Source organism: Ambystoma mexicanum, unplaced genomic scaffold (assembly GCF_040938575.1).
Source record: "Ambystoma mexicanum isolate Mex_15411 unplaced genomic scaffold, UKY_AmexF1_1 Mex_scaf178, whole genome shotgun sequence".
Classification (NCBI taxonomy): Eukaryota; Metazoa; Chordata; class Amphibia; order Caudata; family Ambystomatidae; genus Ambystoma; species Ambystoma mexicanum.
Window position 1 is genome coordinate 6,735 of NW_027182411.1, and position 66,735 is coordinate 73,469.

Below are 66,735 nucleotides of genomic sequence, written 5' to 3' on the forward strand. Positions count from 1 at the left end.
TTTGTAAGGAACTGACGACTGGGTGAGTGCTAGTGTGGCTTGAGGTGAATTTACGGGCAGCTTCTTTGCAAACTTTTGCCAAACCAACTTGGAGCAGCACTGGGGTAGAGAGTCAGCCTTCCGCTGATGCCTGCCTAGGCGTGGCTGGGCTGGGGGCCTCAGCTGCTGTTACTGGGCCTGCTTCTTTCCTGGTCTTGTAGGCCGCCAGCCAGAGAAGGTAAGGGCTTCAACCAACATCGCCCTCTGCCTTCCAAAGAGTCGAGGAGACCGCAGCAGGAAAATTGTGTGTGTGTTTATTTCTTCTTTTTTAGAGGTGCTTTCTATTTTTGTAAGGAACCGACGCCTGGGTGAGTGCTAGTGTGGCGTGAGTTAAATTTACAGGCATCTTCTTTGCAAACTTTTGCCAAACCAATTTGGGGCAGCAGTGGGGTAGAGAGTCAGCCTTAAGCTGATGCCTGCCTGGGCTGGGCTGGGCTGGGGGCCTCAGCTGCTGTTACTGGGCCTGCTTCTTTCCTGGACTTGTAGGCCGCCAGCCCGAGAAGGTAAGGCCTCAACCAACATCGCCCTCTGCCTTCCAAAGAGTCGAGGGAATAGAAGCAGGAAAATTGTGTGTGTGTTTATTTCTTCTTTTTTAGAGATTCTTTCTATTTTTGTAAGGAACTGACGACTGGGTGAGTGCTAGTGTGGCTTGAGGTGAATTTACGGGCAGCTTCTTTGCAAACTTTTGCCAAACCAACTTGGAGCAGCACTGGGGTAGAGAGTCAGCCTTCCGCTGATGCCTGCCTAGGCGTGGCTGGGCTGGGGGCCTCAGCTGCTGTTACTGGGCCTGCTTCTTTCCTGGTCTTGTAGGCCGCCAGCCAGAGAAGGTAAGGGCTTCAACCAACATCGCCCTCTGCCTTCCAAAGAGTCGAGGAGACCGCAGCAGGAAAATTGTGTGTGTGTTTATTTCTTCTTTTTTTAGAGGTGCTTTCTATTTTTGTAAGGAACCGACGCCTGGGTGAGTGCTAGTGTGGCGTGAGTTACATTTACAGGCATCTTCTTTGCAAACTTTTGCCAAACCAACTTGGACCAGCACTGGGGTAGAGAGTCAGCCTTCAGCTGATGGCTGCCTGGGCTGGGCTGGGCTGGTCTGGGGGCCTCAGCTGCTGTTACTGGGCATGCTTCTTTCCTGGACTTGTAGGCCACCAGCCGGAGAAGGTAAGGGCCTCAACCAACATCGCCCTCTGCCTTTCAAAGAGTCGAGGAGACCCCAGCAGGAAAATTGTGTGTGTGTTTATTTCTTCTTTTTTAGAGGTGCTTTCTATTTTTGTAAGGAACCGACGCCTGGGTGAGTGCTAGTGTGGCGTGAGTTAAATTTACAGGCATCTTCTTTGCAAACTTTTGCCAAACCAATTTGGGGCAGCAGTGGGGTAGAGAGTCAGCCTTAAGCTGATGCCTGCCTGGGCTGGGCTGGGCTGGGGGCCTCAGCTGCTGTTACTGGGCCTGCTTCTTTCCTGGACTTGTAGGCCGCCAGCCCGAGAAGGTAAGGCCTCAACCAACATCGCCCTCTGCCTTCCAAAGAGTCGAGGGGATAGAAGCAGGAAAATTGTGTGTGTGTTTATTTCTTCTTTTTTAGAGATTCTTTCTATTTTTGTAAGGAACTGACGACTGGGTGAGTGCTAGTGTGGCTTGAGGTGAATTTACGGGCAGCTTCTTTGCAAACTTTTGCCAAACCAACTTGGAGCAGCACTGGGGTAGAGAGTCAGCCTTCCGCTGATGCCTGCCTAGGCGTGGCTGGGCTGGGGGCCTCAGCTGCTGTTACTGGGCCTGCTTCTTTCCTGGTCTTGTAGGCCGCCAGCCAGAGAAGGTAAGGGCTTCAACCAACATCGCCCTCTGCCTTCCAAAGAGTCGAGGAGACCGCAGCAGGAAAATTGTGTGTGTGTTTATTTCTTCTTTTTTAGAGGTGCTTTCTATTTTTGTAAGGAACCGACGCCTGGGTGAGTGCTAGTGTGGCGTGAGTTAAATTTACAGGCATCTTCTTTGCAAACTTTTGCCAAACCAATTTGGGGCAGCAGTGGGGTAGAGAGTCAGCCTTAAGCTGATGCCTGCCTGGGCTGGGCTGGGGGCCTCAGCTGCTGTTACTGGGCCTGCTTCTTTCCTGGACTTGTAGGCCGCCAGCCCGAGAAGGTAAGGCCTCAACCAACATCGCCCTCTGCCTTCCAAAGAGTCGAGGGAATAGAAGCAGGAAAATTGTGTGTGTGTTTATTTCTTCTTTTTTTAGAGGTGCTTTCTATTTTTGTAAGGAACCGACGCCTGGGTGAGTGCTAGTGTGGCGTGAGTTACATTTACAGGCATCTTCTTTGCAAAATTTTGCCAAACCAACTTGGACCAGCACTGGGGTAGAGAGTCAGCCTTCAGCTGATGGCTGCCTGGGCTGGGCTGGGCTGGTCTGGGGGCCTCAGCTGCTGTTACTGGGCATGCTTCTTTCCTGGACTTGTAGGCCACCAGCCGGAGAAGGTAAGGGCCTCAACCAACATCGCCCTCTGCCTTTCAAAGAGTCGAGGAGACCCCAGCAGGAAAATTGTGTGTGTGTTTATTTCTTCTTTTTTAGAGGTGCTTTCTATTTTTGTAAGGAACCGACGCCTGGGTGAGTGCTAGTGTGGCGTGAGTTAAATTTACAGGCATCTTCTTTGCAAACTTTTGCCAAACCAATTTGGGGCAGCAGTGGGGTAGAGAGTCAGCCTTAAGCTGATGCCTGCCTGGGCTGGGCTGGGCTGGGGGCCTCAGCTGCTGTTACTGGGCCTGCTTCTTTCCTGGACTTGTAGGCCGCCAGCCCGAGAAGGTAAGGCCTCAACCAACATCGCCCTCTGCCTTCCAAAGAGTCGAGGGGATAGAAGCAGGAAAATTGTGTGTGTGTTTATTTCTTCTTTTTTAGAGATTCTTTCTATTTTTGTAAGGAACTGACGACTGGGTGAGTGCTAGTGTGGCTTGAGGTGAATTTACGGGCAGCTTCTTTGCAAACTTTTGCCAAACCAACTTGGAGCAGCACTGGGGTAGAGAGTCAGCCTTCCGCTGATGCCTGCCTAGGCGTGGCTGGGCTGGGGGCCTCAGCTGCTGTTACTGGGCCTGCTTCTTTCCTGGTCTTGTAGGCCGCCAGCCAGAGAAGGTAAGGGCTTCAACCAACATCGCCCTCTGCCTTCCAAAGAGTCGAGGAGACCGCAGCAGGAAAATTGTGTGTGTGTTTATTTCTTCTTTTTTAGAGGTGCTTTCTATTTTTGTAAGGAACCGACGCCTGGGTGAGTGCTAGTGTGGCGTGAGTTAAATTTACAGGCATCTTCTTTGCAAACTTTTGCCAAACCAATTTGGGGCAGCAGTGGGGTAGAGAGTCAGCCTTAAGCTGATGCCTGCCTGGGCTGGGCTGGGCTGGGGGCCTCAGCTGCTGTTACTGGGCCTGCTTCTTTCCTGGACTTGTAGGCCGCCAGCCCGAGAAGGTAAGGCCTCAACCAACATCGCCCTCTGCCTTCCAAAGAGTCGAGGGGATAGAAGCAGGAAAATTGTGTGTGTGTTTATTTCTTCTTTTTTAGAGATTCTTTCTATTTTTGTAAGGAACTGACGACTGGGTGAGTGCTAGTGTGGCTTGAGGTGAATTTACGGGCAGCTTCTTTGCAAACTTTTGCCAAACCAACTTGGAGCAGCACTGGGGTAGAGAGTCAGCCTTCCGCTGATGCCTGCCTAGGCGTGGCTGGGCTGGGGGCCTCAGCTGCTGTTACTGGGCCTGCTTCTTTCCTGGTCTTGTAGGCCGCCAGCCAGAGAAGGTAAGGGCTTCAACCAACATCGCCCTCTGCCTTCCAAAGAGTCGAGGAGACCGCAGCAGGAAAATTGTGTGTGTGTTTATTTCTTCTTTTTTAGAGGTGCTTTCTATTTTTGTAAGGAACCGACGCCTGGGTGAGTGCTAGTGTGGCGTGAGTTAAATTTACAGGCATCTTCTTTGCAAACTTTTGCCAAACCAATTTGGGGCAGCAGTGGGGTAGAGAGTCAGCCTTAAGCTGATGCCTGCCTGGGCTGGGCTGGGCTGGGGGCCTCAGCTGCTGTTACTGGGCCTGCTTCTTTCCTGGACTTGTAGGCCGCCAGCCCGAGAAGGTAAGGCCTCAACCAACATCGCCCTCTGCCTTCCAAAGAGTCGAGGGAATAGAAGCAGGAAAATTGTGTGTGTGTTTATTTCTTCTTTTTTAGAGATTCTTTCTATTTTTGTAAGGAACTGACGCCTGGGTGAGTGCTAGTGTGGCTTGAGGTGAATTTACGGGCAGCTTCTTTGCAAACTTTTGCCAAACCAACTTGGAGCAGCACTGGGGTAGAGAGTCAGCCTTCCGCTGATGCCTGCCTAGGCGTGGCTGGGCTGGGGGCCTCAGCTGCTGTTACTGGGCCTGCTTCTTTCCTGGTCTTGTAGGCCGCCAGCCAGAGAAGGTAAGGGCTTCAACCAACATCGCCCTCTGCCTTCCAAAGAGTCGAGGAGACCGCAGCAGGAAAATTGTGTGTGTGTTTATTTCTTCTTTTTTAGAGGTGCTTTCTATTTTTGTAAGGAACCGACGCCTGGGTGAGTGCTAGTGTGGCGTGAGTTAAATTTACAGGCATCTTCTTTGCAAACTTTTGCCAAACCAATTTGGGGCAGCAGTGGGGTAGAGAGTCAGCCTTAAGCTGATGCCTGCCTAGGCGTGGCTGGGCTGGGGGCCTCAGCTGCTGTTACTGGGCCTGCTTCTTTCCTGGTCTTGTAGGCCGCCAGCCAGAGAAGGTAAGGGCTTCAACCAACATCGCCCTCTGCCTTCCAAAGAGTCGAGGAGACCGCAGCAGGAAAATTGTGTGTGTGTTTATTTCTTCTTTTTTTAGAGGTGCTTTCTATTTTTGTAAGGAACCGACGCCTGGGTGAGTGCTAGTGTGGCGTGAGTTACATTTACAGGCATCTTCTTTGCAAAATTTTGCCAAACCAACTTGGACCAGCACTGGGGTAGAGAGTCAGCCTTCAGCTGATGGCTGCCTGGGCTGGGCTGGGCTGGTCTGGGGGCCTCAGCTGCTGTTACTGGGCATGCTTCTTTCCTGGACTTGTAGGCCACCAGCCGGAGAAGGTAAGGGCCTCAACCAACATCGCCCTCTGCCTTTCAAAGAGTCGAGGAGACCCCAGCAGGAAAATTGTGTGTGTGTTTATTTCTTCTTTTTTAGAGGTGCTTTCTATTTTTGTAAGGAACCGACGCCTGGGTGAGTGCTAGTGTGGCGTGAGTTAAATTTACAGGCATCTTCTTTGCAAACTTTTGCCAAACCAATTTGGGGCAGCAGTGGGGTAGAGAGTCAGCCTTAAGCTGATGCCTGCCTGGGCTGGGCTGGGCTGGGGGCCTCAGCTGCTGTTACTGGGCCTGCTTCTTTCCTGGACTTGTAGGCCGCCAGCCCGAGAAGGTAAGGCCTCAACCAACATCGCCCTCTGCCTTCCAAAGAGTCGAGGGGATAGAAGCAGGAAAATTGTGTGTGTGTTTATTTCTTCTTTTTTAGAGATTCTTTCTATTTTTGTAAGGAACTGACGACTGGGTGAGTGCTAGTGTGGCTTGAGGTGAATTTACGGGCAGCTTCTTTGCAAACTTTTGCCAAACCAACTTGGAGCAGCACTGGGGTAGAGAGTCAGCCTTCCGCTGATGCCTGCCTAGGCGTGGCTGGGCTGGGGGCCTCAGCTGCTGTTACTGGGCCTGCTTCTTTCCTGGTCTTGTAGGCCGCCAGCCAGAGAAGGTAAGGGCTTCAACCAACATCGCCCTCTGCCTTCCAAAGAGTCGAGGAGACCGCAGCAGGAAAATTGTGTGTGTGTTTATTTCTTCTTTTTTAGAGGTGCTTTCTATTTTTGTAAGGAACCGACGCCTGGGTGAGTGCTAGTGTGGCGTGAGTTAAATTTACAGGCATCTTCTTTGCAAACTTTTGCCAAACCAATTTGGGGCAGCAGTGGGGTAGAGAGTCAGCCTTAAGCTGATGCCTGCCTGGGCTGGGCTGGGCTGGGGGCCTCAGCTGCTGTTACTGGGCCTGCTTCTTTCCTGGACTTGTAGGCCGCCAGCCCGAGAAGGTAAGGCCTCAACCAACATCGCCCTCTGCCTTCCAAAGAGTCGAGGGAATAGAAGCAGGAAAATTGTGTGTGTGTTTATTTCTTCTTTTTTAGAGATTCTTTCTATTTTTGTAAGGAACTGACGACTGGGTGAGTGCTAGTGTGGCTTGAGGTGAATTTACGGGCAGCTTCTTTGCAAACTTTTGCCAAACCAACTTGGAGCAGCACTGGGGTAGAGAGTCAGCCTTCCGCTGATGCCTGCCTAGGCGTGGCTGGGCTGGGGGCCTCAGCTGCTGTTACTGGCCCTGCTTCTTTCCTGGTCTTGTAGGCCGCCAGCCAGAGAAGGTAAGGGCTTCAACCAACATCGCCCTCTGCCTTCCAAAGAGTCGAGGAGACCGCAGCAGGAAAATTGTGTGTGTGTTTATTTCTTCTTTTTTTAGAGGTGCTTTCTATTTTTGTAAGGAACCGACGCCTGGGTGAGTGCTAGTGTGGCGTGAGTTACATTTACAGGCATCTTCTTTGCAAAATTTTGCCAAACCAACTTGGACCAGCACTGGGGTAGAGAGTCAGCCTTCAGCTGATGGCTGCCTGGGCTGGGCTGGGCTGGTCTGGGGGCCTCAGCTGCTGTTACTGGGCATGCTTCTTTCCTGGACTTGTAGGCCACCAGCCGGAGAAGGTAAGGGCCTCAACCAACATCGCCCTCTGCCTTTCAAAGAGTCGAGGAGACCCCAGCAGGAAAATTGTGTGTGTGTTTATTTCTTCTTTTTTAGAGGTGCTTTCTATTTTTGTAAGGAACCGACGCCTGGGTGAGTGCTAGTGTGGCGTGAGTTAAATTTACAGGCATCTTCTTTGCAAACTTTTGCCAAACCAATTTGGGGCAGCAGTGGGGTAGAGAGTCAGCCTTAAGCTGATGCCTGCCTGGGCTGGGCTGGGGGCCTCAGCTGCTGTTACTGGGCCTGCTTCTTTCCTGGACTTGTAGGCCGCCAGCCCGAGAAGGTAAGGCCTCAACCAACATCGCCCTCTGCCTTCCAAAGAGTCGAGGGGATAGAAGCAGGAAAATTGTGTGTGTGTTTATTTCTTCTTTTTTAGAGATTCTTTCTATTTTTGTAAGGAACTGACGACTGGGTGAGTGCTAGTGTGGCTTGAGGTGAATTTACGGGCAGCTTCTTTGCAAACTTTTGCCAAACCAACTTGGAGCAGCACTGGGGTAGAGAGTCAGCCTTCCGCTGATGCCTGCCTAGGCGTGGCTGGGCTGGGGGCCTCAGCTGCTGTTACTGGGCCTGCTTCTTTCCTGGTCTTGTAGGCCGCCAGCCAGAGAAGGTAAGGGCTTCAACCAACATCGCCCTCTGCCTTCCAAAGAGTCGAGGAGACCGCAGCAGGAAAATTGTGTGTGTGTTTATTTCTTCTTTTTTAGAGGTGCTTTCTATTTTTGTAAGGAACCGACGCCTGGGTGAGTGCTAGTGTGGCGTGAGTTAAATTTACAGGCATCTTCTTTGCAAACTTTTGCCAAACCAATTTGGGGCAGCAGTGGGGTAGAGAGTCAGCCTTAAGCTGATGCCTGCCTGGGCTGGGCTGGGCTGGGGGCCTCAGCTGCTGTTACTGGGCCTGCTTCTTTCCTGGACTTGTAGGCCGCCAGCCCGAGAAGGTAAGGCCTCAACCAACATCGCCCTCTGCCTTCCAAAGAGTCGAGGGGATAGAAGCAGGAAAATTGTGTGTGTGTTTATTTCTTCTTTTTTAGAGATTCTTTCTATTTTTGTAAGGAACTGACGACTGGGTGAGTGCTAGTGTGGCTTGAGGTGAATTTACGGGCAGCTTCTTTGCAAACTTTTGCCAAACCAACTTGGAGCAGCACTGGGGTAGAGAGTCAGCCTTCCGCTGATGCCTGCCTAGGCGTGGCTGGGCTGGGGGCCTCAGCTGCTGTTACTGGGCCTGCTTCTTTCCTGGTCTTGTAGGCCGCCAGCCAGAGAAGGTAAGGGCTTCAACCAACATCGCCCTCTGCCTTCCAAAGAGTCGAGGAGACCGCAGCAGGAAAATTGTGTGTGTGTTTATTTCTTCTTTTTTAGAGGTGCTTTCTATTTTTGTAAGGAACCGACGCCTGGGTGAGTGCTAGTGTGGCGTGAGTTAAATTTACAGGCATCTTCTTTGCAAACTTTTGCCAAACCAATTTGGGGCAGCAGTGGGGTAGAGAGTCAGCCTTAAGCTGATGCCTGCCTGGGCTGGGCTGGGGGCCTCAGCTGCTGTTACTGGGCCTGCTTCTTTCCTGGACTTGTAGGCCGCCAGCCCGAGAAGGTAAGGCCTCAACCAACATCGCCCTCTGCCTTCCAAAGAGTCGAGGGAATAGAAGCAGGAAAATTGTGTGTGTGTTTATTTCTTCTTTTTTTAGAGGTGCTTTCTATTTTTGTAAGGAACCGACGCCTGGGTGAGTGCTAGTGTGGCGTGAGTTACATTTACAGGCATCTTCTTTGCAAAATTTTGCCAAACCAACTTGGACCAGCACTGGGGTAGAGAGTCAGCCTTCAGCTGATGGCTGCCTGGGCTGGGCTGGTCTGGGGGCCTCAGCTGCTGTTACTGGGCATGCTTCTTTCCTGGACTTGTAGGCCACCAGCCGGAGAAGGTAAGGGCCTCAACCAACATCGCCCTCTGCCTTTCAAAGAGTCGAGGAGACCCCAGCAGGAAAATTGTGTGTGTGTTTATTTCTTCTTTTTTAGAGGTGCTTTCTATTTTTGTAAGGAACCGACGCCTGGGTGAGTGCTAGTGTGGCGTGAGTTAAATTTACAGGCATCTTCTTTGCAAACTTTTGCCAAACCAATTTGGGGCAGCAGTGGGGTAGAGAGTCAGCCTTAAGCTGATGCCTGCCTGGGCTGGGCTGGGCTGGGGGCCTCAGCTGCTGTTACTGGGCCTGCTTCTTTCCTGGACTTGTAGGCCGCCAGCCCGAGAAGGTAAGGCCTCAACCAACATCGCCCTCTGCCTTCCAAAGAGTCGAGGGGATAGAAGCAGGAAAATTGTGTGTGTGTTTATTTCTTCTTTTTTAGAGATTCTTTCTATTTTTGTAAGGAACTGACGACTGGGTGAGTGCTAGTGTGGCTTGAGGTGAATTTACGGGCAGCTTCTTTGCAAACTTTTGCCAAACCAACTTGGAGCAGCACTGGGGTAGAGAGTCAGCCTTCCGCTGATGCCTGCCTAGGCGTGGCTGGGCTGGGGGCCTCAGCTGCTGTTACTGGGCCTGCTTCTTTCCTGGTCTTGTAGGCCGCCAGCCAGAGAAGGTAAGGGCTTCAACCAACATCGCCCTCTGCCTTCCAAAGAGTCGAGGAGACCGCAGCAGGAAAATTGTGTGTGTGTTTATTTCTTCTTTTTTAGAGGTGCTTTCTATTTTTGTAAGGAACCGACGCCTGGGTGAGTGCTAGTGTGGCGTGAGTTAAATTTACAGGCATCTTCTTTGCAAACTTTTGCCAAACCAATTTGGGGCAGCAGTGGGGTAGAGAGTCAGCCTTAAGCTGATGCCTGCCTGGGCTGGGCTGGGCTGGGGGCCTCAGCTGCTGTTACTGGGCCTGCTTCTTTCCTGGACTTGTAGGCCGCCAGCCCGAGAAGGTAAGGCCTCAACCAACATCGCCCTCTGCCTTCCAAAGAGTCGAGGGAATAGAAGCAGGAAAATTGTGTGTGTGTTTATTTCTTCTTTTTTAGAGATTCTTTCTATTTTTGTAAGGAACTGACGACTGGGTGAGTGCTAGTGTGGCTTGAGGTGAATTTACGGGCAGCTTCTTTGCAAACTTTTGCCAAACCAACTTGGAGCAGCACTGGGGTAGAGAGTCAGCCTTCCGCTGATGCCTGCCTAGGCGTGGCTGGGCTGGGGGCCTCAGCTGCTGTTACTGGGCCTGCTTCTTTCCTGGTCTTGTAGGCCGCCAGCCAGAGAAGGTAAGGGCTTCAACCAACATCGCCCTCTGCCTTCCAAAGAGTCGAGGAGACCGCAGCAGGAAAATTGTGTGTGTGTTTATTTCTTCTTTTTTTAGAGGTGCTTTCTATTTTTGTAAGGAACCGACGCCTGGGTGAGTGCTAGTGTGGCGTGAGTTACATTTACAGGCATCTTCTTTGCAAACTTTTGCCAAACCAACTTGGACCAGCACTGGGGTAGAGAGTCAGCCTTCAGCTGATGGCTGCCTGGGCTGGGCTGGGCTGGTCTGGGGGCCTCAGCTGCTGTTACTGGGCATGCTTCTTTCCTGGACTTGTAGGCCACCAGCCGGAGAAGGTAAGGGCCTCAACCAACATCGCCCTCTGCCTTTCAAAGAGTCGAGGAGACCCCAGCAGGAAAATTGTGTGTGTGTTTATTTCTTCTTTTTTAGAGGTGCTTTCTATTTTTGTAAGGAACCGACGCCTGGGTGAGTGCTAGTGTGGCGTGAGTTAAATTTACAGGCATCTTCTTTGCAAACTTTTGCCAAACCAATTTGGGGCAGCAGTGGGGTAGAGAGTCAGCCTTAAGCTGATGCCTGCCTGGGCTGGGCTGGGCTGGGGGCCTCAGCTGCTGTTACTGGGCCTGCTTCTTTCCTGGACTTGTAGGCCGCCAGCCCGAGAAGGTAAGGCCTCAACCAACATCGCCCTCTGCCTTCCAAAGAGTCGAGGGGATAGAAGCAGGAAAATTGTGTGTGTGTTTATTTCTTCTTTTTTAGAGATTCTTTCTATTTTTGTAAGGAACTGACGACTGGGTGAGTGCTAGTGTGGCTTGAGGTGAATTTACGGGCAGCTTCTTTGCAAACTTTTGCCAAACCAACTTGGAGCAGCACTGGGGTAGAGAGTCAGCCTTCCGCTGATGCCTGCCTAGGCGTGGCTGGGCTGGGGGCCTCAGCTGCTGTTACTGGGCCTGCTTCTTTCCTGGTCTTGTAGGCCGCCAGCCAGAGAAGGTAAGGGCTTCAACCAACATCGCCCTCTGCCTTCCAAAGAGTCGAGGAGACCGCAGCAGGAAAATTGTGTGTGTGTTTATTTCTTCTTTTTTAGAGGTGCTTTCTATTTTTGTAAGGAACCGACGCCTGGGTGAGTGCTAGTGTGGCGTGAGTTAAATTTACAGGCATCTTCTTTGCAAACTTTTGCCAAACCAATTTGGGGCAGCAGTGGGGTAGAGAGTCAGCCTTAAGCTGATGCCTGCCTGGGCTGGGCTGGGGGCCTCAGCTGCTGTTACTGGGCCTGCTTCTTTCCTGGACTTGTAGGCCGCCAGCCCGAGAAGGTAAGGCCTCAACCAACATCGCCCTCTGCCTTCCAAAGAGTCGAGGGAATAGAAGCAGGAAAATTGTGTGTGTGTTTATTTCTTCTTTTTTTAGAGGTGCTTTCTATTTTTGTAAGGAACCGACGCCTGGGTGAGTGCTAGTGTGGCGTGAGTTACATTTACAGGCATCTTCTTTGCAAAATTTTGCCAAACCAACTTGGACCAGCACTGGGGTAGAGAGTCAGCCTTCAGCTGATGGCTGCCTGGGCTGGGCTGGGCTGGTCTGGGGGCCTCAGCTGCTGTTACTGGGCATGCTTCTTTCCTGGACTTGTAGGCCACCAGCCGGAGAAGGTAAGGGCCTCAACCAACATCGCCCTCTGCCTTTCAAAGAGTCGAGGAGACCCCAGCAGGAAAATTGTGTGTGTGTTTATTTCTTCTTTTTTAGAGGTGCTTTCTATTTTTGTAAGGAACCGACGCCTGGGTGAGTGCTAGTGTGGCGTGAGTTAAATTTACAGGCATCTTCTTTGCAAACTTTTGCCAAACCAATTTGGGGCAGCAGTGGGGTAGAGAGTCAGCCTTAAGCTGATGCCTGCCTGGGCTGGGCTGGGCTGGGGGCCTCAGCTGCTGTTACTGGGCCTGCTTCTTTCCTGGACTTGTAGGCCGCCAGCCCGAGAAGGTAAGGCCTCAACCAACATCGCCCTCTGCCTTCCAAAGAGTCGAGGGGATAGAAGCAGGAAAATTGTGTGTGTGTTTATTTCTTCTTTTTTAGAGATTCTTTCTATTTTTGTAAGGAACTGACGACTGGGTGAGTGCTAGTGTGGCTTGAGGTGAATTTACGGGCAGCTTCTTTGCAAACTTTTGCCAAACCAACTTGGAGCAGCACTGGGGTAGAGAGTCAGCCTTCCGCTGATGCCTGCCTAGGCGTGGCTGGGCTGGGGGCCTCAGCTGCTGTTACTGGGCCTGCTTCTTTCCTGGTCTTGTAGGCCGCCAGCCAGAGAAGGTAAGGGCTTCAACCAACATCGCCCTCTGCCTTCCAAAGAGTCGAGGAGACCGCAGCAGGAAAATTGTGTGTGTGTTTATTTCTTCTTTTTTAGAGGTGCTTTCTATTTTTGTAAGGAACCGACGCCTGGGTGAGTGCTAGTGTGGCGTGAGTTAAATTTACAGGCATCTTCTTTGCAAACTTTTGCCAAACCAATTTGGGGCAGCAGTGGGGTAGAGAGTCAGCCTTAAGCTGATGCCTGCCTGGGCTGGGCTGGGCTGGGGGCCTCAGCTGCTGTTACTGGGCCTGCTTCTTTCCTGGACTTGTAGGCCGCCAGCCCGAGAAGGTAAGGCCTCAACCAACATCGCCCTCTGCCTTCCAAAGAGTCGAGGGGATAGAAGCAGGAAAATTGTGTGTGTGTTTATTTCTTCTTTTTTAGAGATTCTTTCTATTTTTGTAAGGAACTGACGACTGGGTGAGTGCTAGTGTGGCTTGAGGTGAATTTACGGGCAGCTTCTTTGCAAACTTTTGCCAAACCAACTTGGAGCAGCACTGGGGTAGAGAGTCAGCCTTCCGCTGATGCCTGCCTAGGCGTGGCTGGGCTGGGGGCCTCAGCTGCTGTTACTGGGCCTGCTTCTTTCCTGGTCTTGTAGGCCGCCAGCCAGAGAAGGTAAGGGCTTCAACCAACATCGCCCTCTGCCTTCCAAAGAGTCGAGGAGACCGCAGCAGGAAAATTGTGTGTGTGTTTATTTCTTCTTTTTTAGAGGTGCTTTCTATTTTTGTAAGGAACCGACGCCTGGGTGAGTGCTAGTGTGGCGTGAGTTAAATTTACAGGCATCTTCTTTGCAAACTTTTGCCAAACCAATTTGGGGCAGCAGTGGGGTAGAGAGTCAGCCTTAAGCTGATGCCTGCCTGGGCTGGGCTGGGCTGGGGGCCTCAGCTGCTGTTACTGGGCCTGCTTCTTTCCTGGACTTGTAGGCCGCCAGCCCGAGAAGGTAAGGCCTCAACCAACATCGCCCTCTGCCTTCCAAAGAGTCGAGGGAATAGAAGCAGGAAAATTGTGTGTGTGTTTATTTCTTCTTTTTTAGAGATTCTTTCTATTTTTGTAAGGAACTGACGCCTGGGTGAGTGCTAGTGTGGCTTGAGGTGAATTTACGGGCAGCTTCTTTGCAAACTTTTGCCAAACCAACTTGGAGCAGCACTGGGGTAGAGAGTCAGCCTTCCGCTGATGCCTGCCTAGGCGTGGCTGGGCTGGGGGCCTCAGCTGCTGTTACTGGGCCTGCTTCTTTCCTGGTCTTGTAGGCCGCCAGCCAGAGAAGGTAAGGGCTTCAACCAACATCGCCCTCTGCCTTCCAAAGAGTCGAGGAGACCGCAGCAGGAAAATTGTGTGTGTGTTTATTTCTTCTTTTTTAGAGGTGCTTTCTATTTTTGTAAGGAACCGACGCCTGGGTGAGTGCTAGTGTGGCGTGAGTTAAATTTACAGGCATCTTCTTTGCAAACTTTTGCCAAACCAATTTGGGGCAGCAGTGGGGTAGAGAGTCAGCCTTAAGCTGATGCCTGCCTAGGCGTGGCTGGGCTGGGGGCCTCAGCTGCTGTTACTGGGCCTGCTTCTTTCCTGGTCTTGTAGGCCGCCAGCCAGAGAAGGTAAGGGCTTCAACCAACATCGCCCTCTGCCTTCCAAAGAGTCGAGGAGACCGCAGCAGGAAAATTGTGTGTGTGTTTATTTCTTCTTTTTTTAGAGGTGCTTTCTATTTTTGTAAGGAACCGACGCCTGGGTGAGTGCTAGTGTGGCGTGAGTTACATTTACAGGCATCTTCTTTGCAAAATTTTGCCAAACCAACTTGGACCAGCACTGGGGTAGAGAGTCAGCCTTCAGCTGATGGCTGCCTGGGCTGGGCTGGGCTGGTCTGGGGGCCTCAGCTGCTGTTACTGGGCATGCTTCTTTCCTGGACTTGTAGGCCACCAGCCGGAGAAGGTAAGGGCCTCAACCAACATCGCCCTCTGCCTTTCAAAGAGTCGAGGAGACCCCAGCAGGAAAATTGTGTGTGTGTTTATTTCTTCTTTTTTAGAGGTGCTTTCTATTTTTGTAAGGAACCGACGCCTGGGTGAGTGCTAGTGTGGCGTGAGTTAAATTTACAGGCATCTTCTTTGCAAACTTTTGCCAAACCAATTTGGGGCAGCAGTGGGGTAGAGAGTCAGCCTTAAGCTGATGCCTGCCTGGGCTGGGCTGGGCTGGGGGCCTCAGCTGCTGTTACTGGGCCTGCTTCTTTCCTGGACTTGTAGGCCGCCAGCCCGAGAAGGTAAGGCCTCAACCAACATCGCCCTCTGCCTTCCAAAGAGTCGAGGGGATAGAAGCAGGAAAATTGTGTGTGTGTTTATTTCTTCTTTTTTAGAGATTCTTTCTATTTTTGTAAGGAACTGACGACTGGGTGAGTGCTAGTGTGGCTTGAGGTGAATTTACGGGCAGCTTCTTTGCAAACTTTTGCCAAACCAACTTGGAGCAGCACTGGGGTAGAGAGTCAGCCTTCCGCTGATGCCTGCCTAGGCGTGGCTGGGCTGGGGGCCTCAGCTGCTGTTACTGGGCCTGCTTCTTTCCTGGTCTTGTAGGCCGCCAGCCAGAGAAGGTAAGGGCTTCAACCAACATCGCCCTCTGCCTTCCAAAGAGTCGAGGAGACCGCAGCAGGAAAATTGTGTGTGTGTTTATTTCTTCTTTTTTAGAGGTGCTTTCTATTTTTGTAAGGAACCGACGCCTGGGTGAGTGCTAGTGTGGCGTGAGTTAAATTTACAGGCATCTTCTTTGCAAACTTTTGCCAAACCAATTTGGGGCAGCAGTGGGGTAGAGAGTCAGCCTTAAGCTGATGCCTGCCTGGGCTGGGCTGGGCTGGGGGCCTCAGCTGCTGTTACTGGGCCTGCTTCTTTCCTGGACTTGTAGGCCGCCAGCCCGAGAAGGTAAGGCCTCAACCAACATCGCCCTCTGCCTTCCAAAGAGTCGAGGGAATAGAAGCAGGAAAATTGTGTGTGTGTTTATTTCTTCTTTTTTAGAGATTCTTTCTATTTTTGTAAGGAACTGACGACTGGGTGAGTGCTAGTGTGGCTTGAGGTGAATTTACGGGCAGCTTCTTTGCAAACTTTTGCCAAACCAACTTGGAGCAGCACTGGGGTAGAGAGTCAGCCTTCCGCTGATGCCTGCCTAGGCGTGGCTGGGCTGGGGGCCTCAGCTGCTGTTACTGGCCCTGCTTCTTTCCTGGTCTTGTAGGCCGCCAGCCAGAGAAGGTAAGGGCTTCAACCAACATCGCCCTCTGCCTTCCAAAGAGTCGAGGAGACCGCAGCAGGAAAATTGTGTGTGTGTTTATTTCTTCTTTTTTTAGAGGTGCTTTCTATTTTTGTAAGGAACCGACGCCTGGGTGAGTGCTAGTGTGGCGTGAGTTACATTTACAGGCATCTTCTTTGCAAAATTTTGCCAAACCAACTTGGACCAGCACTGGGGTAGAGAGTCAGCCTTCAGCTGATGGCTGCCTGGGCTGGGCTGGGCTGGTCTGGGGGCCTCAGCTGCTGTTACTGGGCATGCTTCTTTCCTGGACTTGTAGGCCACCAGCCGGAGAAGGTAAGGGCCTCAACCAACATCGCCCTCTGCCTTTCAAAGAGTCGAGGAGACCCCAGCAGGAAAATTGTGTGTGTGTTTATTTCTTCTTTTTTAGAGGTGCTTTCTATTTTTGTAAGGAACCGACGCCTGGGTGAGTGCTAGTGTGGCGTGAGTTAAATTTACAGGCATCTTCTTTGCAAACTTTTGCCAAACCAATTTGGGGCAGCAGTGGGGTAGAGAGTCAGCCTTAAGCTGATGCCTGCCTGGGCTGGGCTGGGGGCCTCAGCTGCTGTTACTGGGCCTGCTTCTTTCCTGGACTTGTAGGCCGCCAGCCCGAGAAGGTAAGGCCTCAACCAACATCGCCCTCTGCCTTCCAAAGAGTCGAGGGGATAGAAGCAGGAAAATTGTGTGTGTGTTTATTTCTTCTTTTTTAGAGATTCTTTCTATTTTTGTAAGGAACTGACGACTGGGTGAGTGCTAGTGTGGCTTGAGGTGAATTTACGGGCAGCTTCTTTGCAAACTTTTGCCAAACCAACTTGGAGCAGCACTGGGGTAGAGAGTCAGCCTTCCGCTGATGCCTGCCTAGGCGTGGCTGGGCTGGGGGCCTCAGCTGCTGTTACTGGGCCTGCTTCTTTCCTGGTCTTGTAGGCCGCCAGCCAGAGAAGGTAAGGGCTTCAACCAACATCGCCCTCTGCCTTCCAAAGAGTCGAGGAGACCGCAGCAGGAAAATTGTGTGTGTGTTTATTTCTTCTTTTTTAGAGGTGCTTTCTATTTTTGTAAGGAACCGACGCCTGGGTGAGTGCTAGTGTGGCGTGAGTTAAATTTACAGGCATCTTCTTTGCAAACTTTTGCCAAACCAATTTGGGGCAGCAGTGGGGTAGAGAGTCAGCCTTAAGCTGATGCCTGCCTGGGCTGGGCTGGGCTGGGGGCCTCAGCTGCTGTTACTGGGCCTGCTTCTTTCCTGGACTTGTAGGCCGCCAGCCCGAGAAGGTAAGGCCTCAACCAACATCGCCCTCTGCCTTCCAAAGAGTCGAGGGGATAGAAGCAGGAAAATTGTGTGTGTGTTTATTTCTTCTTTTTTAGAGATTCTTTCTATTTTTGTAAGGAACTGACGACTGGGTGAGTGCTAGTGTGGCTTGAGGTGAATTTACGGGCAGCTTCTTTGCAAACTTTTGCCAAACCAACTTGGAGCAGCACTGGGGTAGAGAGTCAGCCTTCCGCTGATGCCTGCCTAGGCGTGGCTGGGCTGGGGGCCTCAGCTGCTGTTACTGGGCCTGCTTCTTTCCTGGTCTTGTAGGCCGCCAGCCAGAGAAGGTAAGGGCTTCAACCAACATCGCCCTCTGCCTTCCAAAGAGTCGAGGAGACCGCAGCAGGAAAATTGTGTGTGTGTTTATTTCTTCTTTTTTAGAGGTGCTTTCTATTTTTGTAAGGAACCGACGCCTGGGTGAGTGCTAGTGTGGCGTGAGTTAAATTTACAGGCATCTTCTTTGCAAACTTTTGCCAAACCAATTTGGGGCAGCAGTGGGGTAGAGAGTCAGCCTTAAGCTGATGCCTGCCTGGGCTGGGCTGGGGGCCTCAGCTGCTGTTACTGGGCCTGCTTCTTTCCTGGACTTGTAGGCCGCCAGCCCGAGAAGGTAAGGCCTCAACCAACATCGCCCTCTGCCTTCCAAAGAGTCGAGGGAATAGAAGCAGGAAAATTGTGTGTGTGTTTATTTCTTCTTTTTTTAGAGGTGCTTTCTATTTTTGTAAGGAACCGACGCCTGGGTGAGTGCTAGTGTGGCGTGAGTTACATTTACAGGCATCTTCTTTGCAAAATTTTGCCAAACCAACTTGGACCAGCACTGGGGTAGAGAGTCAGCCTTCAGCTGATGGCTGCCTGGGCTGGGCTGGTCTGGGGGCCTCAGCTGCTGTTACTGGGCATGCTTCTTTCCTGGACTTGTAGGCCACCAGCCGGAGAAGGTAAGGGCCTCAACCAACATCGCCCTCTGCCTTTCAAAGAGTCGAGGAGACCCCAGCAGGAAAATTGTGTGTGTGTTTATTTCTTCTTTTTTAGAGGTGCTTTCTATTTTTGTAAGGAACCGACGCCTGGGTGAGTGCTAGTGTGGCGTGAGTTAAATTTACAGGCATCTTCTTTGCAAACTTTTGCCAAACCAATTTGGGGCAGCAGTGGGGTAGAGAGTCAGCCTTAAGCTGATGCCTGCCTGGGCTGGGCTGGGCTGGGGGCCTCAGCTGCTGTTACTGGGCCTGCTTCTTTCCTGGACTTGTAGGCCGCCAGCCCGAGAAGGTAAGGCCTCAACCAACATCGCCCTCTGCCTTCCAAAGAGTCGAGGGGATAGAAGCAGGAAAATTGTGTGTGTGTTTATTTCTTCTTTTTTAGAGATTCTTTCTATTTTTGTAAGGAACTGACGACTGGGTGAGTGCTAGTGTGGCTTGAGGTGAATTTACGGGCAGCTTCTTTGCAAACTTTTGCCAAACCAACTTGGAGCAGCACTGGGGTAGAGAGTCAGCCTTCCGCTGATGCCTGCCTAGGCGTGGCTGGGCTGGGGGCCTCAGCTGCTGTTACTGGGCCTGCTTCTTTCCTGGTCTTGTAGGCCGCCAGCCAGAGAAGGTAAGGGCTTCAACCAACATCGCCCTCTGCCTTCCAAAGAGTCGAGGAGACCGCAGCAGGAAAATTGTGTGTGTGTTTATTTCTTCTTTTTTAGAGGTGCTTTCTATTTTTGTAAGGAACCGACGCCTGGGTGAGTGCTAGTGTGGCGTGAGTTAAATTTACAGGCATCTTCTTTGCAAACTTTTGCCAAACCAATTTGGGGCAGCAGTGGGGTAGAGAGTCAGCCTTAAGCTGATGCCTGCCTGGGCTGGGCTGGGCTGGGGGCCTCAGCTGCTGTTACTGGGCCTGCTTCTTTCCTGGACTTGTAGGCCGCCAGCCCGAGAAGGTAAGGCCTCAACCAACATCGCCCTCTGCCTTCCAAAGAGTCGAGGGAATAGAAGCAGGAAAATTGTGTGTGTGTTTATTTCTTCTTTTTTAGAGATTCTTTCTATTTTTGTAAGGAACTGACGACTGGGTGAGTGCTAGTGTGGCTTGAGGTGAATTTACGGGCAGCTTCTTTGCAAACTTTTGCCAAACCAACTTGGAGCAGCACTGGGGTAGAGAGTCAGCCTTCCGCTGATGCCTGCCTAGGCGTGGCTGGGCTGGGGGCCTCAGCTGCTGTTACTGGGCCTGCTTCTTTCCTGGTCTTGTAGGCCGCCAGCCAGAGAAGGTAAGGGCTTCAACCAACATCGCCCTCTGCCTTCCAAAGAGTCGAGGAGACCGCAGCAGGAAAATTGTGTGTGTGTTTATTTCTTCTTTTTTTAGAGGTGCTTTCTATTTTTGTAAGGAACCGACGCCTGGGTGAGTGCTAGTGTGGCGTGAGTTACATTTACAGGCATCTTCTTTGCAAACTTTTGCCAAACCAACTTGGACCAGCACTGGGGTAGAGAGTCAGCCTTCAGCTGATGGCTGCCTGGGCTGGGCTGGGCTGGTCTGGGGGCCTCAGCTGCTGTTACTGGGCATGCTTCTTTCCTGGACTTGTAGGCCACCAGCCGGAGAAGGTAAGGGCCTCAACCAACATCGCCCTCTGCCTTTCAAAGAGTCGAGGAGACCCCAGCAGGAAAATTGTGTGTGTGTTTATTTCTTCTTTTTTAGAGGTGCTTTCTATTTTTGTAAGGAACCGACGCCTGGGTGAGTGCTAGTGTGGCGTGAGTTAAATTTACAGGCATCTTCTTTGCAAACTTTTGCCAAACCAATTTGGGGCAGCAGTGGGGTAGAGAGTCAGCCTTAAGCTGATGCCTGCCTGGGCTGGGCTGGGCTGGGGGCCTCAGCTGCTGTTACTGGGCCTGCTTCTTTCCTGGACTTGTAGGCCGCCAGCCCGAGAAGGTAAGGCCTCAACCAACATCGCCCTCTGCCTTCCAAAGAGTCGAGGAGACCCCAGCAGGAAAATTGTGTGTGTGTTTATTTCCATCTTTCTTTCCGAGTTTTTTTTTAAAGTTTTGTAAGGAACGGATGCTTGGGTGAGTGAGTGCAAGTGTGGCTTGGCCTGAATTTACAGACACTTTCTTTGCAAACATGAGTAGGCAAGTGGGTATTTCAAAAGTGGGTGCATGGAGCCGCTCGTTGCTTTTCCAAGCTGGCAGCTGTGGCTCCTGAGCTTGAGGCAAAAAGAAGGGCAGAAGCACACTGCAGAGGACAGCGTTCAGCCTTGCAAGAGGGCAGTGGACGTCGGAGGAGCCGACACAGCACAAGAGGCTCGGAATCGGCGCACTCTTCACCTACGGCCATACCACCCTGAATGCGCCCGATCTCGTCCGATCTCGGAAGCTAAGCAGGGTCGGGCCTGGTTAGTACTTGGATGGGAGACCGCCTGGGAATACCAGGTGCTGTCGGCATTTTGCTACTCTGTGCCCGATAGGCGGCGTTCGTCTTCCCCGTCTTGAACTACATTTTTCCTCCATTCCGCTTTTAATTTTAACAAACACGGCGCGTGAAAAAGGCACAGGGGCAGACAGCAGCCCTCGCTCCAATGCAGAGCCCCGTCAGAGGCGGACACGTTGTCGCCAAACTAACTTGGAGCAGCAGGAGACTGAAGCCAGGGCAGCAGCTCGCCGCCTCGGGTGGGTGGATGCAGCCAGAAAGGGCCACTCGTGTCCCTGGCAAAGCACCTCCAGCGTCTCCCCGTTTTCTCTCCAGTGGACGCGCAAGGCCCCCTACAGCTAGGGGAGGCAAGTGGATGGGCCTCATCTGCATATGTGGGCTCTAGAGGAAGAGTGCACCCTGGGAGACAAGGGGACACTTGGAGCGGGAAGTGCTCACGGGGGAGAAGTGCCTACAAGAGGCAGGAAGGGAGGGAGGCCACATCATGCCTCTCCATAGCCAGGCCTCTGGATGATGGGGCAGAAGCGGCCGTCACCCTAAGCTTCCTAGAAGTCCCAGCTGGGCCCCATGCTACCTAATATCTCGCCTGATCGAGCCTGGTCGAGCACTGGTCGAGCCTTCAGCCAAGGGACACAGGAGCCAAGGGGTCTGGCCTCGAGCCTTCAACCGAGGGACCCAGGAGCCCAGGGTCTGGCCTCAGTGCTTCCCAAGTCGGCCTTCAGCTGAAGCCTGCCTGGGCTGGGAGCCTCAGCTGCTGTTCCTGGGTGTGCTTCTTTCCTGCATGTGAAGGCCACCAGCGGCGAAGGTTGCCCTCCGCCTTCCAAGGAGTCGAGGGGATAGAAGCAGGAAAATTGTGTGTGTGTTTATTTCTTCTTTTTTAGAGATTCTTTCTATTTTTGTAAGGAACTGACGCCTGGGTGAGTGCTAGTGTGGCTTGAGGTGAATTTACGGGCAGCTTCTTTGCAAACTTTTGCCAAACCAACTTGGAGCAGCACTGGGGTAGAGAGTCAGCCTTCCGCTGATGCCTGCCTAGGCGTGGCTGGGCTGGGGGCCTCAGCTGCTGTTACTGGGCCTGCTTCTTTCCTGGTCTTGTAGGCCGCCAGCCAGAGAAGGTAAGGGCTTCAACCAACATCGCCCTCTGCCTTCCAAAGAGTCGAGGAGACCGCAGCAGGAAAATTGTGTGTGTGTTTATTTCTTCTTTTTTTAGAGGTGCTTTCTATTTTTGTAAGGAACCGACGCCTGGGTGAGTGCTAGTGTGGCGTGAGTTACATTTACAGGCATCTTCTTTGCAAACTTTTGCCAAACCAACTTGGACCAGCACTGGGGTAGAGAGTCAGCCTTCAGCTGATGGCTGCCTGGGCTGGGCTGGGCTGGTCTGGGGGCCTCAGCTGCTGTTACTGGGCATGCTTCTTTCCTGGACTTGTAGGCCACCAGCCGGAGAAGGTAAGGGCCTCAACCAACATCGCCCTCTGCCTTTCAAAGAGTCGAGGAGACCCCAGCAGGAAAATTGTGTGTGTGTTTATTTCTTCTTTTTTAGAGGTGCTTTCTATTTTTGTAAGGAACCGACGCCTGGGTGAGTGCTAGTGTGGCGTGAGTTAAATTTACAGGCATCTTCTTTGCAAACTTTTGCCAAACCAATTTGGGGCAGCAGTGGGGTAGAGAGTCAGCCTTAAGCTGATGCCTGCCTGGGCTGGGCTGGGCTGGGGGCCTCAGCTGCTGTTACTGGGCCTGCTTCTTTCCTGGACTTGTAGGCCGCCAGCCCGAGAAGGTAAGGCCTCAACCAACATCGCCCTCTGCCTTCCAAAGAGTCGAGGAGACCCCAGCAGGAAAATTGTGTGTGTGTTTATTTCCATCTTTCTTTCCGAGTTTTTTTTTAAAGTTTTGTAAGGAACGGATGCTTGGGTGAGTGAGTGCAAGTGTGGCTTGGCCTGAATTTACAGACACTTTCTTTGCAAACATGAGTAGGCAAGTGGGTATTTCAAAAGTGGGTGCATGGAGCCGCTCGTTGCTTTTCCAAGCTGGCAGCTGTGGCTCCTGAGCTTGAGGCAAAAAGAAGGGCAGAAGCACACTGCAGAGGACAGCGTTCAGCCTTGCAAGAGGGCAGTGGACGTCGGAGGAGCCGACACAGCACAAGAGGCTCGGAATCGGCGCACTCTTCACCTACGGCCATACCACCCTGAATGCGCCCGATCTCGTCCGATCTCGGAAGCTAAGCAGGGTCGGGCCTGGTTAGTACTTGGATGGGAGACCGCCTGGGAATACCAGGTGCTGTCGGCATTTTGCTACTCTGTGCCCGATAGGCGGCGTTCGTCTTCCCCGTCTTGAACTACATTTTTCCTCCATTCCGCTTTTAATTTTAACAAACACGGCGCGTGAAAAAGGCACAGGGGCAGACAGCAGCCCTCGCTCCAATGCAGAGCCCCGTCAGAGGCGGACACGTTGTCGCCAAACTAACTTGGAGCAGCAGGAGACTGAAGCCAGGGCAGCAGCTCGCCGCCTCGGGTGGGTGGATGCAGCCAGAAAGGGCCACTCGTGTCCCTGGCAAAGCACCTCCAGCGTCTCCCCGTTTTCTCTCCAGTGGACGCGCAAGGCCCCCTACAGCTAGGGGAGGCAAGTGGATGGGCCTCATCTGCATATGTGGGCTCTAGAGGAAGAGTGCACCCTGGGAGACAAGGGGACACTTGGAGCGGGAAGTGCTCACGGGGGAGAAGTGCCTACAAGAGGCAGGAAGGGAGGGAGGCCACATCATGCCTCTCCATAGCCAGGCCTCTGGATGATGGGGCAGAAGCGGCCGTCACCCTAAGCTTCCTAGAAGTCCCAGCTGGGCCCCATGCTACCTAATATCTCGCCTGATCGAGCCTGGTCGAGCACTGGTCGAGCCTTCAGCCAAGGGACACAGGAGCCAAGGGGTCTGGCCTCGAGCCTTCAACCGAGGGACCCAGGAGCCCAGGGTCTGGCCTCAGTGCTTCCCAAGTCGGCCTTCAGCTGAAGCCTGCCTGGGCTGGGAGCCTCAGCTGCTGTTCCTGGGTGTGCTTCTTTCCTGCATGTGAAGGCCACCAGCGGCGAAGGTTGCCCTCCGCCTTCCAAGGAGTCGAGGGGATAGAAGCAGGAAAATTGTGTGTGTGTTTATTTCTTCTTTTTTAGAGATTCTTTCTATTTTTGTAAGGAACTGACGCCTGGGTGAGTGCTAGTGTGGCTTGAGGTGAATTTACGGGCAGCTTCTTTGCAAACTTTTGCCAAACCAACTTGGAGCAGCACTGGGGTAGAGAGTCAGCCTTCCGCTGATGCCTGCCTAGGCGTGGCTGGGCTGGGGGCCTCAGCTGCTGTTACTGGGCCTGCTTCTTTCCTGGTCTTGTAGGCCGCCAGCCAGAGAAGGTAAGGGCTTCAACCAACATCGCCCTCTGCCTTCCAAAGAGTCGAGGAGACCGCAGCAGGAAAATTGTGTGTGTGTTTATTTCTTCTTTTTTTAGAGGTGCTTTCTATTTTTGTAAGGAACCGACGCCTGGGTGAGTGCTAGTGTGGCGTGAGTTACATTTACAGGCATCTTCTTTGCAAACTTTTGCCAAACCAACTTGGACCAGCACTGGGGTAGAGAGTCAGCCTTCAGCTGATGGCTGCCTGGGCTGGGCTGGGCTGGTCTGGGGGCCTCAGCTGCTGTTACTGGGCATGCTTCTTTCCTGGACTTGTAGGCCACCAGCCGGAGAAGGTAAGGGCCTCAACCAACATCGCCCTCTGCCTTTCAAAGAGTCGAGGAGACCCCAGCAGGAAAATTGTGTGTGTGTTTATTTCTTCTTTTTTAGAGGTGCTTTCTATTTTTGTAAGGAACCGACGCCTGGGTGAGTGCTAGTGTGGCGTGAGTTAAATTTACAGGCATCTTCTTTGCAAACTTTTGCCAAACCAATTTGGGGCAGCAGTGGGGTAGAGAGTCAGCCTTAAGCTGATGCCTGCCTGGGCTGGGCTGGGCTGGGGGCCTCAGCTGCTGTTACTGGGCCTGCTTCTTTCCTGGACTTGTAGGCCGCCAGCCCGAGAAGGTAAGGCCTCAACCAACATCGCCCTCTGCCTTCCAAAGAGTCGAGGAGACCCCAGCAGGAAAATTGTGTGTGTGTTTATTTCCATCTTTCTTTCCGAGTTTTTTTTTAAAGTTTTGTAAGGAACGGATGCTTGGGTGAGTGAGTGCAAGTGTGGCTTGGCCTGAATTTACAGACACTTTCTTTGCAAACATGAGTAGGCAAGTGGGTATTTCAAAAGTGGGTGCATGGAGCCGCTCGTTGCTTTTCCAAGCTGGCAGCTGTGGCTCCTGAGCTTGAGGCAAAAAGAAGGGCAGAAGCACACTGCAGAGGACAGCGTTCAGCCTTGCAAGAGGGCAGTGGACGTCGGAGGAGCCGACACAGCACAAGAGGCTCGGAATCGGCGCACTCTTCACCTACGGCCATACCACCCTGAATGCGCCCGATCTCGTCCGATCTCGGAAGCTAAGCAGGGTCGGGCCTGGTTAGTACTTGGATGGGAGACCGCCTGGGAATACCAGGTGCTGTCGGCATTTTGCTACTCTGTGCCCGATAGGCGGCGTTCGTCTTCCCCGTCTTGAACTACATTTTTCCTCCATTCCGCTTTTAATTTTAACAAACACGGCGCGTGAAAAAGGCACAGGGGCAGACAGCAGCCCTCGCTCCAATGCAGAGCCCCGTCAGAGGCGGACACGTTGTCGCCAAACTAACTTGGAGCAGCAGGAGACTGAAGCCAGGGCAGCAGCTCGCCGCCTCGGGTGGGTGGATGCAGCCAGAAAGGGCCACTCGTGTCCCTGGCAAAGCACCTCCAGCGTCTCCCCGTTTTCTCTCCAGTGGACGCGCAAGGCCCCCTACAGCTAGGGGAGGCAAGTGGATGGGCCTCATCTGCATATGTGGGCTCTAGAGGAAGAGTGCACCCTGGGAGACAAGGGGACACTTGGAGCGGGAAGTGCTCACGGGGGAGAAGTGCCTACAAGAGGCAGGAAGGGAGGGAGGCCACATCATGCCTCTCCATAGCCAGGCCTCTGGATGATGGGGCAGAAGCGGCCGTCACCCTAAGCTTCCTAGAAGTCCCAGCTGGGCCCCATGCTACCTAATATCTCGCCTGATCGAGCCTGGTCGAGCACTGGTCGAGCCTTCAGCCAAGGGACACAGGAGCCAAGGGGTCTGGCCTCGAGCCTTCAACCGAGGGACCCAGGAGCCCAGGGTCTGGCCTCAGTGCTTCCCAAGTCGGCCTTCAGCTGAAGCCTGCCTGGGCTGGGAGCCTCAGCTGCTGTTCCTGGGTGTGCTTCTTTCCTGCATGTGAAGGCCACCAGCGGCGAAGGTTGCCCTCCGCCTTCCAAGGAGTCGAGGGGATAGAAGCAGGAAAATTGTGTGTGTGTTTATTTCTTCTTTTTTAGAGATTCTTTCTATTTTTGTAAGGAACTGACGCCTGGGTGAGTGCTAGTGTGGCTTGAGGTGAATTTACGGGCAGCTTCTTTGCAAACTTTTGCCAAACCAACTTGGAGCAGCACTGGGGTAGAGAGTCAGCCTTCCGCTGATGCCTGCCTAGGCGTGGCTGGGCTGGGGGCCTCAGCTGCTGTTACTGGGCCTGCTTCTTTCCTGGTCTTGTAGGCCGCCAGCCAGAGAAGGTAAGGGCTTCAACCAACATCGCCCTCTGCCTTCCAAAGAGTCGAGGAGACCGCAGCAGGAAAATTGTGTGTGTGTTTATTTCTTCTTTTTTTAGAGGTGCTTTCTATTTTTGTAAGGAACCGACGCCTGGGTGAGTGCTAGTGTGGCGTGAGTTACATTTACAGGCATCTTCTTTGCAAACTTTTGCCAAACCAACTTGGACCAGCACTGGGGTAGAGAGTCAGCCTTCAGCTGATGGCTGCCTGGGCTGGGCTGGGCTGGTCTGGGGGCCTCAGCTGCTGTTACTGGGCATGCTTCTTTCCTGGACTTGTAGGCCACCAGCCGGAGAAGGTAAGGGCCTCAACCAACATCGCCCTCTGCCTTTCAAAGAGTCGAGGAGACCCCAGCAGGAAAATTGTGTGTGTGTTTATTTCTTCTTTTTTAGAGGTGCTTTCTATTTTTGTAAGGAACCGACGCCTGGGTGAGTGCTAGTGTGGCGTGAGTTAAATTTACAGGCATCTTCTTTGCAAACTTTTGCCAAACCAATTTGGGGCAGCAGTGGGGTAGAGAGTCAGCCTTAAGCTGATGCCTGCCTGGGCTGGGCTGGGCTGGGGGCCTCAGCTGCTGTTACTGGGCCTGCTTCTTTCCTGGACTTGTAGGCCGCCAGCCCGAGAAGGTAAGGCCTCAACCAACATCGCCCTCTGCCTTCCAAAGAGTCGAGGAGACCCCAGCAGGAAAATTGTGTGTGTGTTTATTTCCATCTTTCTTTCCGAGTTTTTTTTTAAAGTTTTGTAAGGAACGGATGCTTGGGTGAGTGAGTGCAAGTGTGGCTTGGCCTGAATTTACAGACACTTTCTTTGCAAACATGAGTAGGCAAGTGGGTATTTCAAAAGTGGGTGCATGGAGCCGCTCGTTGCTTTTCCAAGCTGGCAGCTGTGGCTCCTGAGCTTGAGGCAAAAAGAAGGGCAGAAGCACACTGCAGAGGACAGCGTTCAGCCTTGCAAGAGGGCAGTGGACGTCGGAGGAGCCGACACAGCACAAGAGGCTCGGAATCGGCGCACTCTTCACCTACGGCCATACCACCCTGAATGCGCCCGATCTCGTCCGATCTCGGAAGCTAAGCAGGGTCGGGCCTGGTTAGTACTTGGATGGGAGACCGCCTGGGAATACCAGGTGCTGTCGGCATTTTGCTACTCTGTGCCCGATAGGCGGCGTTCGTCTTCCCCGTCTTGAACTACATTTTTCCTCCATTCCGCTTTTAATTTTAACAAACACGGCGCGTGAAAAAGGCACAGGGGCAGACAGCAGCCCTCGCTCCAATGCAGAGCCCCGTCAGAGGCGGACACGTTGTCGCCAAACTAACTTGGAGCAGCAGGAGACTGAAGCCAGGGCAGCAGCTCGCCGCCTCGGGTGGGTGGATGCAGCCAGAAAGGGCCACTCGTGTCCCTGGCAAAGCACCTCCAGCGTCTCCCCGTTTTCTCTCCAGTGGACGCGCAAGGCCCCCTACAGCTAGGGGAGGCAAGTGGATGGGCCTCATCTGCATATGTGGGCTCTAGAGGAAGAGTGCACCCTGGGAGACAAGGGGACACTTGGAGCGGGAAGTGCTCACGGGGGAGAAGTGCCTACAAGAGGCAGGAAGGGAGGGAGGCCACATCATGCCTCTCCATAGCCAGGCCTCTGGATGATGGGGCAGAAGCGGCCGTCACCCTAAGCTTCCTAGAAGTCCCAGCTGGGCCCCATGCTACCTAATATCTCGCCTGATCGAGCCTGGTCGAGCACTGGTCGAGCCTTCAGCCAAGGGACACAGGAGCCAAGGGGTCTGGCCTCGAGCCTTCAACCGAGGGACCCAGGAGCCCAGGGTCTGGCCTCAGTGCTTCCCAAGTCGGCCTTCAGCTGAAGCCTGCCTGGGCTGGGAGCCTCAGCTGCTGTTCCTGGGTGTGCTTCTTTCCTGCATGTGAAGGCCACCAGCGGCGAAGGTTGCCCTCCGCCTTCCAAGGAGTCGAGGGGATAGAAGCAGGAAAATTGTGTGTGTGTTTATTTCTTCTTTTTTAGAGATTCTTTCTATTTTTGTAAGGAACTGACGCCTGGGTGAGTGCTAGTGTGGCTTGAGGTGAATTTACGGGCAGCTTCTTTGCAAACTTTTGCCAAACCAACTTGGAGCAGCACTGGGGTAGAGAGTCAGCCTTCCGCTGATGCCTGCCTAGGCGTGGCTGGGCTGGGGGCCTCAGCTGCTGTTACTGGGCCTGCTTCTTTCCTGGTCTTGTAGGCCGCCAGCCAGAGAAGGTAAGGGCTTCAACCAACATCGCCCTCTGCCTTCCAAAGAGTCGAGGAGACCGCAGCAGGAAAATTGTGTGTGTGTTTATTTCTTCTTTTTTTAGAGGTGCTTTCTATTTTTGTAAGGAACCGACGCCTGGGTGAGTGCTAGTGTGGCGTGAGTTACATTTACAGGCATCTTCTTTGCAAACTTTTGCCAAACCAACTTGGACCAGCACTGGGGTAGAGAGTCAGCCTTCAGCTGATGGCTGCCTGGGCTGGGCTGGGCTGGTCTGGGGGCCTCAGCTGCTGTTACTGGGCATGCTTCTTTCCTGGACTTGTAGGCCACCAGCCGGAGAAGGTAAGGGCCTCAACCAACATCGCCCTCTGCCTTTCAAAGAGTCGAGGAGACCCCAGCAGGAAAATTGTGTGTGTGTTTATTTCTTCTTTTTTAGAGGTGCTTTCTATTTTTGTAAGGAACCGACGCCTGGGTGAGTGCTAGTGTGGCGTGAGTTAAATTTACAGGCATCTTCTTTGCAAACTTTTGCCAAACCAATTTGGGGCAGCAGTGGGGTAGAGAGTCAGCCTTAAGCTGATGCCTGCCTGGGCTGGGCTGGGCTGGGGGCCTCAGCTGCTGTTACTGGGCCTGCTTCTTTCCTGGACTTGTAGGCCGCCAGCCCGAGAAGGTAAGGCCTCAACCAACATCGCCCTCTGCCTTCCAAAGAGTCGAGGAGACCCCAGCAGGAAAATTGTGTGTGTGTTTATTTCCATCTTTCTTTCCGAGTTTTTTTTTAAAGTTTTGTAAGGAACGGATGCTTGGGTGAGTGAGTGCAAGTGTGGCTTGGCCTGAATTTACAGACACTTTCTTTGCAAACATGAGTAGGCAAGTGGGTATTTCAAAAGTGGGTGCATGGAGCCGCTCGTTGCTTTTCCAAGCTGGCAGCTGTGGCTCCTGAGCTTGAGGCAAAAAGAAGGGCAGAAGCACACTGCAGAGGACAGCGTTCAGCCTTGCAAGAGGGCAGTGGACGTCGGAGGAGCCGACACAGCACAAGAGGCTCGGAATCGGCGCACTCTTCACCTACGGCCATACCACCCTGAATGCGCCCGATCTCGTCCGATCTCGGAAGCTAAGCAGGGTCGGGCCTGGTTAGTACTTGGATGGGAGACCGCCTGGGAATACCAGGTGCTGTCGGCATTTTGCTACTCTGTGCCCGATAGGCGGCGTTCGTCTTCCCCGTCTTGAACTACATTTTTCCTCCATTCCGCTTTTAATTTTAACAAACACGGCGCGTGAAAAAGGCACAGGGGCAGACAGCAGCCCTCGCTCCAATGCAGAGCCCCGTCAGAGGCGGACACGTTGTCGCCAAACTAACTTGGAGCAGCAGGAGACTGAAGCCAGGGCAGCAGCTCGCCGCCTCGGGTGGGTGGATGCAGCCAGAAAGGGCCACTCGTGTCCCTGGCAAAGCACCTCCAGCGTCTCCCCGTTTTCTCTCCAGTGGACGCGCAAGGCCCCCTACAGCTAGGGGAGGCAAGTGGATGGGCCTCATCTGCATATGTGGGCTCTAGAGGAAGAGTGCACCCTGGGAGACAAGGGGACACTTGGAGCGGGAAGTGCTCACGGGGGAGAAGTGCCTACAAGAGGCAGGAAGGGAGGGAGGCCACATCATGCCTCTCCATAGCCAGGCCTCTGGATGATGGGGCAGAAGCGGCCGTCACCCTAAGCTTCCTAGAAGTCCCAGCTGGGCCCCATGCTACCTAATATCTCGCCTGATCGAGCCTGGTCGAGCACTGGTCGAGCCTTCAGCCAAGGGACACAGGAGCCAAGGGGTCTGGCCTCGAGCCTTCAACCGAGGGACCCAGGAGCCCAGGGTCTGGCCTCAGTGCTTCCCAAGTCGGCCTTCAGCTGAAGCCTGCCTGGGCTGGGAGCCTCAGCTGCTGTTCCTGGGTGTGCTTCTTTCCTGCATGTGAAGGCCACCAGCGGCGAAGGTTGCCCTCCGCCTTCCAAGGAGTCGAGGGGATAGAAGCAGGAAAATTGTGTGTGTGTTTATTTCTTCTTTTTTAGAGATTCTTTCTATTTTTGTAAGGAACTGACGCCTGGGTGAGTGCTAGTGTGGCTTGAGGTGAATTTACGGGCAGCTTCTTTGCAAACTTTTGCCAAACCAACTTGGAGCAGCACTGGGGTAGAGAGTCAGCCTTCCGCTGATGCCTGCCTAGGCGTGGCTGGGCTGGGGGCCTCAGCTGCTGTTACTGGGCCTGCTTCTTTCCTGGTCTTGTAGGCCGCCAGCCAGAGAAGGTAAGGGCTTCAACCAACATCGCCCTCTGCCTTCCAAAGAGTCGAGGAGACCGCAGCAGGAAAATTGTGTGTGTGTTTATTTCTTCTTTTTTAGAGGTGCTTTCTATTTTTGTAAGGAACCGACGCCTGGGTGAGTGCTAGTGTGGCGTGAGTTAAATTTACAGGCATCTTCTTTGCAAACTTTTGCCAAACCAATTTGGGGCAGCAGTGGGGTAGAGAGTCAGCCTTAAGCTGATGCCTGCCTGGGCTGGGCTGGGCTGGGGGCCTCAGCTGCTGTTACTGGGCCTGCTTCTTTCCTGGACTTGTAGGCCGCCAGCCCGAGAAGGTAAGGCCTCAACCAACATCGCCCTCTGCCTTCCAAAGAGTCGAGGGAATAGAAGCAGGAAAATTGTGTGTGTGTTTATTTCTTCTTTTTTAGAGATTCTTTCTATTTTTGTAAGGAACTGACGACTGGGTGAGTGCTAGTGTGGCTTGAGGTGAATTTACGGGCAGCTTCTTTGCAAACTTTTGCCAAACCAACTTGGAGCAGCACTGGGGTAGAGAGTCAGCCTTCCGCTGATGCCTGCCTAGGCGTGGCTGGGCTGGGGGCCTCAGCTGCTGTTACTGGGCCTGCTTCTTTCCTGGTCTTGTAGGCCGCCAGCCAGAGAAGGTAAGGGCTTCAACCAACATCGCCCTCTGCCTTCCAAAGAGTCGAGGAGACCGCAGCAGGAAAATTGTGTGTGTGTTTATTTCTTCTTTTTTTAGAGGTGCTTTCTATTTTTGTAAGGAACCGACGCCTGGGTGAGTGCTAGTGTGGCGTGAGTTACATTTACAGGCATCTTCTTTGCAAAATTTTGCCAAACCAACTTGGACCAGCACTGGGGTAGAGAGTCAGCCTTCAGCTGATGGCTGCCTGGGCTGGGCTGGGCTGGTCTGGGGGCCTCAGCTGCTGTTACTGGGCATGCTTCTTTCCTGGACTTGTAGGCCACCAGCCGGAGAAGGTAAGGGCCTCAACCAACATCGCCCTCTGCCTTTCAAAGAGTCGAGGAGACCCCAGCAGGAAAATTGTGTGTGTGTTTATTTCTTCTTTTTTAGAGGTGCTTTCTATTTTTGTAAGGAACCGACGCCTGGGTGAGTGCTAGTGTGGCGTGAGTTAAATTTACAGGCATCTTCTTTGCAAACTTTTGCCAAACCAATTTGGGGCAGCAGTGGGGTAGAGAGTCAGCCTTAAGCTGATGCCTGCCTGGGCTGGGCTGGGCTGGGGGCCTCAGCTGCTGTTACTGGGCCTGCTTCTTTCCTGGACTTGTAGGCCGCCAGCCCGAGAAGGTAAGGCCTCAACCAACATCGCCCTCTGCCTTCCAAAGAGTCGAGGGGATAGAAGCAGGAAAATTGTGTGTGTGTTTATTTCTTCTTTTTTAGAGATTCTTTCTATTTTTGTAAGGAACTGACGACTGGGTGAGTGCTAGTGTGGCTTGAGGTGAATTTACGGGCAGCTTCTTTGCAAACTTTTGCCAAACCAACTTGGAGCAGCACTGGGGTAGAGAGTCAGCCTTCCGCTGATGCCTGCCTAGGCGTGGCTGGGCTGGGGGCCTCAGCTGCTGTTACTGGGCCTGCTTCTTTCCTGGTCTTGTAGGCCGCCAGCCAGAGAAGGTAAGGGCTTCAACCAACATCGCCCTCTGCCTTCCAAAGAGTCGAGGAGACCGCAGCAGGAAAATTGTGTGTGTGTTTATTTCTTCTTTTTTAGAGGTGCTTTCTATTTTTGTAAGGAACCGACGCCTGGGTGAGTGCTAGTGTGGCGTGAGTTAAATTTACAGGCATCTTCTTTGCAAACTTTTGCCAAACCAATTTGGGGCAGCAGTGGGGTAGAGAGTCAGCCTTAAGCTGATGCCTGCCTGGGCTGGGCTGGGGGCCTCAGCTGCTGTTACTGGGCCTGCTTCTTTCCTGGACTTGTAGGCCGCCAGCCCGAGAAGGTAAGGCCTCAACCAACATCGCCCTCTGCCTTCCAAAGAGTCGAGGGAATAGAAGCAGGAAAATTGTGTGTGTGTTTATTTCTTCTTTTTTTAGAGGTGCTTTCTATTTTTGTAAGGAACCGACGCCTGGGTGAGTGCTAGTGTGGCGTGAGTTACATTTACAGGCATCTTCTTTGCAAAATTTTGCCAAACCAACTTGGACCAGCACTGGGGTAGAGAGTCAGCCTTCAGCTGATGGCTGCCTGGGCTGGGCTGGGCTGGTCTGGGGGCCTCAGCTGCTGTTACTGGGCATGCTTCTTTCCTGGACTTGTAGGCCACCAGCCGGAGAAGGTAAGGGCCTCAACCAACATCGCCCTCTGCCTTTCAAAGAGTCGAGGAGACCCCAGCAGGAAAATTGTGTGTGTGTTTATTTCTTCTTTTTTAGAGGTGCTTTCTATTTTTGTAAGGAACCGACGCCTGGGTGAGTGCTAGTGTGGCGTGAGTTAAATTTACAGGCATCTTCTTTGCAAACTTTTGCCAAACCAATTTGGGGCAGCAGTGGGGTAGAGAGTCAGCCTTAAGCTGATGCCTGCCTGGGCTGGGCTGGGCTGGGGGCCTCAGCTGCTGTTACTGGGCCTGCTTCTTTCCTGGACTTGTAGGCCGCCAGCCCGAGAAGGTAAGGCCTCAACCAACATCGCCCTCTGCCTTCCAAAGAGTCGAGGGGATAGAAGCAGGAAAATTGTGTGTGTGTTTATTTCTTCTTTTTTAGAGATTCTTTCTATTTTTGTAAGGAACTGACGACTGGGTGAGTGCTAGTGTGGCTTGAGGTGAATTTACGGGCAGCTTCTTTGCAAACTTTTGCCAAACCAACTTGGAGCAGCACTGGGGTAGAGAGTCAGCCTTCCGCTGATGCCTGCCTAGGCGTGGCTGGGCTGGGGGCCTCAGCTGCTGTTACTGGGCCTGCTTCTTTCCTGGTCTTGTAGGCCGCCAGCCAGAGAAGGTAAGGGCTTCAACCAACATCGCCCTCTGCCTTCCAAAGAGTCGAGGAGACCGCAGCAGGAAAATTGTGTGTGTGTTTATTTCTTCTTTTTTAGAGGTGCTTTCTATTTTTGTAAGGAACCGACGCCTGGGTGAGTGCTAGTGTGGCGTGAGTTAAATTTACAGGCATCTTCTTTGCAAACTTTTGCCAAACCAATTTGGGGCAGCAGTGGGGTAGAGAGTCAGCCTTAAGCTGATGCCTGCCTGGGCTGGGCTGGGCTGGGGGCCTCAGCTGCTGTTACTGGGCCTGCTTCTTTCCTGGACTTGTAGGCCGCCAGCCCGAGAAGGTAAGGCCTCAACCAACATCGCCCTCTGCCTTCCAAAGAGTCGAGGGGATAGAAGCAGGAAAATTGTGTGTGTGTTTATTTCTTCTTTTTTAGAGATTCTTTCTATTTTTGTAAGGAACTGACGACTGGGTGAGTGCTAGTGTGGCTTGAGGTGAATTTACGGGCAGCTTCTTTGCAAACTTTTGCCAAACCAACTTGGAGCAGCACTGGGGTAGAGAGTCAGCCTTCCGCTGATGCCTGCCTAGGCGTGGCTGGGCTGGGGGCCTCAGCTGCTGTTACTGGGCCTGCTTCTTTCCTGGTCTTGTAGGCCGCCAGCCAGAGAAGGTAAGGGCTTCAACCAACATCGCCCTCTGCCTTCCAAAGAGTCGAGGAGACCGCAGCAGGAAAATTGTGTGTGTGTTTATTTCTTCTTTTTTAGAGGTGCTTTCTATTTTTGTAAGGAACCGACGCCTGGGTGAGTGCTAGTGTGGCGTGAGTTAAATTTACAGGCATCTTCTTTGCAAACTTTTGCCAAACCAATTTGGGGCAGCAGTGGGGTAGAGAGTCAGCCTTAAGCTGATGCCTGCCTGGGCTGGGCTGGGGGCCTCAGCTGCTGTTACTGGGCCTGCTTCTTTCCTGGACTTGTAGGCCGCCAGCCCGAGAAGGTAAGGCCTCAACCAACATCGCCCTCTGCCTTCCAAAGAGTCGAGGGAATAGAAGCAGGAAAATTGTGTGTGTGTTTATTTCTTCTTTTTTTAGAGGTGCTTTCTATTTTTGTAAGGAACCGACGCCTGGGTGAGTGCTAGTGTGGCGTGAGTTACATTTACAGGCATCTTCTTTGCAAAATTTTGCCAAACCAACTTGGACCAGCACTGGGGTAGAGAGTCAGCCTTCAGCTGATGGCTGCCTGGGCTGGGCTGGGCTGGTCTGGGGGCCTCAGCTGCTGTTACTGGGCATGCTTCTTTCCTGGACTTGTAGGCCACCAGCCGGAGAAGGTAAGGGCCTCAACCAACATCGCCCTCTGCCTTTCAAAGAGTCGAGGAGACCCCAGCAGGAAAATTGTGTGTGTGTTTATTTCTTCTTTTTTAGAGGTGCTTTCTATTTTTGTAAGGAACCGACGCCTGGGTGAGTGCTAGTGTGGCGTGAGTTAAATTTACAGGCATCTTCTTTGCAAACTTTTGCCAAACCAATTTGGGGCAGCAGTGGGGTAGAGAGTCAGCCTTAAGCTGATGCCTGCCTGGGCTGGGCTGGGCTGGGGGCCTCAGCTGCTGTTACTGGGCCTGCTTCTTTCCTGGACTTGTAGGCCGCCAGCCCGAGAAGGTAAGGCCTCAACCAACATCGCCCTCTGCCTTCCAAAGAGTCGAGGGGATAGAAGCAGGAAAATTGTGTGTGTGTTTATTTCTTCTTTTTTAGAGATTCTTTCTATTTTTGTAAGGAACTGACGACTGGGTGAGTGCTAGTGTGGCTTGAGGTGAATTTACGGGCAGCTTCTTTGCAAACTTTTGCCAAACCAACTTGGAGCAGCACTGGGGTAGAGAGTCAGCCTTCCGCTGATGCCTGCCTAGGCGTGGCTGGGCTGGGGGCCTCAGCTGCTGTTACTGGGCCTGCTTCTTTCCTGGTCTTGTAGGCCGCCAGCCAGAGAAGGTAAGGGCTTCAACCAACATCGCCCTCTGCCTTCCAAAGAGTCGAGGAGACCGCAGCAGGAAAATTGTGTGTGTGTTTATTTCTTCTTTTTTAGAGGTGCTTTCTATTTTTGTAAGGAACCGACGCCTGGGTGAGTGCTAGTGTGGCGTGAGTTAAATTTACAGGCATCTTCTTTGCAAACTTTTGCCAAACCAATTTGGGGCAGCAGTGGGGTAGAGAGTCAGCCTTAAGCTGATGCCTGCCTGGGCTGGGCTGGGCTGGGGGCCTCAGCTGCTGTTACTGGGCCTGCTTCTTTCCTGGACTTGTAGGCCGCCAGCCCGAGAAGGTAAGGCCTCAACCAACATCGCCCTCTGCCTTCCAAAGAGTCGAGGGAATAGAAGCAGGAAAATTGTGTGTGTGTTTATTTCTTCTTTTTTAGAGATTCTTTCTATTTTTGTAAGGAACTGACGACTGGGTGAGTGCTAGTGTGGCTTGAGGTGAATTTACGGGCAGCTTCTTTGCAAACTTTTGCCAAACCAACTTGGAGCAGCACTGGGGTAGAGAGTCAGCCTTCCGCTGATGCCTGCCTAGGCGTGGCTGGGCTGGGGGCCTCAGCTGCTGTTACTGGCCCTGCTTCTTTCCTGGTCTTGTAGGCCGCCAGCCAGAGAAGGTAAGGGCTTCAACCAACATCGCCCTCTGCCTTCCAAAGAGTCGAGGAGACCGCAGCAGGAAAATTGTGTGTGTGTTTATTTCTTCTTTTTTTAGAGGTGCTTTCTATTTTTGTAAGGAACCGACGCCTGGGTGAGTGCTAGTGTGGCGTGAGTTACATTTACAGGCATCTTCTTTGCAAAATTTTGCCAAACCAACTTGGACCAGCACTGGGGTAGAGAGTCAGCCTTCAGCTGATGGCTGCCTGGGCTGGGCTGGGCTGGTCTGGGGGCCTCAGCTGCTGTTACTGGGCATGCTTCTTTCCTGGACTTGTAGGCCACCAGCCGGAGAAGGTAAGGGCCTCAACCAACATCGCCCTCTGCCTTTCAAAGAGTCGAGGAGACCCCAGCAGGAAAATTGTGTGTGTGTTTATTTCTTCTTTTTTAGAGGTGCTTTCTATTTTTGTAAGGAACCGACGCCTGGGTGAGTGCTAGTGTGGCGTGAGTTAAATTTACAGGCATCTTCTTTGCAAACTTTTGCCAAACCAATTTGGGGCAGCAGTGGGGTAGAGAGTCAGCCTTAAGCTGATGCCTGCCTGGGCTGGGCTGGGCTGGGGGCCTCAGCTGCTGTTACTGGGCCTGCTTCTTTCCTGGACTTGTAGGCCGCCAGCCCGAGAAGGTAAGGCCTCAACCAACATCGCCCTCTGCCTTCCAAAGAGTCGAGGGGATAGAAGCAGGAAAATTGTGTGTGTGTTTATTTCTTCTTTTTTAGAGATTCTTTCTATTTTTGTAAGGAACTGACGACTGGGTGAGTGCTAGTGTGGCTTGAGGTGAATTTACGGGCAGCTTCTTTGCAAACTTTTGCCAAACCAACTTGGAGCAGCACTGGGGTAGAGAGTCAGCCTTCCGCTGATGCCTGCCTAGGCGTGGCTGGGCTGGGGGCCTCAGCTGCTGTTACTGGGCCTGCTTCTTTCCTGGTCTTGTAGGCCGCCAGCCAGAGAAGGTAAGGGCTTCAACCAACATCGCCCTCTGCCTTCCAAAGAGTCGAGGAGACCGCAGCAGGAAAATTGTGTGTGTGTTTATTTCTTCTTTTTTAGAGGTGCTTTCTATTTTTGTAAGGAACCGACGCCTGGGTGAGTGCTAGTGTGGCGTGAGTTAAATTTACAGGCATCTTCTTTGCAAACTTTTGCCAAACCAATTTGGGGCAGCAGTGGGGTAGAGAGTCAGCCTTAAGCTGATGCCTGCCTGGGCTGGGCTGGGCTGGGGGCCTCAGCTGCTGTTACTGGGCCTGCTTCTTTCCTGGACTTGTAGGCCGCCAGCCCGAGAAGGTAAGGCCTCAACCAACATCGCCCTCTGCCTTCCAAAGAGTCGAGGGGATAGAAGCAGGAAAATTGTGTGTGTGTTTATTTCTTCTTTTTTAGAGATTCTTTCTATTTTTGTAAGGAACTGACGACTGGGTGAGTGCTAGTGTGGCTTGAGGTGAATTTACGGGCAGCTTCTTTGCAAACTTTTGCCAAACCAACTTGGAGCAGCACTGGGGTAGAGAGTCAGCCTTCCGCTGATGCCTGCCTAGGCGTGGCTGGGCTGGGGGCCTCAGCTGCTGTTACTGGGCCTGCTTCTTTCCTGGTCTTGTAGGCCGCCAGCCAGAGAAGGTAAGGGCTTCAACCAACATCGCCCTCTGCCTTCCAAAGAGTCGAGGAGACCGCAGCAGGAAAATTGTGTGTGTGTTTATTTCTTCTTTTTTAGAGGTGCTTTCTATTTTTGTAAGGAACCGACGCCTGGGTGAGTGCTAGTGTGGCGTGAGTTAAATTTACAGGCATCTTCTTTGCAAACTTTTGCCAAACCAATTTGGGGCAGCAGTGGGGTAGAGAGTCAGCCTTAAGCTGATGCCTGCCTGGGCTGGGCTGGGGGCCTCAGCTGCTGTTACTGGGCCTGCTTCTTTCCTGGACTTGTAGGCCGCCAGCCCGAGAAGGTAAGGCCTCAACCAACATCGCCCTCTGCCTTCCAAAGAGTCGAGGGAATAGAAGCAGGAAAATTGTGTGTGTGTTTATTTCTTCTTTTTTTAGAGGTGCTTTCTATTTTTGTAAGGAACCGACGCCTGGGTGAGTGCTAGTGTGGCGTGAGTTACATTTACAGGCATCTTCTTTGCAAAATTTTGCCAAACCAACTTGGACCAGCACTGGGGTAGAGAGTCAGCCTTCAGCTGATGGCTGCCTGGGCTGGGCTGGGCTGGTCTGGGGGCCTCAGCTGCTGTTACTGGGCATGCTTCTTTCCTGGACTTGTAGGCCACCAGCCGGAGAAGGTAAGGGCCTCAACCAACATCGCCCTCTGCCTTTCAAAGAGTCGAGGAGACCCCAGCAGGAAAATTGTGTGTGTGTTTATTTCTTCTTTTTTAGAGGTGCTTTCTATTTTTGTAAGGAACCGACGCCTGGGTGAGTGCTAGTGTGGCGTGAGTTAAATTTACAGGCATCTTCTTTGCAAACTTTTGCCAAACCAATTTGGGGCAGCAGTGGGGTAGAGAGTCAGCCTTAAGCTGATGCCTGCCTGGGCTGGGCTGGGCTGGGGGCCTCAGCTGCTGTTACTGGGCCTGCTTCTTTCCTGGACTTGTAGGCCGCCAGCCCGAGAAGGTAAGGCCTCAACCAACATCGCCCTCTGCCTTCCAAAGAGTCGAGGGGATAGAAGCAGGAAAATTGTGTGTGTGTTTATTTCTTCTTTTTTAGAGATTCTTTCTATTTTTGTAAGGAACTGACGACTGGGTGAGTGCTAGTGTGGCTTGAGGTGAATTTACGGGCAGCTTCTTTGCAAACTTTTGCCAAACCAACTTGGAGCAGCACTGGGGTAGAGAGTCAGCCTTCCGCTGATGCCTGCCTAGGCGTGGCTGGGCTGGGGGCCTCAGCTGCTGTTACTGGGCCTGCTTCTTTCCTGGTCTTGTAGGCCGCCAGCCAGAGAAGGTAAGGGCTTCAACCAACATCGCCCTCTGCCTTCCAAAGAGTCGAGGAGACCGCAGCAGGAAAATTGTGTGTGTGTTTATTTCTTCTTTTTTAGAGGTGCTTTCTATTTTTGTAAGGAACCGACGCCTGGGTGAGTGCTAGTGTGGCGTGAGTTAAATTTACAGGCATCTTCTTTGCAAACTTTTGCCAAACCAATTTGGGGCAGCAGTGGGGTAGAGAGTCAGCCTTAAGCTGATGCCTGCCTGGGCTGGGCTGGGCTGGGGGCCTCAGCTGCTGTTACTGGGCCTGCTTCTTTCCTGGACTTGTAGGCCGCCAGCCCGAGAAGGTAAGGCCTCAACCAACATCGCCCTCTGCCTTCCAAAGAGTCGAGGGAATAGAAGCAGGAAAATTGTGTGTGTGTTTATTTCTTCTTTTTTAGAGATTCTTTCTATTTTTGTAAGGAACTGACGACTGGGTGAGTGCTAGTGTGGCTTGAGGTGAATTTACGGGCAGCTTCTTTGCAAACTTTTGCCAAACCAACTTGGAGCAGCACTGGGGTAGAGAGTCAGCCTTCCGCTGATGCCTGCCTAGGCGTGGCTGGGCTGGGGGCCTCAGCTGCTGTTACTGGCCCTGCTTCTTTCCTGGTCTTGTAGGCCGCCAGCCAGAGAAGGTAAGGGCTTCAACCAACATCGCCCTCTGCCTTCCAAAGAGTCGAGGAGACCGCAGCAGGAAAATTGTGTGTGTGTTTATTTCTTCTTTTTTTAGAGGTGCTTTCTATTTTTGTAAGGAACCGACGCCTGGGTGAGTGCTAGTGTGGCGTGAGTTACATTTACAGGCATCTTCTTTGCAAAATTTTGCCAAACCAACTTGGACCAGCACTGGGGTAGAGAGTCAGCCTTCAGCTGATGGCTGCCTGGGCTGGGCTGGGCTGGTCTGGGGGCCTCAGCTGCTGTTACTGGGCATGCTTCTTTCCTGGACTTGTAGGCCACCAGCCGGAGAAGGTAAGGGCCTCAACCAACATCGCCCTCTGCCTTTCAAAGAGTCGAGGAGACCCCAGCAGGAAAATTGTGTGTGTGTTTATTTCTTCTTTTTTAGAGGTGCTTTCTATTTTTGTAAGGAACCGACGCCTGGGTGAGTGCTAGTGTGGCGTGAGTTAAATTTACAGGCATCTTCTTTGCAAACTTTTGCCAAACCAATTTGGGGCAGCAGTGGGGTAGAGAGTCAGCCTTAAGCTGATGCCTGCCTGGGCTGGGCTGGGCTGGGGGCCTCAGCTGCTGTTACTGGGCCTGCTTCTTTCCTGGACTTGTAGGCCGCCAGCCCGAGAAGGTAAGGCCTCAACCAACATCGCCCTCTGCCTTCCAAAGAGTCGAGGGGATAGAAGCAGGAAAATTGTGTGTGTGTTTATTTCTTCTTTTTTAGAGATTCTTTCTATTTTTGTAAGGAACTGACGACTGGGTGAGTGCTAGTGTGGCTTGAGGTGAATTTACGGGCAGCTTCTTTGCAAACTTTTGCCAAACCAACTTGGAGCAGCACTGGGGTAGAGAGTCAGCCTTCCGCTGATGCCTGCCTAGGCGTGGCTGGGCTGGGGGCCTCAGCTGCTGTTACTGGGCCTGCTTCTTTCCTGGTCTTGTAGGCCGCCAGCCAGAGAAGGTAAGGGCTTCAACCAACATCGCCCTCTGCCTTCCAAAGAGTCGAGGAGACCGCAGCAGGAAAATTGTGTGTGTGTTTATTTCTTCTTTTTTAGAGGTGCTTTCTATTTTTGTAAGGAACCGACGCCTGGGTGAGTGCTAGTGTGGCGTGAGTTAAATTTACAGGCATCTTCTTTGCAAACTTTTGCCAAACCAATTTGGGGCAGCAGTGGGGTAGAGAGTCAGCCTTAAGCTGATGCCTGCCTGGGCTGGGCTGGGCTGGGGGCCTCAGCTGCTGTTACTGGGCCTGCTTCTTTCCTGGACTTGTAGGCCGCCAGCCCGAGAAGGTAAGGCCTCAACCAACATCGCCCTCTGCCTTCCAAAGAGTCGAGGGGATAGAAGCAGGAAAATTGTGTGTGTGTTTATTTCTTCTTTTTTAGAGATTCTTTCTATTTTTGTAAGGAACTGACGACTGGGTGAGTGCTAGTGTGGCTTGAGGTGAATTTACGGGCAGCTTCTTTGCAAACTTTTGCCAAACCAACTTGGAGCAGCACTGGGGTAGAGAGTCAGCCTTCCGCTGATGCCTGCCTAGGCGTGGCTGGGCTGGGGGCCTCAGCTGCTGTTACTGGGCCTGCTTCTTTCCTGGTCTTGTAGGCCGCCAGCCAGAGAAGGTAAGGGCTTCAACCAACATCGCCCTCTGCCTTCCAAAGAGTCGAGGAGACCGCAGCAGGAAAATTGTGTGTGTGTTTATTTCTTCTTTTTTAGAGGTGCTTTCTATTTTTGTAAGGAACCGACGCCTGGGTGAGTGCTAGTGTGGCGTGAGTTAAATTTACAGGCATCTTCTTTGCAAACTTTTGCCAAACCAATTTGGGGCAGCAGTGGGGTAGAGAGTCAGCCTTAAGCTGATGCCTGCCTGGGCTGGGCTGGGGGCCTCAGCTGCTGTTACTGGGCCTGCTTCTTTCCTGGACTTGTAGGCCGCCAGCCCGAGAAGGTAAGGCCTCAACCAACATCGCCCTCTGCCTTCCAAAGAGTCGAGGGAATAGAAGCAGGAAAATTGTGTGTGTGTTTATTTCTTCTTTTTTTAGAGGTGCTTTCTATTTTTGTAAGGAACCGACGCCTGGGTGAGTGCTAGTGTGGCGTGAGTTACATTTACAGGCATCTTCTTTGCAAAATTTTGCCAAACCAACTTGGACCAGCACTGGGGTAGAGAGTCAGCCTTCAGCTGATGGCTGCCTGGGCTGGGCTGGGCTGGTCTGGGGGCCTCAGCTGCTGTTACTGGGCATGCTTCTTTCCTGGACTTGTAGGCCACCAGCCGGAGAAGGTAAGGGCCTCAACCAACATCGCCCTCTGCCTTTCAAAGAGTCGAGGAGACCCCAGCAGGAAAATTGTGTGTGTGTTTATTTCTTCTTTTTTAGAGGTGCTTTCTATTTTTGTAAGGAACCGACGCCTGGGTGAGTGCTAGTGTGGCGTGAGTTAAATTTACAGGCATCTTCTTTGCAAACTTTTGCCAAACCAATTTGGGGCAGCAGTGGGGTAGAGAGTCAGCCTTAAGCTGATGCCTGCCTGGGCTGGGCTGGGCTGGGGGCCTCAGCTGCTGTTACTGGGCCTGCTTCTTTCCTGGACTTGTAGGCCGCCAGCCCGAGAAGGTAAGGCCTCAACCAACATCGCCCTCTGCCTTCCAAAGAGTCGAGGGGATAGAAGCAGGAAAATTGTGTGTGTGTTTATTTCTTCTTTTTTAGAGATTCTTTCTATTTTTGTAAGGAACTGACGACTGGGTGAGTGCTAGTGTGGCTTGAGGTGAATTTACGGGCAGCTTCTTTGCAAACTTTTGCCAAACCAACTTGGAGCAGCACTGGGGTAGAGAGTCAGCCTTCCGCTGATGCCTGCCTAGGCGTGGCTGGGCTGGGGGCCTCAGCTGCTGTTACTGGGCCTGCTTCTTTCCTGGTCTTGTAGGCCGCCAGCCAGAGAAGGTAAGGGCTTCAACCAACATCGCCCTCTGCCTTCCAAAGAGTCGAGGAGACCGCAGCAGGAAAATTGTGTGTGTGTTTATTTCTTCTTTTTTAGAGGTGCTTTCTATTTTTGTAAGGAACCGACGCCTGGGTGAGTGCTAGTGTGGCGTGAGTTAAATTTACAGGCATCTTCTTTGCAAACTTTTGCCAAACCAATTTGGGGCAGCAGTGGGGTAGAGAGTCAGCCTTAAGCTGATGCCTGCCTGGGCTGGGCTGGGCTGGGGGCCTCAGCTGCTGTTACTGGGCCTGCTTCTTTCCTGGACTTGTAGGCCGCCAGCCCGAGAAGGTAAGGCCTCAACCAACATCGCCCTCTGCCTTCCAAAGAGTCGAGGGAATAGAAGCAGGAAAATTGTGTGTGTGTTTATTTCTTCTTTTTTAGAGATTCTTTCTATTTTTGTAAGGAACTGACGACTGGGTGAGTGCTAGTGTGGCTTGAGGTGAATTTACGGGCAGCTTCTTTGCAAACTTTTGCCAAACCAACTTGGAGCAGCACTGGGGTAGAGAGTCAGCCTTCCGCTGATGCCTGCCTAGGCGTGGCTGGGCTGGGGGCCTCAGCTGCTGTTACTGGCCCTGCTTCTTTCCTGGTCTTGTAGGCCGCCAGCCAGAGAAGGTAAGGGCTTCAACCAACATCGCCCTCTGCCTTCCAAAGAGTCGAGGAGACCGCAGCAGGAAAATTGTGTGTGTGTTTATTTCTTCTTTTTTTAGAGGTGCTTTCTATTTTTGTAAGGAACCGACGCCTGGGTGAGTGCTAGTGTGGCGTGAGTTACATTTACAGGCATCTTCTTTGCAAAATTTTGCCAAACCAACTTGGACCAGCACTGGGGTAGAGAGTCAGCCTTCAGCTGATGGCTGCCTGGGCTGGGCTGGGCTGGTCTGGGGGCCTCAGCTGCTGTTACTGGGCATGCTTCTTTCCTGGACTTGTAGGCCACCAGCCGGAGAAGGTAAGGGCCTCAACCAACATCGCCCTCTGCCTTTCAAAGAGTCGAGGAGACCCCAGCAGGAAAATTGTGTGTGTGTTTATTTCTTCTTTTTTAGAGGTGCTTTCTATTTTTGTAAGGAACCGACGCCTGGGTGAGTGCTAGTGTGGCGTGAGTTAAATTTACAGGCATCTTCTTTGCAAACTTTTGCCAAACCAATTTGGGGCAGCAGTGGGGTAGAGAGTCAGCCTTAAGCTGATGCCTGCCTGGGCTGGGCTGGGGGCCTCAGCTGCTGTTACTGGGCCTGCTTCTTTCCTGGACTTGTAGGCCGCCAGCCCGAGAAGGTAAGGCCTCAACCAACATCGCCCTCTGCCTTCCAAAGAGTCGAGGAGACCCCAGCAGGAAAATTGTGTGTGTGTTTATTTCCATCTTTCTTTCCGAGTTTTTTTTTAAAGTTTTGTAAGGAACGGATGCTTGGGTGAGTGAGTGCAAGTGTGGCTTGGCCTGAATTTACAGACACTTTCTTTGCAAACATGAGTAGGCAAGTGGGTATTTCAAAAGTGGGTGCATGGAGCCGCTCGTTGCTTTTCCAAGCTGGCAGCTGTGGCTCCTGAGCTTGAGGCAAAAAGAAGGGCAGAAGCACACTGCAGAGGACAGCGTTCAGCCTTGCAAGAGGGCAGTGGACGTCGGAGGAGCCGACACAGCACAAGAGGCTCGGAATCGGCGCACTCTTCGCCTACGGCCATACCACCCTGAATGCGCCCGATCTCGTCCGATCTCGGAAGCTAAGCAGAGTCGGGCCTGGTTAGTACTTGGATGGGAGACCGCCTGGGAATACCAGGTGCTGTAGGCATTTTGCTACTCTGTGCCCGATAGGCGGCGTTCGTCTTCCCCGTCTTGAACTACATTTTTCCTCCATTCCGCTTTTAATTTTAACAAACACGGCGCGTGAAAAAGGCACAGGGGCAGACAGCAGCCCTCGCTCCAATGCAGAGCCCCGTCAGAGGCGGACACGTTGTCGCCAAACTAACTTGGAGCAGCAGGAGACTGAAGCCAGGGCAGCAGCTCGCCGCCTCGGGTGGGTGGATGCAGCCAGAAAGGGCCACTCGTGTCCCTGGCAAAGCACCTCCAGCGTCTCCCCGTTTTCTCTCCAGTGGACGCGCAAGGCCCCCTACAGCTAGGGGAGGCAAGTGGATGGGCCTCATCTGCATATGTGGGCTCTAGAGGAAGAGTGCACCCTGGGAGACAAGGGGACACTTGGAGCGGGAAGTGCTCACGGGGGAGAAGTGCCTACAAGAGGCAGGAAGGGAGGGAGGCCACATCATGCCTCTCCATAGCCAGGCCTCTGGATGATGGGGCAGAAGCGGCCGTCACCCTAAGCTTCCTAGAAGTCCCAGCTGGGCCCCATGCTACCTAATATCTCGCCTGATCGAGCCTGGTCGAGCACTGGTCGAGCCTTCAGCCAAGGGACACAGGAGCCAAGGGGTCTGGCCTCGAGCCTTCAACCGAGGGACCCAGGAGCCCAGGGTCTGGCCTCAGTGCTTCCCAAGTCGGCCTTCAGCTGAAGCCTGCCTGGGCTGGGAGCCTCAGCTGCTGTTCCTGGGTGTGCTTCTTTCCTGCATGTGAAGGCCACCAGCGGCGAAGGTTGCCCTCCGCCTTCCAAGGAGTCGAGGGGATAGAAGCAGGAAAATTGTGTGTGTGTTTATTTCTTCTTTTTTAGAGATTCTTTCTATTTTTGTAAGGAACTGACGCCTGGGTGAGTGCTAGTGTGGCTTGAGGTGAATTTACGGGCAGCTTCTTTGCAAACTTTTGCCAAACCAACTTGGGGCAGCAGTGGGGTAGAGAGTCCGCCTTCTGCTGATGCCTGCCTAGGCGTGGCTGGGCTGGGGGCCTCAGCTGCTGTTACTGGGCCTGCTTCTTTCCTGGACTTGTAGGCCACCAGCCGGAGAAAGTAAGGGCCTCAACCAACATCGCCCTCTGCCTTCCAAAGAGTCGAGGAGTCCCCAGCAGGAAAATTGTGTGTGTGTTTATTTCTTCTTTTTTAGAGATGCTTTCTATTTTTGTAAGGAACCGACGCCTGGGTGAGTGCTAGTGTGGCTTGAGGTAAATTTACGGGCAGCTTCTTTGCAAACTTTTGCCAAAACAACTTGGGGCAGCACTGGGGTAGAGAGTCAGCCTTCCGCTGATGCCTGCCTAGGCGTGGCTGGGCTGGGGGCCTCAGTTGCTGTTACTGGGCCTGCTTCTTTCCTGGACTTGTAGGCCGCCAGCCTGAGAAGGTAAGGCCTCAACCAACATCGCCCTCTGCCTTCCAAAGAGTCGAGGAGACCGCAGCAGGAAAATTGTGTGTGTGTTTATTTCTTCTTTTTTTAGAGGTGCTTTCTATTTTTGTAAGGAACAGACGCCTGGGTGAGTGCTAGTGTGGCTTGAGGTAAATTCACGGGCAGCTTCTTTGCAAACTTTTGCCAAACCAACTTGGGGCAGCAGTGGGGTAGAGAGTCAGCCTTAAGCTGATGCCTGCCTGGGCTGGGCTGGGCTGGGGGCCTCAGCTGCTGTTACTGGGCCTGCTTCTTTCCTGGACTTGTAGGTCACCAGCCCGATATGGTAAGGGCCTCAACCAACATCACCCTCTGCCTTCCAAAGCGTCGAGGAGCCCCCAGCAGGAAAATTGTGTGTGTGTTTATTTCCATCTTTCTTTCCGAGTTTTTTTTTAAAGTTTTGTAAGGAACGGATGCTTGGGTGAGTGAGTGCAAGTGTGGCTTGGCCTGAATTTACAGACACTTTCTTTGCAAACATGAGTAGGCAAGTGGGTATTTCAAAAGTGGGTGCATGGAGCTGCTCGTTGCTTTTCCAAGCTGGCAGCTGTGGCTCCTGAGCTTGAGGCAAAAAGAAGGGCAGAAGCACACTGCAGAGGACAGCGTTCAGCCTTGCAAGAGGGCAGTGGACGTTGGAGGAGCCGACACAGCACAAGAGGCTCGGAATCGGCGCACTCTTCGCCTACGGCCATACCACCCTGAATGCGCCCGATCTCGTCCGATCTCGGAAGCTAAGCAGGGTCGGGCCTGGTTAGTACTTGGATGGGAGACCGCCTGGGAATACCAGGTGCTGTAGGCATTTTGCTACTCTGTGCCCGATAGGCGGCGTTCGTCTTCTCCGTCTTGAACTACATTTTTCCTCCATTCCGCTTTTAATTTTAACAAACACGGCGCGTGAAAAAGGCACAGGGGCAGACAGCAGCCCTCGCTCCAATGCAGAGCCCCGTCAGAGGCGGACACGTTGTCGCCAAACTAACTTGGAGCAGCAGCAGCAGCAGGAGACTGAAGCCAGGGCAGCAGCTTGCCGCCTCGGGTGGGTGGATGCAGCCAGAAAGGGCCACTCGTGTCCCTGGCAAAGCACCTCCAGCGTCTCCCCGTTTTCTCTCCAGTGGACGCGCAAGGCCCCCTACAGCTAGGGGAGGCAAGTGGATGGGCCTCATCTGCATATGTGGGCTCTAGAGGAAGAGTGCACCCTGGGAGACAAGGGGACACCTGGAGCGGGAAGTGCTCACGGGGGAGAAGTGCCTACAAGAGGCAGGAAGGGAGGGAGGCCACATCATGCCTCTCCATAGCCAGGCCTCTGGATGATGGGGCAGAAGCGGCCGTCACCCTAAGCTTCCTAGAAGTCCCAGCTGGGCCCCATGCTACCTAATATCTCGCCTGATCGAGCCTGGTCGAGCACTGGTCGAGCCTTCAGCCAAGGGACACAGGAGCCAAGGGGTCTGGCCTCGAGCCTTCAACCGAGGGACCCAGGAGCCCAGGGTCTGGCCTCAGTGCTTCCCAAGTCGGCCTTCAGCTGAAGCCTGCCTGGGCTGGGAGCCTCAGCTGCTGTTCCTGGGTGTGCTTCTTTCCTGCATGTGAAGGCCACCAGCGGCGAAGGTTGCCCTCCGCCTTCCAAGGAGTCGAGGGGATAGAAGCAGGAAAATTGTGTGTGTGTTTATTTCTTCTTTTTTAGAGATTCTTTCTATTTTTGTAAGGAACTGACGCCTGGGTGAGTGCTAGTGTGGCTTGAGGTGAATTTACGGGCAGCTTCTTTGCAAACTTTTGCCAAACCAACTTGGAGCAGCACTGGGGTAGAGAGTCAGCCTTCCGCTGATGCCTGCCTAGGCGTGGCTGGGCTGGGGGCCTCAGCTGCTGTTACTGGGCCTGCTTCTTTCCTGGTCTTGTAGGCCGCCAGCCAGAGAAGGTAAGGGCTTCAACCAACATCGCCCTCTGCCTTCCAAAGAGTCGAGGAGACCGCAGCAGGAAAATTGTGTGTGTGTTTATTTCTTCTTTTTTAGAGGTGCTTTCTATTTTTGTAAGGAACCGACGCCTGGGTGAGTGCTAGTGTGGCGTGAGTTAAATTTACAGGCATCTTCTTTGCAAACTTTTGCCAAACCAATTTGGGGCAGCAGTGGGGTAGAGAGTCAGCCTTAAGCTGATGCCTGCCTAGGCGTGGCTGGGCTGGGGGCCTCAGCTGCTGTTACTGGGCCTGCTTCTTTCCTGGTCTTGTAGGCCGCCAGCCAGAGAAGGTAAGGGCTTCAACCAACATCGCCCTCTGCCTTCCAAAGAGTCGAGGAGACCGCAGCAGGAAAATTGTGTGTGTGTTTATTTCTTCTTTTTTTAGAGGTGCTTTCTATTTTTGTAAGGAACCGACGCCTGGGTGAGTGCTAGTGTGGCGTGAGTTACATTTACAGGCATCTTCTTTGCAAAATTTTGCCAAACCAACTTGGACCAGCACTGGGGTAGAGAGTCAGCCTTCAGCTGATGGCTGCCTGGGCTGGGCTGGGCTGGTCTGGGGGCCTCAGCTGCTGTTACTGGGCATGCTTCTTTCCTGGACTTGTAGGCCACCAGCCGGAGAAGGTAAGGGCCTCAACCAACATCGCCCTCTGCCTTTCAAAGAGTCGAGGAGACCCCAGCAGGAAAATTGTGTGTGTGTTTATTTCTTCTTTTTTAGAGGTGCTTTCTATTTTTGTAAGGAACCGACGCCTGGGTGAGTGCTAGTGTGGCGTGAGTTAAATTTACAGGCATCTTCTTTGCAAACTTTTGCCAAACCAATTTGGGGCAGCAGTGGGGTAGAGAGTCAGCCTTAAGCTGATGCCTGCCTGGGCTGGGCTGGGCTGGGGGCCTCAGCTGCTGTTACTGGGCCTGCTTCTTTCCTGGACTTGTAGGCCGCCAGCCCGAGAAGGTAAGGCCTCAACCAACATCGCCCTCTGCCTTCCAAAGAGTCGAGGGGATAGAAGCAGGAAAATTGTGTGTGTGTTTATTTCTTCTTTTTTAGAGATTCTTTCTATTTTTGTAAGGAACTGACGACTGGGTGAGTGCTAGTGTGGCTTGAGGTGAATTTACGGGCAGCTTCTTTGCAAACTTTTGCCAAACCAACTTGGAGCAGCACTGGGGTAGAGAGTCAGCCTTCCGCTGATGCCTGCCTAGGCGTGGCTGGGCTGGGGGCCTCAGCTGCTGTTACTGGGCCTGCTTCTTTCCTGGTCTTGTAGGCCGCCAGCCAGAGAAGGTAAGGGCTTCAACCAACATCGCCCTCTGCCTTCCAAAGAGTCGAGGAGACCGCAGCAGGAAAATTGTGTGTGTGTTTATTTCTTCTTTTTTAGAGGTGCTTTCTATTTTTGTAAGGAACCGACGCCTGGGTGAGTGCTAGTGTGGCGTGAGTTAAATTTACAGGCATCTTCTTTGCAAACTTTTGCCAAACCAATTTGGGGCAGCAGTGGGGTAGAGAGTCAGCCTTAAGCTGATGCCTGCCTGGGCTGGGCTGGGCTGGGGGCCTCAGCTGCTGTTACTGGGCCTGCTTCTTTCCTGGACTTGTAGGCCGCCAGCCCGAGAAGGTAAGGCCTCAACCAACATCGCCCTCTGCCTTCCAAAGAGTCGAGGGAATAGAAGCAGGAAAATTGTGTGTGTGTTTATTTCTTCTTTTTTAGAGATTCTTTCTATTTTTGTAAGGAACTGACGACTGGGTGAGTGCTAGTGTGGCTTGAGGTGAATTTACGGGCAGCTTCTTTGCAAACTTTTGCCAAACCAACTTGGAGCAGCACTGGGGTAGAGAGTCAGCCTTCCGCTGATGCCTGCCTAGGCGTGGCTGGGCTGGGGGCCTCAGCTGCTGTTACTGGCCCTGCTTCTTTCCTGGTCTTGTAGGCCGCCAGCCAGAGAAGGTAAGGGCTTCAACCAACATCGCCCTCTGCCTTCCAAAGAGTCGAGGAGACCGCAGCAGGAAAATTGTGTGTGTGTTTATTTCTTCTTTTTTTAGAGGTGCTTTCTATTTTTGTAAGGAACCGACGCCTGGGTGAGTGCTAGTGTGGCGTGAGTTACATTTACAGGCATCTTCTTTGCAAAATTTTGCCAAACCAACTTGGACCAGCACTGGGGTAGAGAGTCAGCCTTCAGCTGATGGCTGCCTGGGCTGGGCTGGGCTGGTCTGGGGGCCTCAGCTGCTGTTACTGGGCATGCTTCTTTCCTGGACTTGTAGGCCACCAGCCGGAGAAGGTAAGGGCCTCAACCAACATCGCCCTCTGCCTTTCAAAGAGTCGAGGAGACCCCAGCAGGAAAATTGTGTGTGTGTTTATTTCTTCTTTTTTAGAGGTGCTTTCTATTTTTGTAAGGAACCGACGCCTGGGTGAGTGCTAGTGTGGCGTGAGTTAAATTTACAGGCATCTTCTTTGCAAACTTTTGCCAAACCAATTTGGGGCAGCAGTGGGGTAGAGAGTCAGCCTTAAGCTGATGCCTGCCTGGGCTGGGCTGGGGGCCTCAGCTGCTGTTACTGGGCCTGCTTCTTTCCTGGACTTGTAGGCCGCCAGCCCGAGAAGGTAAGGCCTCAACCAACATCGCCCTCTGCCTTCCAAAGAGTCGAGGAGACCCCAGCAGGAAAATTGTGTGTGTGTTTATTTCCATCTTTCTTTCCGAGTTTTTTTTTAAAGTTTTGTAAGGAACGGATGCTTGGGTGAGTGAGTGCAAGTGTGGCTTGGCCTGAATTTACAGACACTTTCTTTGCAAACATGAGTAGGCAAGTGGGTATTTCAAAAGTGGGTGCATGGAGCCGCTCGTTGCTTTTCCAAGCTGGCAGCTGTGGCTCCTGAGCTTGAGGCAAAAAGAAGGGCAGAAGCACACTGCAGAGGACAGCGTTCAGCCTTGCAAGAGGGCAGTGGACGTCGGAGGAGCCGACACAGCACAAGAGGCTCGGAATCGGCGCACTCTTCGCCTACGGCCATACCACCCTGAATGCGCCCGATCTCGTCCGATCTCGGAAGCTAAGCAGAGTCGGGCCTGGTTAGTACTTGGATGGGAGACCGCCTGGGAATACCAGGTGCTGTAGGCATTTTGCTACTCTGTGCCCGATAGGCGGCGTTCGTCTTCCCCGTCTTGAACTACATTTTTCCTCCATTCCGCTTTTAATTTTAACAAACACGGCGCGTGAAAAAGGCACAGGGGCAGACAGCAGCCCTCGCTCCAATGCAGAGCCCCGTCAGAGGCGGACACGTTGTCGCCAAACTAACTTGGAGCAGCAGGAGACTGAAGCCAGGGCAGCAGCTCGCCGCCTCGGGTGGGTGGATGCAGCCAGAAAGGGCCACTCGTGTCCCTGGCAAAGCACCTCCAGCGTCTCCCCGTTTTCTCTCCAGTGGACGCGCAAGGCCCCCTACAGCTAGGGGAGGCAAGTGGATGGGCCTCATCTGCATATGTGGGCTCTAGAGGAAGAGTGCACCCTGGGAGACAAGGGGACACTTGGAGCGGGAAGTGCTCACGGGGGAGAAGTGCCTACAAGAGGCAGGAAGGGAGGGAGGCCACATCATGCCTCTCCATAGCCAGGCCTCTGGATGATGGGGCAGAAGCGGCCGTCACCCTAAGCTTCCTAGAAGTCCCAGCTGGGCCCCATGCTACCTAATATCTCGCCTGATCGAGCCTGGTCGAGCACTGGTCGAGCCTTCAGCCAAGGGACACAGGAGCCAAGGGGTCTGGCCTCGAGCCTTCAACCGAGGGACCCAGGAGCCCAGGGTCTGGCCTCAGTGCTTCCCAAGTCGGCCTTCAGCTGAAGCCTGCCTGGGCTGGGAGCCTCAGCTGCTGTTCCTGGGTGTGCTTCTTTCCTGCATGTGAAGGCCACCAGCGGCGAAGGTTGCCCTCCGCCTTCCAAGGAGTCGAGGGGATAGAAGCAGGAAAATTGTGTGTGTGTTTATTTCTTCTTTTTTAGAGATTCTTTCTATTTTTGTAAGGAACTGACGCCTGGGTGAGTGCTAGTGTGGCTTGAGGTGAATTTACGGGCAGCTTCTTTGCAAACTTTTGCCAAACCAACTTGGAGCAGCACTGGGGTAGAGAGTCAGCCTTCCGCTGATGCCTGCCTAGGCGTGGCTGGGCTGGGGGCCTCAGCTGCTGTTACTGGGCCTGCTTCTTTCCTGGTCTTGTAGGCCGCCAGCCAGAGAAGGTAAGGGCTTCAACCAACATCGCCCTCTGCCTTCCAAAGAGTCGAGGGGATAGAAGCAGGAAAATTGTGTGTGTGTTTATTTCTTCTTTTTTAGAGATTCTTTCTATTTTTGTAAGGAACTGACGACTGGGTGAGTGCTAGTGTGGCTTGAGGTGAATTTACGGGCAGCTTCTTTGCAAACTTTTGCCAAACCAACTTGGAGCAGCACTGGGGTAGAGAGTCAGCCTTCCGCTGATGCCTGCCTAGGCGTGGCTGGGCTGGGGGCCTCAGCTGCTGTTACTGGGCCTGCTTCTTTCCTGGTCTTGTAGGCCGCCAGCCAGAGAAGGTAAGGGCTTCAACCAACATCGCCCTCTGCCTTCCAAAGAGTCGAGGAGACCGCAGCAGGAAAATTGTGTGTGTGTATATTTCTTCTTTTTTAGAGGTGCTTTCTATTTTTGTAAGGAACCGACGCCTGGGTGAGTGCTAGTGTGGCGTGAGTTAAATTTACAGGCATCTTCTTTGCAAACTTTTGCCAAACCAATTTGGGGCAGCAGTGGGGTAGAGAGTCAGCCTTAAGCTGATGCCTGCCTGGGCTGGGCTGGGCTGGGGGCCTCAGCTGCTGTTACTGGGCCTGCTTCTTTCCTGGACTTGTAGGCCGCCAGCCCGAGAAGGTAAGGCCTCAACCAACATCGCCCTCTGCCTTCCAAAGAGTCGAGGGAATAGAAGCAGGAAAATTGTGTGTGTGTTTATTTCTTCTTTTTTAGAGATTCTTTCTATTTTTGTAAGGAACTGACGACTGGGTGAGTGCTAGTGTGGCTTGAGGTGAATTTACGGGCAGCTTCTTTGCAAACTTTTGCCAAACCAACTTGGAGCAGCACTGGGGTAGAGAGTCAGCCTTCCGCTGATGCCTGCCTAGGCGTGGCTGGGCTGGGGGCCTCAGCTGCTGTTACTGGCCCTGCTTCTTTCCTGGTCTTGTAGGCCGCCAGCCAGAGAAGGTAAGGGCTTCAACCAACATCGCCCTCTGCCTTCCAAAGAGTCGAGGAGACCGCAGCAGGAAAATTGTGTGTGTGTTTATTTCTTCTTTTTTTAGAGGTGCTTTCTATTTTTGTAAGGAACCGACGCCTGGGTGAGTGCTAGTGTGGCGTGAGTTACATTTACAGGCATCTTCTTTGCAAAATTTTGCCAAACCAACTTGGACCAGCACTGGGGTAGAGAGTCAGCCTTCAGCTGATGGCTGCCTGGGCTGGGCTGGGCTGGTCTGGGGGCCTCAGCTGCTGTTACTGGGCATGCTTCTTTCCTGGACTTGTAGGCCACCAGCCGGAGAAGGTAAGGGCCTCAACCAACATCGCCCTCTGCCTTTCAAAGAGTCGAGGAGACCCCAGCAGGAAAATTGTGTGTGTGTTTATTTCTTCTTTTTTAGAGGTGCTTTCTATTTTTGTAAGGAACCGACGCCTGGGTGAGTGCTAGTGTGGCGTGAGTTAAATTTACAGGCATCTTCTTTGCAAACTTTTGCCAAACCAATTTGGGGCAGCAGTGGGGTAGAGAGTCAGCCTTAAGCTGATGCCTGCCTGGGCTGGGCTGGGCTGGGGGCCTCAGCTGCTGTTACTGGGCCTGCTTCTTTCCTGGACTTGTAGGCCGCCAGCCCGAGAAGGTAAGGCCTCAACCAACATCGCCCTCTGCCTTCCAAAGAGTCGAGGGGATAGAAGCAGGAAAATTGTGTGTGTGTTTATTTCTTCTTTTTTAGAGATTCTTTCTATTTTTGTAAGGAACTGACGACTGGGTGAGTGCTAGTGTGGCTTGAGGTGAATTTACGGGCAGCTTCTTTGCAAACTTTTGCCAAACCAACTTGGAGCAGCACTGGGGTAGAGAGTCAGCCTTCCGCTGATGCCTGCCTAGGCGTGGCTGGGCTGGGGGCCTCAGCTGCTGTTACTGGGCCTGCTTCTTTCCTGGTCTTGTAGGCCGCCAGCCAGAGAAGGTAAGGGCTTCAACCAACATCGCCCTCTGCCTTCCAAAGAGTCGAGGAGACCGCAGCAGGAAAATTGTGTGTGTGTTTATTTCTTCTTTTTTAGAGGTGCTTTCTATTTTTGTAAGGAACCGACGCCTGGGTGAGTGCTAGTGTGGCGTGAGTTAAATTTACAGGCATCTTCTTTGCAAACTTTTGCCAAACCAATTTGGGGCAGCAGTGGGGTAGAGAGTCAGCCTTAAGCTGATGCCTGCCTGGGCTGGGCTGGGCTGGGGGCCTCAGCTGCTGTTACTGGGCCTGCTTCTTTCCTGGACTTGTAGGCCGCCAGCCCGAGAAGGTAAGGCCTCAACCAACATCGCCCTCTGCCTTCCAAAGAGTCGAGGGGATAGAAGCAGGAAAATTGTGTGTGTGTTTATTTCTTCTTTTTTAGAGATTCTTTCTATTTTTGTAAGGAACTGACGACTGGGTGAGTGCTAGTGTGGCTTGAGGTGAATTTACGGGCAGCTTCTTTGCAAACTTTTGCCAAACCAACTTGGAGCAGCACTGGGGTAGAGAGTCAGCCTTCCGCTGATGCCTGCCTAGGCGTGGCTGGGCTGGGGGCCTCAGCTGCTGTTACTGGGCCTGCTTCTTTCCTGGTCTTGTAGGCCGCCAGCCAGAGAAGGTAAGGGCTTCAACCAACATCGCCCTCTGCCTTCCAAAGAGTCGAGGAGACCGCAGCAGGAAAATTGTGTGTGTGTTTATTTCTTCTTTTTTAGAGGTGCTTTCTATTTTTGTAAGGAACCGACGCCTGGGTGAGTGCTAGTGTGGCGTGAGTTAAATTTACAGGCATCTTCTTTGCAAACTTTTGCCAAACCAATTTGGGGCAGCAGTGGGGTAGAGAGTCAGCCTTAAGCTGATGCCTGCCTGGGCTGGGCTGGGGGCCTCAGCTGCTGTTACTGGGCCTGCTTCTTTCCTGGACTTGTAGGCCGCCAGCCCGAGAAGGTAAGGCCTCAACCAACATCGCCCTCTGCCTTCCAAAGAGTCGAGGGAATAGAAGCAGGAAAATTGTGTGTGTGTTTATTTCTTCTTTTTTTAGAGGTGCTTTCTATTTTTGTAAGGAACCGACGCCTGGGTGAGTGCTAGTGTGGCGTGAGTTACATTTACAGGCATCTTCTTTGCAAAATTTTGCCAAACCAACTTGGACCAGCACTGGGGTAGAGAGTCAGCCTTCAGCTGATGGCTGCCTGGGCTGGGCTGGGCTGGTCTGGGGGCCTCAGCTGCTGTTACTGGGCATGCTTCTTTCCTGGACTTGTAGGCCACCAGCCGGAGAAGGTAAGGGCCTCAACCAACATCGCCCTCTGCCTTTCAAAGAGTCGAGGAGACCCCAGCAGGAAAATTGTGTGTGTGTTTATTTCTTCTTTTTTAGAGGTGCTTTCTATTTTTGTAAGGAACCGACGCCTGGGTGAGTGCTAGTGTGGCGTGAGTTAAATTTACAGGCATCTTCTTTGCAAACTTTTGCCAAACCAATTTGGGGCAGCAGTGGGGTAGAGAGTCAGCCTTAAGCTGATGCCTGCCTGGGCTGGGCTGGGCTGGGGGCCTCAGCTGCTGTTACTGGGCCTGCTTCTTTCCTGGACTTGTAGGCCGCCAGCCCGAGAAGGTAAGGCCTCAACCAACATCGCCCTCTGCCTTCCAAAGAGTCGAGGGGATAGAAGCAGGAAAATTGTGTGTGTGTTTATTTCTTCTTTTTTAGAGATTCTTTCTATTTTTGTAAGGAACTGACGACTGGGTGAGTGCTAGTGTGGCTTGAGGTGAATTTACGGGCAGCTTCTTTGCAAACTTTTGCCAAACCAACTTGGAGCAGCACTGGGGTAGAGAGTCAGCCTTCCGCTGATGCCTGCCTAGGCGTGGCTGGGCTGGGGGCCTCAGCTGCTGTTACTGGGCCTGCTTCTTTCCTGGTCTTGTAGGCCGCCAGCCAGAGAAGGTAAGGGCTTCAACCAACATCGCCCTCTGCCTTCCAAAGAGTCGAGGAGACCGCAGCAGGAAAATTGTGTGTGTGTTTATTTCTTCTTTTTTAGAGGTGCTTTCTATTTTTGTAAGGAACCGACGCCTGGGTGAGTGCTAGTGTGGCGTGAGTTAAATTTACAGGCATCTTCTTTGCAAACTTTTGCCAAACCAATTTGGGGCAGCAGTGGGGTAGAGAGTCAGCCTTAAGCTGATGCCTGCCTGGGCTGGGCTGGGCTGGGGGCCTCAGCTGCTGTTACTGGGCCTGCTTCTTTCCTGGACTTGTAGGCCGCCAGCCCGAGAAGGTAAGGCCTCAACCAACATCGCCCTCTGCCTTCCAAAGAGTCGAGGGAATAGAAGCAGGAAAATTGTGTGTGTGTTTATTTCTTCTTTTTTAGAGATTCTTTCTATTTTTGTAAGGAACTGACGACTGGGTGAGTGCTAGTGTGGCTTGAGGTGAATTTACGGGCAGCTTCTTTGCAAACTTTTGCCAAACCAACTTGGAGCAGCACTGGGGTAGAGAGTCAGCCTTCCGCTGATGCCTGCCTAGGCGTGGCTGGGCTGGGGGCCTCAGCTGCTGTTACTGGCCCTGCTTCTTTCCTGGTCTTGTAGGCCGCCAGCCAGAGAAGGTAAGGGCTTCAACCAACATCGCCCTCTGCCTTCCAAAGAGTCGAGGAGACCGCAGCAGGAAAATTGTGTGTGTGTTTATTTCTTCTTTTTTTAGAGGTGCTTTCTATTTTTGTAAGGAACCGACGCCTGGGTGAGTGCTAGTGTGGCGTGAGTTACATTTACAGGCATCTTCTTTGCAAAATTTTGCCAAACCAACTTGGACCAGCACTGGGGTAGAGAGTCAGCCTTCAGCTGATGGCTGCCTGGGCTGGGCTGGGCTGGTCTGGGGGCCTCAGCTGCTGTTACTGGGCATGCTTCTTTCCTGGACTTGTAGGCCACCAGCCGGAGAAGGTAAGGGCCTCAACCAACATCGCCCTCTGCCTTTCAAAGAGTCGAGGAGACCCCAGCAGGAAAATTGTGTGTGTGTTTATTTCTTCTTTTTTAGAGGTGCTTTCTATTTTTGTAAGGAACCGACGCCTGGGTGAGTGCTAGTGTGGCGTGAGTTAAATTTACAGGCATCTTCTTTGCAAACTTTTGCCAAACCAATTTGGGGCAGCAGTGGGGTAGAGAGTCAGCCTTAAGCTGATGCCTGCCTGGGCTGGGCTGGGCTGGGGGCCTCAGCTGCTGTTACTGGGCCTGCTTCTTTCCTGGACTTGTAGGCCGCCAGCCCGAGAAGGTAAGGCCTCAACCAACATCGCCCTCTGCCTTCCAAAGAGTCGAGGGGATAGAAGCAGGAAAATTGTGTGTGTGTTTATTTCTTCTTTTTTAGAGATTCTTTCTATTTTTGTAAGGAACTGACGACTGGGTGAGTGCTAGTGTGGCTTGAGGTGAATTTACGGGCAGCTTCTTTGCAAACTTTTGCCAAACCAACTTGGAGCAGCACTGGGGTAGAGAGTCAGCCTTCCGCTGATGCCTGCCTAGGCGTGGCTGGGCTGGGGGCCTCAGCTGCTGTTACTGGGCCTGCTTCTTTCCTGGTCTTGTAGGCCGCCAGCCAGAGAAGGTAAGGGCTTCAACCAACATCGCCCTCTGCCTTCCAAAGAGTCGAGGAGACCGCAGCAGGAAAATTGTGTGTGTGTTTATTTCTTCTTTTTTAGAGGTGCTTTCTATTTTTGTAAGGAACCGACGCCTGGGTGAGTGCTAGTGTGGCGTGAGTTAAATTTACAGGCATCTTCTTTGCAAACTTTTGCCAAACCAATTTGGGGCAGCAGTGGGGTAGAGAGTCAGCCTTAAGCTGATGCCTGCCTGGGCTGGGCTGGGCTGGGGGCCTCAGCTGCTGTTACTGGGCCTGCTTCTTTCCTGGACTTGTAGGCCGCCAGCCCGAGAAGGTAAGGCCTCAACCAACATCGCCCTCTGCCTTCCAAAGAGTCGAGGGGATAGAAGCAGGAAAATTGTGTGTGTGTTTATTTCTTCTTTTTTAGAGATTCTTTCTATTTTTGTAAGGAACTGACGACTGGGTGAGTGCTAGTGTGGCTTGAGGTGAATTTACGGGCAGCTTCTTTGCAAACTTTTGCCAAACCAACTTGGAGCAGCACTGGGGTAGAGAGTCAGCCTTCCGCTGATGCCTGCCTAGGCGTGGCTGGGCTGGGGGCCTCAGCTGCTGTTACTGGGCCTGCTTCTTTCCTGGTCTTGTAGGCCGCCAGCCAGAGAAGGTAAGGGCTTCAACCAACATCGCCCTCTGCCTTCCAAAGAGTCGAGGAGACCGCAGCAGGAAAATTGTGTGTGTGTTTATTTCTTCTTTTTTAGAGGTGCTTTCTATTTTTGTAAGGAACCGACGCCTGGGTGAGTGCTAGTGTGGCGTGAGTTAAATTTACAGGCATCTTCTTTGCAAACTTTTGCCAAACCAATTTGGGGCAGCAGTGGGGTAGAGAGTCAGCCTTAAGCTGATGCCTGCCTGGGCTGGGCTGGGGGCCTCAGCTGCTGTTACTGGGCCTGCTTCTTTCCTGGACTTGTAGGCCGCCAGCCCGAGAAGGTAAGGCCTCAACCAACATCGCCCTCTGCCTTCCAAAGAGTCGAGGGAATAGAAGCAGGAAAATTGTGTGTGTGTTTATTTCTTCTTTTTTTAGAGGTGCTTTCTATTTTTGTAAGGAACCGACGCCTGGGTGAGTGCTAGTGTGGCGTGAGTTACATTTACAGGCATCTTCTTTGCAAAATTTTGCCAAACCAACTTGGACCAGCACTGGGGTAGAGAGTCAGCCTTCAGCTGATGGCTGCCTGGGCTGGGCTGGGCTGGTCTGGGGGCCTCAGCTGCTGTTACTGGGCATGCTTCTTTCCTGGACTTGTAGGCCACCAGCCGGAGAAGGTAAGGGCCTCAACCAACATCGCCCTCTGCCTTTCAAAGAGTCGAGGAGACCCCAGCAGGAAAATTGTGTGTGTGTTTATTTCTTCTTTTTTAGAGGTGCTTTCTATTTTTGTAAGGAACCGACGCCTGGGTGAGTGCTAGTGTGGCGTGAGTTAAATTTACAGGCATCTTCTTTGCAAACTTTTGCCAAACCAATTTGGGGCAGCAGTGGGGTAGAGAGTCAGCCTTAAGCTGATGCCTGCCTGGGCTGGGCTGGGCTGGGGGCCTCAGCTGCTGTTACTGGGCCTGCTTCTTTCCTGGACTTGTAGGCCGCCAGCCCGAGAAGGTAAGGCCTCAACCAACATCGCCCTCTGCCTTCCAAAGAGTCGAGGGGATAGAAGCAGGAAAATTGTGTGTGTGTTTATTTCTTCTTTTTTAGAGATTCTTTCTATTTTTGTAAGGAACTGACGACTGGGTGAGTGCTAGTGTGGCTTGAGGTGAATTTACGGGCAGCTTCTTTGCAAACTTTTGCCAAACCAACTTGGAGCAGCACTGGGGTAGAGAGTCAGCCTTCCGCTGATGCCTGCCTAGGCGTGGCTGGGCTGGGGGCCTCAGCTGCTGTTACTGGGCCTGCTTCTTTCCTGGTCTTGTAGGCCGCCAGCCAGAGAAGGTAAGGGCTTCAACCAACATCGCCCTCTGCCTTCCAAAGAGTCGAGGAGACCGCAGCAGGAAAATTGTGTGTGTGTTTATTTCTTCTTTTTTAGAGGTGCTTTCTATTTTTGTAAGGAACCGACGCCTGGGTGAGTGCTAGTGTGGCGTGAGTTAAATTTACAGGCATCTTCTTTGCAAACTTTTGCCAAACCAATTTGGGGCAGCAGTGGGGTAGAGAGTCAGCCTTAAGCTGATGCCTGCCTGGGCTGGGCTGGGCTGGGGGCCTCAGCTGCTGTTACTGGGCCTGCTTCTTTCCTGGACTTGTAGGCCGCCAGCCCGAGAAGGTAAGGCCTCAACCAACATCGCCCTCTGCCTTCCAAAGAGTCGAGGGAATAGAAGCAGGAAAATTGTGTGTGTGTTTATTTCTTCTTTTTTAGAGATTCTTTCTATTTTTGTAAGGAACTGACGACTGGGTGAGTGCTAGTGTGGCTTGAGGTGAATTTACGGGCAGCTTCTTTGCAAACTTTTGCCAAACCAACTTGGAGCAGCACTGGGGTAGAGAGTCAGCCTTCCGCTGATGCCTGCCTAGGCGTGGCTGGGCTGGGGGCCTCAGCTGCTGTTACTGGCCCTGCTTCTTTCCTGGTCTTGTAGGCCGCCAGCCAGAGAAGGTAAGGGCTTCAACCAACATCGCCCTCTGCCTTCCAAAGAGTCGAGGAGACCGCAGCAGGAAAATTGTGTGTGTGTTTATTTCTTCTTTTTTTAGAGGTGCTTTCTATTTTTGTAAGGAACCGACGCCTGGGTGAGTGCTAGTGTGGCGTGAGTTACATTTACAGGCATCTTCTTTGCAAAATTTTGCCAAACCAACTTGGACCAGCACTGGGGTAGAGAGTCAGCCTTCAGCTGATGGCTGCCTGGGCTGGGCTGGGCTGGTCTGGGGGCCTCAGCTGCTGTTACTGGGCATGCTTCTTTCCTGGACTTGTAGGCCACCAGCCGGAGAAGGTAAGGGCCTCAACCAACATCGCCCTCTGCCTTTCAAAGAGTCGAGGAGACCCCAGCAGGAAAATTGTGTGTGTGTTTATTTCTTCTTTTTTAGAGGTGCTTTCTATTTTTGTAAGGAACCGACGCCTGGGTGAGTGCTAGTGTGGCGTGAGTTAAATTTACAGGCATCTTCTTTGCAAACTTTTGCCAAACCAATTTGGGGCAGCAGTGGGGTAGAGAGTCAGCCTTAAGCTGATGCCTGCCTGGGCTGGGCTGGGGGCCTCAGCTGCTGTTACTGGGCCTGCTTCTTTCCTGGACTTGTAGGCCGCCAGCCCGAGAAGGTAAGGCCTCAACCAACATCGCCCTCTGCCTTCCAAAGAGTCGAGGAGACCCCAGCAGGAAAATTGTGTGTGTGTTTATTTCCATCTTTCTTTCCGAGTTTTTTTTTAAAGTTTTGTAAGGAACGGATGCTTGGGTGAGTGAGTGCAAGTGTGGCTTGGCCTGAATTTACAGACACTTTCTTTGCAAACATGAGTAGGCAAGTGGGTATTTCAAAAGTGGGTGCATGGAGCCGCTCGTTGCTTTTCCAAGCTGGCAGCTGTGGCTCCTGAGCTTGAGGCAAAAAGAAGGGCAGAAGCACACTGCAGAGGACAGCGTTCAGCCTTGCAAGAGGGCAGTGGACGTCGGAGGAGCCGACACAGCACAAGAGGCTCGGAATCGGCGCACTCTTCGCCTACGGCCATACCACCCTGAATGCGCCCGATCTCGTCCGATCTCGGAAGCTAAGCAGAGTCGGGCCTGGTTAGTACTTGGATGGGAGACCGCCTGGGAATACCAGGTGCTGTAGGCATTTTGCTACTCTGTGCCCGATAGGCGGCGTTCGTCTTCCCCGTCTTGAACTACATTTTTCCTCCATTCCGCTTTTAATTTTAACAAACACGGCGCGTGAAAAAGGCACAGGGGCAGACAGCAGCCCTCGCTCCAATGCAGAGCCCCGTCAGAGGCGGACACGTTGTCGCCAAACTAACTTGGAGCAGCAGGAGACTGAAGCCAGGGCAGCAGCTCGCCGCCTCGGGTGGGTGGATGCAGCCAGAAAGGGCCACTCGTGTCCCTGGCAAAGCACCTCCAGCGTCTCCCCGTTTTCTCTCCAGTGGACGCGCAAGGCCCCCTACAGCTAGGGGAGGCAAGTGGATGGGCCTCATCTGCATATGTGGGCTCTAGAGGAAGAGTGCACCCTGGGAGACAAGGGGACACTTGGAGCGGGAAGTGCTCACGGGGGAGAAGTGCCTACAAGAGGCAGGAAGGGAGGGAGGCCACATCATGCCTCTCCATAGCCAGGCCTCTGGATGATGGGGCAGAAGCGGCCGTCACCCTAAGCTTCCTAGAAGTCCCAGCTGGGCCCCATGCTACCTAATATCTCGCCTGATCGAGCCTGGTCGAGCACTGGTCGAGCCTTCAGCCAAGGGACACAGGAGCCAAGGGGTCTGGCCTCGAGCCTTCAACCGAGGGACCCAGGAGCCCAGGGTCTGGCCTCAGTGCTTCCCAAGTCGGCCTTCAGCTGAAGCCTGCCTGGGCTGGGAGCCTCAGCTGCTGTTCCTGGGTGTGCTTCTTTCCTGCATGTGAAGGCCACCAGCGGCGAAGGTTGCCCTCCGCCTTCCAAGGAGTCGAGGGGATAGAAGCAGGAAAATTGTGTGTGTGTTTATTTCTTCTTTTTTAGAGATTCTTTCTATTTTTGTAAGGAACTGACGCCTGGGTGAGTGCTAGTGTGGCTTGAGGTGAATTTACGGGCAGCTTCTTTGCAAACTTTTGCCAAACCAACTTGGGGCAGCAGTGGGGTAGAGAGTCCGCCTTCTGCTGATGCCTGCCTAGGCGTGGCTGGGCTGGGGGCCTCAGCTGCTGTTACTGGGCCTGCTTCTTTCCTGGACTTGTAGGCCACCAGCCGGAGAAAGTAAGGGCCTCAACCAACATCGCCCTCTGCCTTCCAAAGAGTCGAGGAGTCCCCAGCAGGAAAATTGTGTGTGTGTTTATTTCTTCTTTTTTAGAGATGCTTTCTATTTTTGTAAGGAACCGACGCCTGGGTGAGTGCTAGTGTGGCTTGAGGTAAATTTACGGGCAGCTTCTTTGCAAACTTTTGCCAAAACAACTTGGGGCAGCACTGGGGTAGAGAGTCAGCCTTCCGCTGATGCCTGCCTAGGCGTGGCTGGGCTGGGGGCCTCAGTTGCTGTTACTGGGCCTGCTTCTTTCCTGGACTTGTAGGCCGCCAGCCTGAGAAGGTAAGGCCTCAACCAACATCGCCCTCTGCCTTCCAAAGAGTCGAGGAGACCGCAGCAGGAAAATTGTGTGTGTGTTTATTTCTTCTTTTTTTAGAGGTGCTTTCTATTTTTGTAAGGAACAGACGCCTGGGTGAGTGCTAGTGTGGCTTGAGGTAAATTCACGGGCAGCTTCTTTGCAAACTTTTGCCAAACCAACTTGGGGCAGCAGTGGGGTAGAGAGTCAGCCTTAAGCTGATGCCTGCCTGGGCTGGGCTGGGCTGGGGGCCTCAGCTGCTGTTACTGGGCCTGCTTCTTTCCTGGACTTGTAGGTCACCAGCCCGATATGGTAAGGGCCTCAACCAACATCACCCTCTGCCTTCCAAAGCGTCGAGGAGCCCCCAGCAGGAAAATTGTGTGTGTGTTTATTTCCATCTTTCTTTCCGAGTTTTTTTTTAAAGTTTTGTAAGGAACGGATGCTTGGGTGAGTGAGTGCAAGTGTGGCTTGGCCTGAATTTACAGACACTTTCTTTGCAAACATGAGTAGGCAAGTGGGTATTTCAAAAGTGGGTGCATGGAGCTGCTCGTTGCTTTTCCAAGCTGGCAGCTGTGGCTCCTGAGCTTGAGGCAAAAAGAAGGGCAGAAGCACACTGCAGAGGACAGCGTTCAGCCTTGCAAGAGGGCAGTGGACGTCGGAGGAGCCGACACAGCACAAGAGGCTCGGAATCGGCGCACTCTTCGCCTACGGCCATACCACCCTGAATGCGCCCGATCTCGTCCGATCTCGGAAGCTAAGCAGGGTCGGGCCTGGTTAGTACTTGGATGGGAGACCGCCTGGGAATACCAGGTGCTGTAGGCATTTTGCTACTCTGTGCCCGATAGGCGGCGTTCGTCTTCTCCGTCTTGAACTACATTTTTCCTCCATTCCGCTTTTAATTTTAACAAACACGGCGCGTGAAAAAGGCACAGGGGCAGACAGCAGCCCTCGCTCCAATGCAGAGCCCCGTCAGAGGCGGACACGTTGTCGCCAAACTAACTTGGAGCAGCAGCAGCAGCAGGAGACTGAAGCCAGGGCAGCAGCTTGCCGCCTCGGGTGGGTGGATGCAGCCAGAAAGGGCCACTCGTGTCCCTGGCAAAGCACCTCCAGCGTCTCCCCGTTTTCTCTCCAGTGGACGCGCAAGGCCCCCTACAGCTAGGGGAGGCAAGTGGATGGGCCTCATCTGCATATGTGGGCTCTAGAGGAAGAGTGCACCCTGGGAGACAAGGGGACACCTGGAGCGGGAAGTGCTCACGGGGGAGAAGTGCCTACAAGAGGCAGGAAGGGAGGGAGGCCACATCATGCCTCTCCATAGCCAGGCCTCTGGATGATGGGGCAGAAGCGGCCGTCACCCTAAGCTTCCTAGAAGTCCCAGCTGGGCCCCATGCTACCTAATATCTCGCCTGATCGAGCCTGGTCGAGCACTGGTCGAGCCTTCAGCCAAGGGACACAGGAGCCAAGGGGTCTGGCCTCGAGCCTTCAACCGAGGGACCCAGGAGCCCAGGGTCTGGCCTCAGTGCTTCCCAAGTCGGCCTTCAGCTGAAGCCTGCCTGGGCTGGGAGCCTCAGCTGCTGTTCCTGGGTGTGCTTCTTTCCTGCATGTGAAGGCCACCAGCGGCGAAGGTTGCCCTCCGCCTTCCAAGGAGTCGAGGGGATAGAAGCAGGAAAATTGTGTGTGTGTTTATTTCTTCTTTTTTAGAGATTCTTTCTATTTTTGTAAGGAACTGACGCCTGGGTGAGTGCTAGTGTGGCTTGAGGTGAATTTACGGGCAGCTTCTTTGCAAACTTTTGCCAAACCAACTTGGAGCAGCACTGGGGTAGAGAGTCAGCCTTCCGCTGATGCCTGCCTAGGCGTGGCTGGGCTGGGGGCCTCAGCTGCTGTTACTGGGCCTGCTTCTTTCCTGGTCTTGTAGGCCGCCAGCCAGAGAAGGTAAGGGCTTCAACCAACATCGCCCTCTGCCTTCCAAAGAGTCGAGGAGACCGCAGCAGGAAAATTGTGTGTGTGTTTATTTCTTCTTTTTTAGAGGTGCTTTCTATTTTTGTAAGGAACCGACGCCTGGGTGAGTGCTAGTGTGGCGTGAGTTAAATTTACAGGCATCTTCTTTGCAAACTTTTGCCAAACCAATTTGGGGCAGCAGTGGGGTAGAGAGTCAGCCTTAAGCTGATGCCTGCCTAGGCGTGGCTGGGCTGGGGGCCTCAGCTGCTGTTACTGGGCCTGCTTCTTTCCTGGTCTTGTAGGCCGCCAGCCAGAGAAGGTAAGGGCTTCAACCAACATCGCCCTCTGCCTTCCAAAGAGTCGAGGAGACCGCAGCAGGAAAATTGTGTGTGTGTTTATTTCTTCTTTTTTTAGAGGTGCTTTCTATTTTTGTAAGGAACCGACGCCTGGGTGAGTGCTAGTGTGGCGTGAGTTACATTTACAGGCATCTTCTTTGCAAAATTTTGCCAAACCAACTTGGACCAGCACTGGGGTAGAGAGTCAGCCTTCAGCTGATGGCTGCCTGGGCTGGGCTGGGCTGGTCTGGGGGCCTCAGCTGCTGTTACTGGGCATGCTTCTTTCCTGGACTTGTAGGCCACCAGCCGGAGAAGGTAAGGGCCTCAACCAACATCGCCCTCTGCCTTTCAAAGAGTCGAGGAGACCCCAGCAGGAAAATTGTGTGTGTGTTTATTTCTTCTTTTTTAGAGGTGCTTTCTATTTTTGTAAGGAACCGACGCCTGGGTGAGTGCTAGTGTGGCGTGAGTTAAATTTACAGGCATCTTCTTTGCAAACTTTTGCCAAACCAATTTGGGGCAGCAGTGGGGTAGAGAGTCAGCCTTAAGCTGATGCCTGCCTGGGCTGGGCTGGGCTGGGGGCCTCAGCTGCTGTTACTGGGCCTGCTTCTTTCCTGGACTTGTAGGCCGCCAGCCCGAGAAGGTAAGGCCTCAACCAACATCGCCCTCTGCCTTCCAAAGAGTCGAGGGGATAGAAGCAGGAAAATTGTGTGTGTGTTTATTTCTTCTTTTTTAGAGATTCTTTCTATTTTTGTAAGGAACTGACGACTGGGTGAGTGCTAGTGTGGCTTGAGGTGAATTTACGGGCAGCTTCTTTGCAAACTTTTGCCAAACCAACTTGGAGCAGCACTGGGGTAGAGAGTCAGCCTTCCGCTGATGCCTGCCTAGGCGTGGCTGGGCTGGGGGCCTCAGCTGCTGTTACTGGGCCTGCTTCTTTCCTGGTCTTGTAGGCCGCCAGCCAGAGAAGGTAAGGGCTTCAACCAACATCGCCCTCTGCCTTCCAAAGAGTCGAGGAGACCGCAGCAGGAAAATTGTGTGTGTGTTTATTTCTTCTTTTTTAGAGGTGCTTTCTATTTTTGTAAGGAACCGACGCCTGGGTGAGTGCTAGTGTGGCGTGAGTTAAATTTACAGGCATCTTCTTTGCAAACTTTTGCCAAACCAATTTGGGGCAGCAGTGGGGTAGAGAGTCAGCCTTAAGCTGATGCCTGCCTGGGCTGGGCTGGGCTGGGGGCCTCAGCTGCTGTTACTGGGCCTGCTTCTTTCCTGGACTTGTAGGCCGCCAGCCCGAGAAGGTAAGGCCTCAACCAACATCGCCCTCTGCCTTCCAAAGAGTCGAGGGAATAGAAGCAGGAAAATTGTGTGTGTGTTTATTTCTTCTTTTTTAGAGATTCTTTCTATTTTTGTAAGGAACTGACGACTGGGTGAGTGCTAGTGTGGCTTGAGGTGAATTTACGGGCAGCTTCTTTGCAAACTTTTGCCAAACCAACTTGGAGCAGCACTGGGGTAGAGAGTCAGCCTTCCGCTGATGCCTGCCTAGGCGTGGCTGGGCTGGGGGCCTCAGCTGCTGTTACTGGCCCTGCTTCTTTCCTGGTCTTGTAGGCCGCCAGCCAGAGAAGGTAAGGGCTTCAACCAACATCGCCCTCTGCCTTCCAAAGAGTCGAGGAGACCGCAGCAGGAAAATTGTGTGTGTGTTTATTTCTTCTTTTTTTAGAGGTGCTTTCTATTTTTGTAAGGAACCGACGCCTGGGTGAGTGCTAGTGTGGCGTGAGTTACATTTACAGGCATCTTCTTTGCAAAATTTTGCCAAACCAACTTGGACCAGCACTGGGGTAGAGAGTCAGCCTTCAGCTGATGGCTGCCTGGGCTGGGCTGGGCTGGTCTGGGGGCCTCAGCTGCTGTTACTGGGCATGCTTCTTTCCTGGACTTGTAGGCCACCAGCCGGAGAAGGTAA

General features: G+C 52.8%; 10 non-coding genes across 10 annotated transcripts; all 10 read left to right on the plus strand.

Annotated features, from left to right (window-relative positions):
* The first annotated feature begins 20,108 nt into the window (after positions 1-20,108).
* LOC138555262 (5S ribosomal RNA) lies at positions 20,109-20,227 on the plus strand. The gene has a single exon (XR_011298038.1). It is a non-coding gene; the product is annotated as a 5S ribosomal RNA (ribosomal RNA).
* A 2,144-nt stretch (positions 20,228-22,371) lies between these two features.
* Positions 22,372-22,490, plus strand: LOC138555263 (5S ribosomal RNA). The gene has a single exon (XR_011298039.1). It is a non-coding gene; the product is annotated as a 5S ribosomal RNA (ribosomal RNA).
* A 2,144-nt stretch (positions 22,491-24,634) lies between these two features.
* On the plus strand, positions 24,635-24,753 carry LOC138555264 (5S ribosomal RNA). Its single transcript, XR_011298040.1, has one exon. It is a non-coding gene; the product is annotated as a 5S ribosomal RNA (ribosomal RNA).
* A 2,144-nt stretch (positions 24,754-26,897) lies between these two features.
* Positions 26,898-27,016, plus strand: LOC138555265 (5S ribosomal RNA). The gene has a single exon (XR_011298041.1). It is a non-coding gene; the product is annotated as a 5S ribosomal RNA (ribosomal RNA).
* Positions 27,017-29,160: 2,144 nt separating this feature from the next.
* On the plus strand, positions 29,161-29,279 carry LOC138555266 (5S ribosomal RNA). Its single transcript, XR_011298042.1, has one exon. It is a non-coding gene; the product is annotated as a 5S ribosomal RNA (ribosomal RNA).
* A 14,818-nt stretch (positions 29,280-44,097) lies between these two features.
* On the plus strand, positions 44,098-44,216 carry LOC138555268 (5S ribosomal RNA). The gene has a single exon (XR_011298044.1). It is a non-coding gene; the product is annotated as a 5S ribosomal RNA (ribosomal RNA).
* A 2,139-nt stretch (positions 44,217-46,355) lies between these two features.
* On the plus strand, positions 46,356-46,474 carry LOC138555257 (5S ribosomal RNA). Its single transcript, XR_011298034.1, has one exon. It is a non-coding gene; the product is annotated as a 5S ribosomal RNA (ribosomal RNA).
* Positions 46,475-50,576: 4,102 nt separating this feature from the next.
* Positions 50,577-50,695, plus strand: LOC138555269 (5S ribosomal RNA). The gene has a single exon (XR_011298045.1). It is a non-coding gene; the product is annotated as a 5S ribosomal RNA (ribosomal RNA).
* Positions 50,696-60,962: 10,267 nt separating this feature from the next.
* On the plus strand, positions 60,963-61,081 carry LOC138555270 (5S ribosomal RNA). Its single transcript, XR_011298046.1, has one exon. It is a non-coding gene; the product is annotated as a 5S ribosomal RNA (ribosomal RNA).
* Positions 61,082-63,220: 2,139 nt separating this feature from the next.
* LOC138555267 (5S ribosomal RNA) lies at positions 63,221-63,339 on the plus strand. Its single transcript, XR_011298043.1, has one exon. It is a non-coding gene; the product is annotated as a 5S ribosomal RNA (ribosomal RNA).
* The last annotated feature ends 3,396 nt before the right edge of the window (positions 63,340-66,735 follow it).